This window comes from Tachyglossus aculeatus, chromosome 6 (genome assembly GCF_015852505.1).
Source record: "Tachyglossus aculeatus isolate mTacAcu1 chromosome 6, mTacAcu1.pri, whole genome shotgun sequence".
Lineage (NCBI taxonomy): Eukaryota > Metazoa > Chordata > Mammalia > Monotremata > Tachyglossidae > Tachyglossus > Tachyglossus aculeatus.
Window position 1 is genome coordinate 60,004,016 of NC_052071.1, and position 71,923 is coordinate 60,075,938.

Consider the following 71,923-nt stretch of genomic DNA (forward strand, 5'->3'; position numbering starts at 1 on the left):
GCAATTATTAAGCGCTTACTATGTGCAAAGTCTTTTAGAGTGTGAGCCCACTGTTGGGTAGGGACTGTCTCTATATGTTGCCAACTTGTACTTCCCAAGCGCTTAGTCCAGTGCTCTGCACACAGTAAGCGCTCAATAAATACGATTGATGATGATGCTGCAAAGCACTGTTCTAAGTGCTTGGGAGGTTCCAAAGTGATCAGGTTGGCCCACGTGGGGCTCACAGTCTTTATCCCCATTTTACAGATGAGGGAACTGAGGCGCAGAGAAGTGGAGTGACTTGCCCAAAGTCACACAGCTGACAATGGGTGGAGCTGGGATTTGAACCCCTGACCTCTGACTCCAAAGCCTGGGCTCTTTCCGCTGAGCCACGCTGCTTCTCACTGCCTCTGCCCGACTCTCCCTTCTGTAATCGGGACTGGTAGAAAACTGGGAATTCTCCAGGTGTGACCCTGAGAGGGAAAGAATTGAGGTACACATGAGTTAATCAGGCTAACCCCTGTCCTACATGGGGCTCACCCTCTAGCTAATAATAATAATAATAAATAATAATAATAATAATGGCAATTATTAAGCTCTTACAATGAGCAAAGCACCGTTCTAAGCGCTGGGGAGGATATTCATTCAATCGTATATTACATATTTACTATTCTATTGATTTTATTTTGTTAATGTTTTGTTTTGTTGTCTGTCTCCCCCTTCCAGGCTGTGAGCCCGCTGTTGGGTAGGGACCGGCTCTATATGTTCCCCCTCCATCCCCCCCAGCCTTACCTCCTTCCCCTCCCCACAGCACCTGTATACATGTATATATGTTTGTACATATTTATTACTCTATTTATTTTACTTGTACATATTTATTCTATTTATTTTATTTTGTTAATATGTTTTGTTGTCTATCATCATCATCATCAATCATATTTATTGAGCGCTTACTGTGTGCAAAGCACTGTACAAAGCACTTGGGAAGGACAAGTTGGCAACATCTAGAGACAGTTCCTACCCAACAGTGGGCTCACAGTCTAAAAGGGGGAGACGGAGAACAAAACCAAACATACTAACAAAATAAAATAAATAGAATAGATATGTACAAGTAAAATAAATAAATAAATAAATAGAGTAATAAATATGTACAAACATATATACTTATATCCATGTGCTGTGGGGAAGGGAAGGAGGTAAAATGGGGGGGATGGAGAGGGGGACAGGAAGCTAGACTGTGAGCCCGCTGCTGGGTAGGAACCGGCTCTATATGTTCCCAATTTGTACTTCCCAAACGCTTAGTACAGTGCTCTGCACACAGTAAGCGCTCAATAAATGCGATTGAATGAATGAATGAATATAAGGTGATCAGGTTGTCCCACGGGGGGGCTCACAGTCTTAATCCCCATTTTACAGATGAAGTAACTGAGGCACAGAGAAGTGAAGTGACTTGCCCAAAGTCACACGGCTGACAAGTGGCAGAGTCAGGATTTGAACCCATGACCTCAGACTCCAAAGCCCGGGCTCTTTCCACTGAGCCACGCTGCTTCTCCAGCTAGGAGGGAGAACAGGTGATGGGGCTCTCCCATTTGGTAATTGAAGAAACTGAGGCCCAGAGAAGTGAAGCGATTGGCCCAAGGTCACCCAGCAGGGAGGTGGTGGAGCTGGGATTAGAACTCAGGTCCTCTGACTCCCAAACCTGGGCTCTTTCCATTGAGCTAAGCTGCCTCCCATCCTGTCAAGAAGGATGAAAGAAGCCACTTGGCTCAGTGGGAAGAGCACAGGCTTGGGAGCCAGAGGTCATGGGTTCTAATCCCACCTCCGCCACTTGTCAGCTGTGTGACTAGGGGCACGTCACTTAACTTCTCTGTGTATCAGTTCCCTCACCTGTAAAATGGGGATTAAGACTGTGAGCCCCATGTGGGACAACCTGATTACCTTGTATCCCCCCAGCGCTTAGAACAGTGCTTTGCACATAGTAAGCGCTTAACAAATGCAATGGTTATTATCACTATTATTCTCTGGGCCTCAGTGACCTCATCTGTAAAATGGGGATTAAGACTGTGAGCCCTACGTGGGACAGCCTGATCACCTTGTATCCCCCCACACCAGGGCTTAGAACAGTGCTTCGCACATAGTAAGCGTTTAACAAATGCCATTATTATTATTTTATTATTATTATTATTATTAGACACGTTTTCCAACAGGAGAAACTTAGAGCCAAGCGCTCCCCCTGGTGGTGCAAAGCTGTGCTTACACAAGCCCTCTCCCCTCCCCACCTCGCCCCCAGCCCCTAATAATAATAATAATAATAATAATAATAATAATAATAGCATTTGTTAAGCGCTTACTATGTGCAAAGCACTGTTCTAAGCGCTTGGGGGGATACAAGGTGATCAGGTTGTCCCACGGGGGCTCACAGTCTTAATCCCCATTTTACAGATGAGGTCACTGAGGCTCAGAGAAGTTAAATGACTTGCCCACGGTCACACAGCAGACACGTGGAGGATTCGGGATTCGAACCCATGGCCTCTGACTCCAAAACCCGAGCTCTTTCCACTGAGCCACGCTGCTTCTCAATTAGGACGGGCACCATCCGTGCCACCCCCGGGGGCCTCCTGGCTCTTGCTCAGAGGGTCCAGAATCTGCCTAAGACGTCGCAGCGTGGCTTAATGGCAAGAACCCGGGCTTGGGAACCAGAGGTCGTGGGTTCGAATTCAGCTCCACCACTTAAGAGCTGTGTGACTCTGGGCAAGTCACTTAACCTCTCTGGGCCTCAGTTACCCCATCTGGAAAATGGGGACTGAGACTGTGAGCCCCACGGGGGACAACCTGATTACCTTATATCTCCCCCAGCGCTTAGAACAGTGATTGGCCCATAGTAAGCGCTTAACGAATACCATTATCATCATCAACAAATACCATTATTATTATTATTATTATTATTATTATTATTATTATTTGCAGTGACTCAAGCCTATCAGAACTAGGAGGCAGTGTGGCCTAATGAGGAGAACATAGACCTGTGGAGTCAGAAGGACCTGGGTTCTAATCCCTGCTCTACCACTTGTCTCCCCGCCAGCGCTTAGAACAGTGCTTTGCACATAGTAAGCACTTAAATGCCATTATTATTATTTTTATTATTATTGTCTGCTGTGTGTCCTTTTGGGGAAGTCACTTCACTACCCTAGGCCTCAGTTACCTCATCTGTAAAATGGGGATTACGACTGTGAACCCCATGTGGGACATGGACTGTGTCCAGCCTAATTAGCTTGCATCAACCCCAGGGCTTAGTAAAGTGCCTGGCACATAGTAAGTGCTGAACAAATACCATTTTTAAAAAAAGAGAGAGAATCTGGAGACTGGAATTCTAGCCCCAGTTCTGTCTCCACCCTGCTGTGTGAATCAGGAAATAACTGGACTTCTCTGGGCCTCAGTTTCCCCTTCTGTGCAAGAGGTCCCTTCCTCTCTTAGACTTTGATCCTGATGCTGGGCGGGACCTGTGCCTGATCTGATTATCCTGTATCTAGTAAGCGCTTAATAAATGCTATTATTATTATTATTACACTGCTTAAAGAAGCAGCATGGCTCAGTGGAAAAAGCCTGGGCTTTGGAGTCAGAGGTCATGGGTTCAAATCCCGGCTCCAACACTTGTCAGCTGTGTGACTTTGGACAAGTCACAACTTCTCTGGGCCTCAGTTCCCTCATCTGTAAAACGGGGATGAAGACTGTGAGCCCCCCGTGGGACAACTTCATCACCTTGTAACCTCCCCAGTGCTTAGAACAGTGCTTGACACATAGTAAGCGCCTAATAAATGCTATCATTATTATTATTACCTCACTGCTTGGCACAGAGTAAGTGCTTAATAAATACCATTATTAGTGCTATTTTAATCCTATGAAAGTCATGATTTTGAGCATTACACCTCCTCTCAAAAGAGGATTTAAAGCCACAGTGCAGCGATCAGAAACCAGCCTCATATGAAAGAAATCTGGTCCTTCCGCCGCAAAACAAATTCAAAATCTGTCCCCTTGAAAGCAAACCGGTTGGATCTGGAGAGGCTCCGATGGGATTCTTGGAGCTGAGGAGGAGAAATCACTGGACCGAAGGGTTCTCAGAAGTCAGGGCCCGCCTGGCATTCTGGAGAAGCAGCATGGCTCCGTGGAAAGAGCCCGGGTTTCGGAGTCAGAGGTCATGGGTTCAAATCCCGGCTCTGCCAATTGTCAGCTGTGTGACTTTGGGCAAGTCACTTCACTTCTCTGTGCCTCGGTTACCTCATCGTAAAATGGGGATTAAGATTGTGAGCCCCACGTGGGACGTCCTACTGAGAGCTCACCTCCTCCAGGAGGACTTCCCAGACTGAGCCCCCCTTTCCTCTCCCCCTCCTCCACCTCCCCATTCCCCTGCCTTACCTCCTTCCCCTCCCCGCAGCACCTGTATATATGTTTGTAAGTATTTATTACTCTATTTATTTTACTTTTACATATTTATTCTATTTATTTTATTTTGTTAATATGTTTTGTTTTGTTGTCTGTCTCCCCCTTCTAGACTGTGAGCCCGCTGTTGGGTAAGGACCGTCTCTATATGTTGCCAACTTGGACTTCCCAAGCGCTTAGTCCAGTGCTCTGCACACAGTAAGCGCTCAATAAATATGATTGAATGAATGAATGAACAACCTGATCACCTGGTATCTCCCCCAGCACTTAGAACAGTGCTTAGCACATAGTAAGCACTTAACAAATACCATCATTATCATTATTATTATTATTCTAGATGTAAGCCCCCTAGACTGTAAGCTCCTTCTAGACTATAAACTCCCTCTAGACAATAGATTTTCTCTAGACTATAAAGCACCCTCTGGACTGTAATCCCCCCCACAACCCCGCAACCCCCTAGACTGTAAGCCTGTTATGAGCAGGGAACACATCCACTAATTCTGTTTCACAGTCCTCTCCCAAGCACTTAGTACAGTGCTCTGTCCATAGTGCTCAATAAATACCATTGATTGATTGATGATTGATTCTACAGGCACGTTCTGCACATGTTTCCCGACTCCTCAAACACCTCCGGTTGTTGCCCATCCATCTCCACACCACCCAGAAACTCCACACCATTGGCTTGGTAAGTCTCTCAAACCAGTCACCCCCCAGAACTATCCTCTCTCTTCTCCCACTACAACCCAGCCCACATACTTCACTCCGCTAACACCAACACCGTACCTCAATCAATCAATCAATCATATTTATTGAGCGCTAACTGTGTGCAGAGCACTGTACTAAGCGCTTGGGAAGTCCAAGTTGGCAACATATAGAGACAGTCCCTACCCAACAGTGGGCTCACAGTATAAAAGGGCTCACAGTCTAAAAGACACCTCAATCTTGTCTCTTTCTGTCAGCCCCTTTACATCCTTTTTTGTGCTTGGAATTCCTTCCCCCTTCACATCCAGCAGACCACCACTATCATTCATTCATTCATTCAATCGTATTTATTGAGCGCTTACTGTGTGCAGAGCACTGTACTAAGCACTCTCCCCACCTTCAAATAATAATTATGGTATTTGTTAAGCACTTACGTTGTGCCACGTGCTGTACTAAGCTCAGGCGTAGAGCCAAGAGAATCAGGTCCCACGTGGGCTCACGGTCTAAGTAGGTTGGAGAACAGATATTGAATCTTCATTTTGCAGATGAGGAAACTGAGGCAAAGAAAGATGTGGCTTCAGGTCCCACGTGGGCTCACGGTCTAAGTAGGTTGGAGAACAGATACTGAATCTTCATTTTGCAGATGAGGAAACTGAGGCAAAGAAAGTTGTGGCTTGCCCAAGGTCACACAGCAGATAGGTGGCGGAGGCAGCCTGATCTAGGGGATATTATTTATTATTTATATTTATTTATTTATTTATTTATTTTACTTGTACATATCTATTCTATTTATTTTATTTTGTTAGTATGTTTCGTTTTGTTCTCCGTCTCCCCCTTTTAGACTGCGAGCCCACTGTTGGCTAGGGACTGTCTCTATATGTTGCCAACTTGTACTTCCCAAGGGCTTAGTACAGTGCTCTGCACACAGTAAGCACTCAATAAATACGATTGATGATGATGATGATAGAGCACGGAACTGGAAGTCAGAAGGATCTGGGTTCTAAATCCAGCTCCGTCACTTTGCTGTGTGACCTTGGACAAGTCACTTCACTTCTCTGCACCTCCTCTGCAAATAGGGATTAAGAATGTGAGCCCCATGTGGGACGTGGACTGTGTCCAGCCTGATTAGCTTGTTTCTACCCCAGTGCTTAGTACAGTGCTTGGCACGTAGTAAGCACTTAACAAATATTAAAAAAAAAATTAGATATCAGGTGCTATTTCTTTCAGGCCCGTGCTCTTTCCCCTAGACCACACTGCTTCTTCTCAGCACACAAAGCCCTTCTGAGCACCTATCTCGCCCAGGAACCCGTAATTTATCATTCCCTTTCCCCCACCCACGATGTCACCAATGCACTTGGGTCCGTGCCCCTTGAGCTCTTTGGTTTGCACCCCACTCCCACCTCAACAGTATCCTGATTCTATCAGAATTTATTTCTGTGACTCTCTCCCCCTCTGGGCTTCTTGAGGGCAGGGATCCATGTCTCCGTACTCCATAGTACTCTCCCGATCCCAGAACTCTGCAACAGTAAGTGCTCAATAAATGATGATGATGATAATGGTATTCGTTAAGCACTTACTATGCGTCAAGCACTGTTCTAAGCCCTGGAGGAGTTACAAGGTAATCAGGTTGTCCCACATGGGGCTTACAGTCTTAAATAAATACTACTAATAGATTGATTGATTGAATGACTGCAGTGTGCCAGGCTGGTCTGTCTGTCACTGCTGCCTCCCAGTTTTCAGCTGGCGTGTGGCATGAGAAGCAGCGTGGCTCAGTGGAAAGAGCACGGGCTTTGGAGTCAGTGGTCATGGGTTCAAATCCCGGCTCTGCTGTCAGCTGTGTGACATTGGGCAAGTCACTTAACTTCTCTGTGCCTCAGTTACCTCATCTGTAAAGTGGGGATTGAATGTGAGCCCCTCCGTGGGACAATCTCATCACCTTGTATTCCCTCGGTGCTTAGAACAGTGCTTTGTACATAATAAGTGCTTAATAAATGCCATTATTATTATTATTATTGTTATTATTACCTGAGGCTTTGTTGTACCGTGTCCCTAAAATGCTTCTTCTGCCCTCCTTCCTTTCCATTTCCCAAGTTCAGCTCTTCTTACTCAGCAGCTGCTTGGGTCTCCTGCTGTTGCTCCTTCTCCTCACGTGTCCCACCCACCTGTGTTGAGGTGAGGACAGTTTTGATACTGAGAGATGGATGACATTCCAGAATTTCACCATTTGTAATTTTGTCCCTTTTTTGTTTCAAGGTATTTGTTAAATGCTTACTATGTGCCAGGCTCTGTTCTAAGTGTTGGGGTAGATACAAGCTAATTAGGTTGGACACAGTCCCTGTCCCATATAGGGCTCACAATCTTCATCCCCCATACCCCCCGTCTTACCTCCTTCCCTTCCCCACAGCATCTGTATATATGTATATATGTTTGTATATATTTATTACTCCATTTATTTATTTATTTTACTTGTACATATCTATTCTATTTTATTTTGTTAATACGTTTGGTTTTGTTCTCTGTCTCCCCCTTCTAGACTGTGAGCCCACTGTTGGGTAGGGACTGTCTCTATATGTTGCTAACTTGTACTTCCCAAGCGCTTAGTACAGTGCTCTGCACACAGTAAGCGCTCAATAAATATGATTGATTGATTATGTGCTAGGCTCTGTTCTAAGTGTTGGGGTAGATAAAAGCTAATTAGGTTGGACACAGTCCCTGTCCCATGTAGGGCTCACAATCTTCATCCCCATTTTTCAGATGAGGTGACCAAGGCATAGAGAAGTTAAGTGACTCGGCCAAGGTCATACAGCAGACAAAGTGATGGAGCCGGGATGAGAACCCACTTGCTACTGATTCCCAGGTGTATTCTTCCTCAGCACTTAGGTGTGTCACTCTCACCATCCCCCACGTATCCCCTCGGCTGCCCTCCCACAAAACCCACGCCTGCCCAGGACGGAGGCCCAGCAGTGCTGGACTCACAGACAGTTTCAAAACGCAGACCCGTGTCCACAGACTTGATTCTCTCTATCAATCAATCAATCAATCAATCAATCAATCGTATTGAGCGCTTACTATGTGCAGAGCACTGTACTAAGCGCTTGGGAAGTACAAATTGGCAACACATAGAGACAGTCCCTACCCAACAGTGGGCTCACAGTCTAAAAGTCTATCTCCATTGCTCTCCCAGAGAAAACGAGCGTCAGTTCAATTCGTCCCCCAGCCAGGCTCAATGCCAATTTTTCCCTGGTCCAGTAATGGGTCTCCATTGGAGAAGGTCCAGCGATGGTCAGTGAAGTGTCCAGTGGAAGTCTCCATCCTTAACGAGGCTATCCTTCCCATCCTCCTCCCCCTTTCTTCTCTCCCCTCATCCCTAGCCTCCTCCTTCCACTTCCACCTCCTTTTTCTCTGTTCCCTTTCTCCCTCCTTTCCCCCTCTTCCTCCTTTCTCTCCCTCTCCTCCTCTTCCTTCCCTTGGCTGTCCTCCTCCCCTCTCCTTTCTCCTCTTCTCTCCTGAGAAGTCATCACGGTTTGGCCAGCGATCGCCTTGAGCCAAGTCATTTCCTCCAACGCAGTGGTGAAGGAAAAGACAATTTCTCCTTGAACGGGAGCTAACCGGTCCAGAAACCACAGCAGACGGAGGGCCGGGACTTCTCTCATCTCCTAGGCCCTGCCGTTGTCCCTTGGGCCCCCTGTTTATTGGGGTCTGTTAAGGCAGGTACTTTATGCTAATGAAATATAAATCGATTGTAAGAAGGACGCTTACCGAGGTTCACTTGCCAGCCAATTAATTTAATTTTAAATTACACGAGCAATAAAGGCTTAATTGCATTCTTATCAATATATTGTATTTTGTGAGGAATGGGTAACTATTAATTTATATATACAGTAATTTTGTTATACCAAGTTAATTGGGATTTTCGGCATACAACTGTCATGTTAAATGTGAATTACTTTATTTGTGACCCTTAATTTAAAGTGGAAGCCAAAGTTACAATGAGCAGAGGCGCAGAAGGACAGATACCATTAACTCCCGGCCTGCCGCTTGCCTCAAGGCTGTTGGGGGTCTCCTAAGGTCTCCTCTGCCACTTGGAGCCCACCGGCACCCAGAGGGATTGGAGGGGAGGGCTTAGGAGTGGGGGGGGACAAGATAGCTTTGACAGTGGGTGGGGGGTGAGGAGAGGGCAGGGGTCCATCTGCCCACCCCGCTGGGGGAGGCATCACCTCATTCAGTCCCTGCTTATTGAGCGCTTACTGTGGGCAAAGCACTGTACTAAACGCTTGAGAGAGTACAATATAACAATAAACAGACACATTCCCTGCCCACGATGACTGTGAGCCCGTTGTTGGGTAGGGACCGTCTCTATATGTTGCCAACTTGTACTTCCCAAGTGCTTAGTACAGTGCTCTGCACACGGTAAGTGCTCAATAAATACGATTGAATGAATTAATACATGCCATCATCATTATTATTATTATCTGAGAGCTCACCTACTCCAGGAGGCCTTCCCAGACTGAGCCCCTTCCTTCCTCTCCCCCTCGTCCCCCTCTCCATCCCACCCCATCTTACTTCCTTCCCTTCCCCACAGCACCTGTATATATGTATACATGTTTGTACATATTTGTTACTCTATTTATTTATTTATTTATTTTACTTGTACATATCTATTCTATTTATTTTATTTTGTTAGTATGTTTGGTTTTGTTCTCTGTCTCCCCCTTTTAGACTGTGAGCCCACTGTTGGGTAGGGACTGTCTCTATATGTTGCCAACTTGGACTTCCCAAGCGCTTAGTACAGTGCTGTGCACACAGTAAGCTCTCAATAAATGCGATTGATGATGACGATTGATGATCTTTCTAGACTGTGAGCCCACTGTTGGGTAGGGACCGTCTCTAGATGTTGCCAACTTGGACTTCCCAAGTGCTTAGTCCAGTGCTCTGCACACAGTAAGCGCTCGATATACTATTACTCTATTTATTTATTTATTTATTTTACTTGTACATATCTATTCTATTTATTTTATTTTGTTACTATGTTTTGTTTCGTTCCCTGTCTCCCCCTTCTAGACTGTGAGCCCACTGTTGGGTAGGGACCGTCTCTATATGTTGCCAACTTGAACTTCCCAAGTGCTTAGTACAGTGCTCTGCACACAGTAAGCGCTCAATAAATACAATTGAATAATGAATGAATGAATGAATGAATGAATGAACTTCCACAGCCTCAATGGCTGTGTTCGTTGTGTTTCCTGTGTCTACGCCTCCCATTAGAGTTCTGATCTCCCAACCTCCGGTCTCTCCCCACTTCAGTCTACACATCTCCCCCTTCTAGACTGTGAGCCCACTGTTGGGTAGGGACCGTCTCTATATGTTGCCAACTTGTACTTCCCAAGCACTTAGTACAGTGCTCTGCACACAGTAAGCGCTCAATAAATATGATTGATTGATTGATTCACTCTGCTGCCCGGATTATCTTTCTACAGACACGTTCTGGACATGTCACCCTGCTCCTCAAAAATCTCCAGTGGTTGCTTCTCAACCTCCATATCAAGCAAAAACTCCTAACTATTGGCTTCAAAGCGCTCCATCACCTTTCCCCTTCTTACCTCACCCCCCTTCTCTACTTCTCCGTCCCAGCCCACACACTCCGCTCCTCTGATGCTAACCTTCTCACTGGGCCTTGTTCTCCCCTGTCCCGCCGTCGACCCCTGGCTCACGTCCTACCTCTGGACTGGAATGGCCGCCCTCCTCAAATCCACCAAATAATCACACTACTTCTCCTCTTCGAAGCCTACTGAAGGCTCACCTCTTCCAGGAGGCCTTCCCAGACTAGGCCCCCCCTTTTCCCCTCCTCCTCCTCCGCTCCTCATCACTCCAACTCGATCCTTTTGCTCTACCCCTCCCCTAAATTCATCCACTCCGCAGCACCTGTATATATGTTTGTACATATTTATTACTCTATTTTACTTGTACGTATTTACTATTCTATTATTTTATTTTGTTAATATGTTTTGTTTTGTTGTCTGTCTCCCCCTTCTAGACTGTGAGCCCGCTGTTGGGTAGGGACCGTCTCTAGATGTTGTCAACTTGGACTTCCCAAGTGCTTAGTCCAGTGCTCTGCACACAGTCAGCGCTCAATAAATAGAGAAGTTAAGTGACTTGCCCAAAGTCACACAGCTGACAATTCCCTGACTAGGCCCCTCCTTTTCTCCTCTCCCACTCCCTTCTGCATCACCCTGACTTGCTCCCTTGGTTCTTCCCCTCTTCCAGCCCCACAGCACTTATCAGAGAAGCAGCGTGGCTCAGTGGAAAGAGCACGGGCTTTGGAGTCAGAGGTCATGGGTTCGAATTCCACCTCCGCCACATCAGCTATGTGACCTTGGGTAAGTCACTTATCTTCTCTGAAGCCTCAGTTACCTCACCTGTAAAATGGGGATTAAGACTGTGAGCCCCCCGTGGGACAACCTGATCACCTTGTATCCCCCCCAGCACTTAGAACCGTGTTCTGCACATAGTAAGCGCTTACCAAATGCCATCATTATTATTATTATTATTATTCTTATCTACACATCTGTAATTTATTTGTATTGATGTCTGTCTCCCCACCCCCCACAGATTGTAAGCACGCTGTGAGCAGGGAATACGTATGTTGTTGTATTGTACACTTCCAAGTGTTCAGTACAGTGCTCCACACACAGTGAGCGCTCAGTAAATGACTGAGTGAATGAATACTCCCCAGCCCAGCTCCCTGAGTCAGTCCCCTGCTCTGTCCCCGGCTCAGCTGCTCTAATGACTGAACTCTGAGGTTCAACAAAAAAAAGGGAACAGGCCTCTGTATTTTGGACCCCACGGGGTGTTTATTTTAGAGCCTGGAACTTCAGTCCATCAACCAATCGTATTTATTGAGTGCTTACTGTTTGCAGAGCACTGAACTAAGCACCTGGGAGAGTACAATACAACAATAAATAGACACATTGGGAGGCAGGTCACCACAGCCTGGAGATGACATCAACAAGGGTCAGCCCAAAGCATCCACCTGACCAAATGTTCTGGATATTTCGGGGAGCATATCTCTGGATATTTGAGGGCAAGAATAATAACTATTAATTGTGGTATTTGCCCAGTGCCTCCTATGTCTAATTAAATTGTCTGATTTTGGTATTTATTAAGCACGTACTCTGTGTCAGGCACTGTTCTAAGTGCTGGGGTAGATTCAAGCTAATCAGGTTCGACACAGTCCATGTTCCACATCATCATCATCAATCATATTTATTGAGCTCTTACTGTGTGCAGAGCACTGTACTAAGTGCTTGGGATGAGACTCACAATTTTAATTCCCATTTTACAGATGAGGTAACTGAGGCACAGAGAAGTGAAGTGACTTGGACAAGGTCGCACAGCAAATAAGTGGTGGAGTTGGACTGAAAGCCTGGGTCTTTCTGATTCCCAGGTGTATTCTTTACCAGCACTCAGTACAGTGCTCTACCCACAGTAAATGCTTATTATTAGACTGTGAGCCCACTGTTGGGTAGGGACTGTATCTATGTGTTGCCAATTTGTACTTCCCAAGCGCTTAGTACAGTGCTCTGCACATAGTAAGTGCTCAATAAATACAATTGATTGATTGATTGATTATTATTGTGGTATTTAAGTGCTTACTATATGCCAAGCACTGCACTAAACACTGGGGGAGATACGAGATAGTTTAGACATAATCCATGTTCCAGATGAGGCCCATAGTCAAATAAAGTGGGGAGACCATGCATCGAATCTCCATTTTATAGATGAGGAAACAGGCACAGAGACGTGAAGTAACCTGACCAAGGTCACGCAGCGGGCAAGTCATGGAGTCAGGATTAGAAGCCAGGTTCTCCGACTCCAAAGCATGGGCTCTTTCCTTTAGTCCATTCCACTTCTCAATAGATATTATTACTACTTCCACATGCCAAGCACTGTGCTGAGCGTTGGGGTAAATTAGGACAGGATCGCCTGCCTGTGTGGACTTCAAAGGGCTGTGGACAGCTTTTCCAGAGCCTGTTCCCATAGAGGGCCCTGGGCTTCTACCTCACCTCACTGCTCTCACCCAGCCCGCACACTTAATAATAATAATAATAATGATAGCATTTATTAAGCATTTACTATGTGCAAAGCACTGTTCTAAGCACGGGGGAGGTTAACAAGATGATGAGGTTGTCCCACAGGGGGCTCACAGTCTTAATCCCCATTTTCCAGTTGAGGGAACTGAGGCCCAGAGAAGTGAAGTGACTTGCCCAAAGTCACACAGCTGACAAGTGGCGGATCTGGGATTTGAACCCATGACCTCTAACTCCAAAGCCCGTGCTCTTTCCACTGACCCACGCTTCTTCTCTCCTCCTCTATTGCCAACCTACTCACTATTTCTCCATCTCGTCTATCTAGCCCCCGACCTCCCGCCCGCACCCTGCTTCTGGCCTGGAATGCCCTCCCTCCTCATATCGGACAATTACTCTCCCCCATCTTCAAAACCTTATTGTGATCCCGTTTTTGGGTAGGGATTGTCTCCATCTGTTGCCGAATTGTACTTTCCAAGCACTTAGTACAGTGTTCTGCACACAATAAGCGCTCAATAAATATGACTGAATGAATAAATGAAGAAACATCTCCTCCAAGAGGCCTTCTCTCACTAAACCTTCCTTTCTTCTTCTTCCACTCCTTTCTGCATCTCTCTGGCTTGCTACCTTTATTCACCACCTCCTTCCAAAACCCACAGCACTTATGTATATATCAGTAATTTATTTATATGAATATCTTTCTCCCCCTCTAGACTGTAAGCTCATTGTGGGCAGGGATTGTGTCTGTTTAGTGTTACATTGTACTCTCCCAAGCGATTAGTAAGCTCTCAATAACTGACTGACTGACTGATTCCCCTCGCCTCTAGCACAGTGCTTTGCAAATAGTAAAAAGTGGGTATATGTGGTTGTTACTCTCTGCGGGGTCCTGATGGGAGAGGGCGAGCATAGGAAACCTGTTCCTGCCGGGAATGAGGCAGAATTGGGGATTTTCCAGCAGATTCCTTCATGGCAAGGAGGCATGGCCGGCAAAGAGGAAGGGCACCTTCATGTCTGCTCAGTGCCTGAGGGATCCAGGAGCCAGGCGCGGGGATGTGGGCTATAAAAGCGATCGATTAATTAAGAAAGCACATCCAATTAATTCGCTCGCAGCCACAACTGAACAAATTGAATCCCATTCAGTGGAGGAATCCAAATAAACATGAGGCAGGAGAGGGAAACATAGAAAATTAATTGGGATCCGGAGGAGCGGGGCGATAAGGGAATCGATTGTTCCTAATGACTCGCTTGGGTGGGGTGGACAAAAAGCCAGAGGACAAGGCCCCCTCAGACCCAGGACGTTGCAAGAGAGGACTTTGCACTTCTCCTGAGCTGAAGATTTCTTTTTCAGACAGAGCAGCACTGAGCAACCCCCCGACACATACACAGGTCAGCCCTTGAATACTTTCAGCCCAGAACTGTTTCCGACAAGACACTGGGACAGTGGAAGGAACTTTGTTCTGGTTGCCCACCGGGACTTCCTCCCTCAGGTCCAGAGACAGGTCATCCCACACCCCCAACTCTCCCTCTCCATTCCTGGCTCTCCTCCAGTGACCCAGCCTAGACCATCCAACACCCCTGACTCTCCCCATTCTCCCCAGTGACCTAGCATGGAGCATGACACTCCTAACTCCTTTCACCATCCCTGACTCTCCCCAGTGATCCAGCCCGGACCATCCAATACCCCTGATACTCCCCTCTCCATCCCTGACTCTCCCCAGTGACCCAGCCCCAGATCATCCCACACCCCTGATTCTCCCCTCTCCATCCCTGCCTCTCCCTCAGTGACCCTGCATGGACCCTCGATTTTCCCCATTCCATCCCTGACTTGCCCCCCCGGTGATTTAGCATGGCACATCATCCCACATAATAATAATAATAATAATAATAATAATAATAATAATAATGTTGGTATTTGTTAAGCGCTTACTTTGTGCAAAGCACTGTTCTAAGCGCTGGGGTAGATACAAGGTAATCAGGTTGTCCCACGTGGGGCTCACAGTCTTCATCCCCATTTTACGGATGAGGGAACTGAGGCCCAGAGAATAATGATAATAACGTTCCTGACTCTCCTCTCTCTGTCCCCGATTCTCCTCCAGTGACTCAGTACGGATGCTCATCCATGGATCTTCCCAAACCTCTTTTGACCTAGCTGTGTTTCTGGCTGCACAGCTCCCCGTGGGAACTGTTGTAATGATGCATTTTATTAAGCACTATGTGCCAAGCACTGTTCTAAGCACTGGGGGGGATACAAGGTAATCAGGTCATCCCACATAGGGCTCAAAGTCTTAATTCCAATTTTCCAGATGAGGGAACTGAGGTCCGGAGAAGTAAAGTGACTTGCCCAAAGTCACACATCTGACAAGTGGTGGAGCCAGGATTAGAACCCTCTGACTCCCAAACCTTGGCTCTTTCCACTGAGCCACGCTACTCTCCCAAGTAATAGTAATAATAATGGCATTTATTAAGCGCTTACTATGTGCAAACCACTGTTCTAAGCACTGGGGAAGTTACAGGGTGATCAGGGGCCTCACAGTCTTAATCCTCATTTTACAGATGAGGTAACTGAAGCACAGAGAAGTGAAGTGACTTGCTCAAAGTCACACAGCTGACAATGGGCAGAGCAGGGATTTGAACCCATGACCTCTGACTCCGAAACCCGGGCTCTTTCCATAGAACCACGAGTGCTCTGCACATAGTAAGTGCTCAGTAAATATGATCGATTGAATGAATATGTTCACCTCATGCTGGGAAAGAAGTCTGTTCCGTCTCTGTTCTGCTGTCTGTTCTGAACGTTGATTCATTCACTCATTCAATCGTATTTATTGAGCGCTTACTGTGTGCAGAGCACTGTACTAAGTGCTTGGGAAGTACGAGTTGGCAACACATAGAGATGGTCCCTACCCAACAACAGGCTCACAGTCTAGAAGGGGGAGACAGACAACAAAACAAAACATGTGGTCAGGTGTCAAGTCATCAGAATAAATAGAAGTAAAGTTAGATGCACATCATTGACAAAATAAATAGAATAGTACATATCTACAAGTAAAATAAATGCAACCGCCCTCCAGCTGCAGGAGGGCCCTTTTGTTTTGGGAGGGTGAGGAGATTTGAGGGACAGCAATTCTCACCTCCTCCCTGGTCTGTCAACACCAGCCTTGCCCCCTTTCAGCCTGTATCTGTGCAGTTTAAAGAGTACAGTCTCATTCTGTTCTCAAAAATGCACCTCTGTTTTTTAGCACAAACTTTCATGCATAAGGGTTGATCTTTAGCTCTTCCTAAATCCTGCATGCCATCTCCCTCCCCGATCCACCCCTTCCTCCCTTCCCAAACAACCTCAGACCTGGACCAAGCTCCGCTTGTCAGACCACGTCTGGACTACTGTAGTGGCCTCCTTGCTGGCCTCCTGGCCTCCAGCCTCTCCCCACTCCAATCTACACCACGCGTGGGCCGTTTCCCTGAAGCGTCACACAAGCCCGCGTTAGTCCGCTCCTCAAATCCTCCATTGGCTTCCCATCTCCCTCCCAGCAAACAAAAGCTCACAATCGGCCTCAAGTCTCACCACGGACACTCCTCTCCTCACCTCATCATCATCATCAATTGTATTTATTGAGCGCTTACTGTGTGCATAGCACTGTACTAAGCGCTTGGAAAGTACAAGTTGGCAACATATAGAGAGACAGTCCCTACCCAACAGTGGGCTCACAGTCTAAAAGGGGGAGACAGAGAACAGAACCAAACATACTAACAAAATAAAATAAATAGAATAGATATGTACAAGTAAAATAAATAAATAAATAAATAGAGTTATAAATATGTACAAACATATATACATATATACAGGTGCTGTGGGGAAGGGAAGGAGGTAAGATGTGGGGATGGAGAGGGGGACGAGGGGTAGAGGAATTAATGCATCATAATGCATTAGTAATGCATATGCATTATAATCTTAATCAGGGAAGTAATGCATCATAACAAGTTTGACAAAAGAGGAAAATAAAATCCCTTTCAGCCGGAGGGGCTCTTCCAGGTGAAATAAGGATTGAACAGGAAGAGGGAGAAGAATCTGGGCTTTGGTGAAAGGGGAAAGAGGATGCAGGGAATAGGGAGTCTGAGGAGGAGGTGAAGGAGGAATGAGGTCAGGGGATCTGGGCACTGTGGAGTTGGATGGGATCAGAGGTCATCTGGTCCAGTTCCCTGCCTCCAGATAAGCCATTTAGGACAGATTTTGTTCTGAACCTCCATGACCTTCCTTGGGTGGGGGCAAAGGCTAGTACAGGCGGGGGCGGGGGCTCGTTTATTAAATCAATATCATCATCATCACTATCATTATTATTATTATTTATTTTTATGGTATTTGTTAAGTGCTATGTACTAGGCATCATACTAAGCACAGGGATAGATACAAGCTAATCAGGTTGGAACTAATCCATATACCGCCTGGGGCTCACAGTCTTAATTCCCATTTTACAGATGAGGTAGCTGAGGCACAGAGAAGTGACATGACTTGCCCAGAGTCACACAACAGAGTCAGGATTAGAACCCAGGTCCTTCCGACTCCCAGGCTCTGTGCTCTACCCACTAGGCCACACTTACTGTTATTAGTAATAATAATATAATAATGATAGCATTTATTAAGTGTAGCACTGTTCTAAGCGCTGGGGAAGTTACAAGGTAGTGAGGTTGTCCCATGGGGGGCTCACAGTCTTATTCCCCATTTTACAGATGAGGGAACTGAGGCCTAGAGAAGTTAAGTGACTTGCCCAAAGTCACACAGCTGACAAGTGGCGGAGCCAGGATTTGAACCCACAACCTCTGACTCCAAAGCCCGGGCTCTTTCCACTGAGCCACGCTGCTTCTCCAGTAGTGATGAATCCCACAGGAAGCCAGGTTTTCCCTGGAGCCTAGAAAAATCCTCTGCTTAGCCTGCCATAAGGGGACCCAGAGAGGGGCCCTCACCCCCTGCGCTGCATCTCCTCTAGCTCTCTGCCAACCTCTCGCCCACGTCCTGCCTCTGGCCCGGAATGCCCTCCCTCTTCATATCCGACAGACAATGACTCTCCCCTCCTTCAAAACCTTATTGAAGGCACATCTCTTCCAAGAGGCCTTCCCTGACTAAGCCCCAACTTTCCTCTTCTCCCACCCCCTTCTGCGTCCCCCTGACATCCCCCTTTCCTCAAAAATCTCCAGTGGCTACCAATCAACCTACACATCAGGCAAAAACTCCTCACCCTCGGCTTCAAAGCTCTCCATCCCCTCGCCCTCTCCTACCTCACCTCCCTTCTCTCCTTCTCCAGCCCAGCCCGCACCCTCCGCTCCTCTGCTGCTAATCTCCTCACCGTTAGGCCTCGTTCTCGCCTGTCCCGCCATCGACCCCCGGCCCACGTCATCCCCCTGGCCTGGAATGCCCTCCCTCCCCACATTCACCAAGCTAGCTCTCTTCCTCCCTTCAAGGCCCTACTGAGAGCTCACCTCCTCCAGGAGGCCTTCCCAGCCTGAGCCCCCTCTCCCCCTCCTCCCCCTCCCCATCCCCCCACCTTACCTCCTTCCCCTCCCCACAGCACCTGTATATATGTATATATGTTTGTACATATTTATTATTCTATTTATTTATTTTATGTGTACATATTTATTCTATTTATTTTATTTTGTTAATATGTTTTGTTCTCTGTCTCCCCCTTCTAGACTGTGAGCCTGCTGTTGGGTAGGGACCGTCTCTATATGTTGCCAACTTGTACTTCCCAAGTGCTTAGTACAGTGCTCTGCACAAATTAAGCGTCAATAAATATGATTGAATGAATGAATGAATGAATGACTTGCTCCCTTTATTCATCCCACTTCCCAGCCCCATAGCACTTATGTGCAGTTCTGTAATTTATAGTACTGTCTCTCTCCCGCTCTAGACTGTAAGCTCGTTGTGGGTAGGGAATGTGTCTGTTGTTGTATTGTACTCTCCCAACTGCTTAGTACAGTGCTCTGCACACAGTGAGAACTCAACAAATGCAACTGACCGACTGTCTGCCTTCCCTTCCCCTGGCTCATTCCATCCTTTCCTGCCTGGATTCAGAGAGGCCCTGGGCTCTCCAGACTCTCCCTCCTAAATTCCCCACCCCCAGCTTCCCTTCCACTGCCCAGGCCCAGGGCCCTCCCCGAGATAAGCCTGCAGCTCTGGGACTCTGTTTTCATTCTGGCCAGGACGGCCAGCTTCCTGTGGGACCTGGGGTGGACGACTGTCCCTCTCTGTTCCCACTTGGAGGGAGGGGGAGAAGATTCTCATCTCCCGAATGAGCTCCGAGGGAATATCCCAAGCGCCCTGCTGATCTAGAAAGCAGAATCATGGGAGAGGGAGAAGTACAAGGCCTACTGAGCCCCCATTTTTCCTCTCCTCCTCCCCATCCGCCCCCCGCCCTACCTCCTTCCCCTCCCCACAGCACCTGTATATATGTTTGTACAGATTTATTACTCTATTTATTTTACTTGTACATATTTACCATTCTATTTATTTTGTTAATCATGTGCATTTAGCTTTCATTCTATTTATTCTGACGACTTGACACCTGTCCACATGTTTTGTTTTGTTGTCTGTCTCCCCTTTCTAGACTGTGAGCCCGTTGTTGGGTAGGGACTACCTCTATATATCGCCAACTTGTAATAATAATAATAATGGCATTTATTAAGCATTTAGTATATGCAAAGCACTGTTCTAAGCGCCGGGGAGGTTACAAGGTGATCAGGTTGTCCCACGGGGGGCTCACAGTCTTAATCCCTATTTTACAGATGAGGTAACTGAGGCACAGAGAAATTAAGTGACTCACCCAAAGTCACACAGCTGACAGTTGGTGGAGCCGGGATTTGAACCCATAACTTCATCATCATCAATCATATTTATTGAGTGCTTACTGTGTGCAGAGCACTGGACTAAGCGCTTGGGAAATACAAGTTGGCAACATGACTTCTGACTCAAAAGCCCGTGCTCTTTCCACTGAGGCACGCTGCTTCTTCCAAGCGCTTAGTACAGTGCTCTGCACACAGTAAGCACTCAATAAATACGAGTGAATGAGTGAATTAATTAAAATGAAGATGGCGAGGTCTCGGGCTGACACCTTTCTGCAATGAGGCCCAGGGATGGTTTCACCCCAGGGTGGCTGTGGTTTCGAGCGGTCGAGGGTCGACCTAGCGTCTCCTCCCAGAAGCCCTCCCCGATGAGTCACTCTGCTCCCAATTCTACCCCCAGTCCTCCCAGCCATCCCTTCCACAATGCCTGAGCGTCTGTTGTGAACGCTCTACAGCAGCTCAATGCCTGTCACTCACCCCCGACGGTGCCCAAGCACATCACTCTCCACAGCACCTGAGCGCCTCAGGGCCTGTCACTCACCCCCACAGCACCCGAGCAACTGTCACTCATTCCCAGCAGCACTGAGCCCCTGTCGCTCACCTGCCACAGAGCAGTTTTGCCAGAGTGTTCACTCCCCACAAGTCAAGCCGCGGCTCGTGTCCCGGTCTCCGTTGCCTGCTTCCTCTCTTCAGTATCTTACCTGAATGTCAGTCTCCCCATCTAGACTGCCAGCTCCTTGAGGGCAGGGATGGTGTCTACTACTCTATTGTTATCTTCCAGGAGACTGAAAGTAGCCTGCACCCTCTGCTCTTCTGCCGCTAACCTCCTCATCGTACCTTGTTTTCGCCTGTCCCGCCGTCAACCCCTGGCCCACGTCCTCCCCCTGGCCTGGAATGCCCTCCCTCCACACATCCGCCAAGCTCTCTTCCTCCCTTCAAAGCCCTACTGAAAGCTCACCTCCTCCAAGAAGCCTTCCCAGACTGAGCCTCTTTTCCTCTCCTCCTCCCCATCCCCTCCCACCCTACCTCCTTCCCCTCCCCACAGCACCTGTATATATGTTTGTACAGATTTATTACTCTATTTTACTTGTGCATATTTACTATTCTATTTATTTTGTTAATGATAATAATAATAATAGCATTTATTAAGTGCTTACTATGTGCAAAGCACTGTTCTAAGTATTGGGGAGGTTACAAGGTGATCACGTTGTCTCATGGGGGGCTCACAGTCTTAATCCCCATTTTACAAATGAGGTAACTGAGGCCCAGAGAAGTGAAGTGACTTGCCCAAAGGCACACAGTTGGCAATTGGCAGAGTCGGGATTTGAGCCCATGACCTCTGACTCCAAAGCCCGGGCTCTTTCCACTAAGCCACGCTGCTTCTCTAAATGATGTGCATTTAGCTTTAATTCTATTTATTCTGACGACTTGACACCTGTCCACATGTTTTGTTTTGTCGTCTGTCTCCCCCTTCTATACTGTGAGCCCGTTGTTGGGTAGGGACCAGTTCTATATGTCACCAACTTGTACTTCCCAAGCGCTTAGTACAGTGTTCAGCACACGGTAAGCGCTCAATAAATATGAATGAATGAATGAATGAAAGCTCCTTGAGGGAAAGGATCGGTCTTGTCTATGTGTTCTATTGTATTCCTCCAAACGCTCAGTCCAGGACTCTCGCTTAGTACAGTGCTCTGCACACAGTAAGCGCTCAAGAAATACGATTGAATGAATGAATGCACGCAATCCATCAGACGGATGGATTGACGGAGTCTGACCAGAGGCAAAATGGAGCTCAAGCCACGGCGAGCTTATCCTAGTCTGCTGGGGGGAAGTGTCTTCCTGTCTTTGACCCCCCACAGATGGGGCCATCCCACAGCCCGACTCTGATCCGTGGTTCTGCTGAGACCGTTGCCCCGGGTGGTAACGGTCTGGTGCCCAGGGAGTTCCTCCATGGCAGTGGGGAGGGCACAGGGGCAACACGGAGATGTGGGGGAAGAGGGCAGGGATGGGGCAGCAGCAGGGCCAGGACGGGGTGGAGAGAGGTGAGCACTAGACTCTTTTATCATCGTCGTCGTCGTTGTCGTCTTCGCTGACCCACTGGACGCGGCTGGGCGGTAGCGGCGGGAGGGCCAGGCAGGTGGACTTGGAACGACCGCACTGGAGGCTCCGGGTGGCCTGCGGGTCTCCCACTGCAGCGGGGATGAAGTGGGAGAGTCCGGGGCTGGATGTGGCCCAGGGGTGGGATACCGACTCGTGGGGAGCGGGAGGGGATTGGGAGGGGTGTTTCCGTTCGGGGAGAGGGGCTTGACCGGGAACTTGGAGGGGGTCCTTCATTACCTGTGAGAGACTGGCACCGTTGGCCCTGGCGACCAGAAGCAGCATGAGGTGTCCAGTGAGGGTCATTCTGGGGGCCAGAAGAGAGCGGCTGAGGGCTCGTGGGCCAGAGGAGACCAGCCCCCGGCACCGGCTCGGCCGGGCCTGGGACTCCAGTCAGTCATTCAGTCTTAATAATTGAGTACTTACTGTGTGCGGAGCACTGTATTAAGCGCTTGGGAGAGTACAATGCAACAATAAACAGACACATTCCCTGCCCACAACGAGCTTACAGTCTAGAAGGGGAAACAGACATTAATAGAAATAAATAAGTTAAAGATGCGTGCATAAGTTCTGTGGGGCTCGGAGAGGGGATGAATGAAGGGAGCAAGTCAGGGCGACGCAGAAGGGAGTTGAAGATAAAGGCAAAGAGGGCTTAGTCAGGGAAGGCCTCTTGGAGGAGATGTGCCTTAAGTAAGGCTTTGAAGGGGGAGTCATTGTCTCTTGCATGACTCACAGTTAGACTGTGAGCCCACTGTTGGGTAGGGACTGTCTCTATATGTTACCAACTTGTACTTCCCAAGCGCTTAGTACAGTGCTCTGCACACAGTAAGCGCTCAATAAATACGATTGATTGATTGATTGATATGAGGGAAGGAGGGCAGTTCAGGCCAGAGGTGGGTTGTGAGCGGGAGGTAGGTGGCAAGATAGATGAGATGGAGGTACAGTGAGAAGGTTGGCATTTCAGGAACAAACTGTGCGGGCTGAGATGTAGTGGGAAAGTAGTGAGGTGATGTAGGAGGGGGCAAGGGGATTGAGGGCTTTAAATGTCAGCCTGCAGGTCTACCCCAACCTGTTCCCCTCACTCCATAGCTCCCTTTTAATAATAATAGTAATTTTGGTATTTGTTAAGCGCTTACTACGTACCAAGCACTGTTCTAAGCACTGGGGGGGATACAAGGCAATCAGGTTGCCCCACATGGGGCTCACAGTCTTAACCCCCATTTTCCAGATGAGGGAACTGAGGCACAGAGAAGTGAAGTGACTTGCCCAAAGTCACACATCTGATAAGTGGCAGAGCTGGGATTAGAACCGATGACCTCCGACTCCCAAGCCCACGCTCTTTCCACTGAGCCACGCTGCTTCTCTAGGTGCCTAACTGCCTAGTTGTGGCTATATGTCCCCGAACCATGGCCTCAAGAATAGAGCCTAGGTCTGGGAGTTAGAAGGACTTGAGTTCTAATCCTGGCTCCGCCACTTGTTTTCTGTGTGTGACCTTGGGCAAGCCACTTCACTTCTCTGGGACTCAGTTCCCTCATTTGTAAAATGGAGATTGTGAGCCCCTTAGGGGACAGGGACTGTATCCAACCTAATTACCTTGTATCTATTGCATCTTTTAGTGCCTGGCACCTAGTAAGTGCTTAACAAATACAATTATAAACAAACAATTCACTACACTGATTCTTGGAAACTTGAACCAGTCCTCTGAATCATTTTTCCCAACCGTATTCCTCCCACTTAACCCACCTTCTCTCTCCTCCTGCCCTCAACCTGCTTTTCTTCTAGACTGTAAGCTCGTTGTGGGCAGGGAACTTGTCTATCAACCCTGTCGTATTGTGCTCTCCCAACCGCTTAGTACAGTAAGTACTTCCCAAGAGCTTAGTACAGTGCTCTGCACACAGTAACCGCTCAATAAACACGATTGAATGAATGAATAAGTGTTCAATAAACACAATTGATCGATTCCCGCTTTACCAGTCCACTTTCTCCTCCCACCCTCCCATAGCTGGCACTCTTCAATCCTCCTTACCTTCTCTTCTTTCTGCCCTTTTCTCTTCCCTCTTCACCTCTTTGCTCATATCCACTCCCACGGGGTGAATGTGTCTATTTATTGTTATATCGTATTCTCCCAAGCGTTTAGTACAGTTGCAACGTACAGCACTCTGCACACAGTGAGCACTCAATAGATACGACTGAATTGAATGCAAGCTGAACCCGGACAACCTTGTCTCAGCTTCACAGTCACGGGGCAGTGAGCCGGTGGGAGGGACACCCACCCGAGCCCCCTGCCCCAGACCCCCTAGCCCGGCCCCCGGCCCGTACCTCACTCTGAGAGGGGTCTGAGTCGCTGTGTGAGATGCTGGGGCGAAGGCTCTTGTGCCGGCGGATCAGGATCTCGGTGGCCTGCTGCGCCGCCCCTGTTACCCCTGGAAGCGTGTGCCGGTTGTAGGCCGGCTCCTGGCAAAGGGAGGATTGCCGGGAAGCAGTCTCAAGGAGCGAGCACCGGACCCCCGTGGGCTCCCAGGCCCGGCCGCTCGCCGTCAAACCGGATTTGGGCCTTCATCCGTGCGGCTCCTGTCAGCTCCTGTTGGGGGGCCTTCCTCCTTGTTCCTGCCCACCCCCACCCCCTCCCGCCCCCACGGACACAGCATAACTGGCCGCAGAACCACTCCGGCCCGGGATCCTCAATAGGAAGAGACCCAGGTCCCGGGCGATGGCCCTCAGGTTGTCGTGCGGGGCAGCTGAGCCTGATCCCTCAGCCACGGTGGGAAGTTGGGGAGCGGGAGCCGGGAGGACTCAGCTCTCGGTGACTGGACGGGCTCTCCTAGCCCAGGGGGTGGGCTGTCCTCACCTGGCCCCTCCCCCAGTTTGAACCTGATCTTTGGAAAATGGGGAACCGTCCCCCAAACACTGATGATCCTCACTGTCTTGCCTGGCCCTCGGGACTCTCATCCAAGATGGGGCGGCCCTCAGGGCTCTCACCCAGAACAGGGCAACCTCTGGGGCTCTCAGCCGGGATAGGGCTGTCCCTGGGGTTCTCACTTGGACCAGGGGGACTTCAGGGGTCTCACCTGGGATAGGGCAACCCCCAGAGCTCTAACTCTGAGCCTCTCACTGGGGACTGGGTGATTCCCAGGCCTCTAAGCTGGAACAGGGGGACCCCAGGGCTCTCCCCCAGGACAGGGCAGCCCCTAGAGCTCCCTGAGAGAAATTCTCTAAAGATTTCTGTCACAAACACAGGCAAGCTCAAGATGGAGGTCTGAGTCAGCTTTGGGGGGCTCAACTGCCACCAGCACTGCCAATGCGTGACAGTCACGAAACCAGTGACAGCTCCCAGAGCCCACCCCACTGGATCCCCGGGCTGCCTGTGCTCCCTTCGCCTCATGCCCTGAGCTTCATGGTATTTGCGCATTGCCTTTCCAACCCAAGGAAACACCAGCGGCTCCAGGCCGGCCACTACAATCTCACCCCGGCCTCGGCCCCATCCTCACGCTCCCACACCCCTGACTCCTCGCTGAAGGCCCGGCTATGGAGTCTGGGGCCCCGCAGGGCTGACCGTGTGCCAAGAGGCCCGGGCCTGATGCCTCACCATTCTCCGGATCTTGTAGAGGCCGGTGGCCAGAATCTTCTGGACGTCTGCCATCAGGGCAGGGTTCAGGGCCATCGCAGGAGGGGCCGCCGGGGCCTCCTGCGGACTACAAAGAAAAACATTCATCCAGGAACATCGCTGGGGCCCCACTTCCAGTCGCGCCCAATTCCCTGACCTTCCCCCACCCTGACCTGCCCCTGCCATGCAGACGGCGGTAGTTCAGTCATCTGAGGGTCCAGGGTTCACGTCCCTATTCAGGCGATAGTTTATTTCCCTCTAGACTCTAAACTCACTGTGGGCAGGCTGGAGGTCGCTGTTTATTGTTGTATTCTCCCGAATGATCTGCCCATAATAAGTACTCAATAAATACAATTGACTGGCAGACCAACAGGAGACATTGTGGCCTCGATGGAGACGTGGAATCGGGAGTCAGGAGACCGGGCCTTCTGTGTGACCTTGGGCAGGTCATATAACTACTCTAGCTCTGTTTCCTCATGTGCAAAATGGGGATAATAATAATAATTATTATTATTATTATGGCATTTATTAAGTGCTTACTATGTGCAAAGCACTGTTCGAAGTGCTGGGAGAGATACAAGGCGATCAGGTTGTCCCACGGGGGGCTCTCAGTCTTAATCCCCATTTTACAAATGAGGGAACTGAGGCACAGAGAAGTTAAGTGACTTGCCCAAAGTCACACAGCTGACAAGTGGCAGAGTGGGGATTTGAACCCATGATCTCTGACCCTGCTCTCCTGCCCTCTTAGACTGCACGCCCATGGAGGTCATGGGCTGTGTCCATTCTATTACTAGAGAAGCAGTGTGGCTCAGTGGAAAAGAGCCCGGGCTTTGGAGTCAGAGGTCATGGGTTCAAATCCCGGCTCCACTAACTGTCAGCTGTGTGACTTTGGGCAAGTCACTTCACTTCTCTGTGCCCAGTTACCTCATCTGTAAAATGGGGATTTAGACTGTGAGCCCCTGGCGGGACAACCTGATCACCTTGTATCCTCCCCAGTGCTTAGAACAGCGCTTTGCACATAGTAAGCGCTTAATACATGCCATCATCATTATTATTATTATTATCCTGCATCTACCCCCGTGTGTGACGCAGGGCTTCACAACAGTGCCCCGCTTCGCCCTCCCCTTTGTCAAGGCGGACTGAGACTGGGTGGGAGGCTGCAGTGGCAGCCCCGGGGAGGACTGAAGCCCCGAGCTGCAGCAGGCCGGATTTCAGGACGACTCACATCGGAGAGGCACCGGGGTACGAGTGCAGCAGCCGGCCCGATTCGGCCAGCTCGATGGCGTGCTTCCGCTCCAGCTTCTCGTACAGCAGCACGATGCTGGACCTTGGCTGTCCCCAGTCTCTCAGCAGTACCCTCTGCAGATACCTGCTGTTGAAAGACTCCAACCTGCCGGACACCCGGACGGGGACAGACGGTCGGACCCCGCTGGAGCCAGGGCTGGGCCCTTGCAGCCGGGGTGCTCACAATCAATCAATCAATCAATCAATCAATCGTATTTATTGAGCGCTTACTGTGTGCAGAGCACTGTACTAAGCACTTAGGAAGTACAAGTTGGCAACATATAGAAACAGTCCCTACCCAACAGTGGGCTCACAGTCTAAAAGACTGCTCACAAGCAACCAACAGCGGCAGCAACGACAAATAGCAAGAACTTTTCATTTTCTGGAGCTTAAGGAGGCAGGGCCGCGGTTCAGGGAACCAAAAAGGAAATGGGGAAGCAGGCATGAACTCTGAGGGTATTGAGGCTGCCTTTGCCCTGATGTTCCTCCTTGACCAGCCAGAGTAGCTGCCATCTCCAGCACTTTCATTCAAACCCACTGTTACCGCTTAGGTCTCTAAGCATAACTGAAATCTCACCTCCTCCAAGAGGCCTTCCCACACTGAGCCCCCTTTTTCCTCCCCTCCTCCCAATCCCCCCCGCCCTACCTCCTTCCCCGCCCCACAGCACCTGTATATATGTTTGTACAGATTTATTACTCTATTTATTTTACTTGTACGTATTTACTATCCTATTTATTTTGTTAATGATGTGCATCTAGCTTTATTTCTATTTATTCTGATGACTTGACACCTGTCCACATGTTTTGTTGTGGTCTGTCTCCTCCTTCTAGACTGTGAGCCCGCGTCAGGTAGGGACTGTCTCTATATGTTGCCAAAGTGTACTTCCCAAGTGCTCAGTACAGTGCTCTGCACACAGTAAGTGCTCAATAAATACGACTGACTGAATGAATGAATGAATTAACCCCTGCCACCCTAGCCGTGGGTTTCCAGCACTGCCCCAGCTGTTATTTTACCCGGCGGGAAGCTATGAAACAGCCAGATGCCAAGAGGGACCTTGAAACAGTCGGAACCGTGGGATGAACGTCCCTGGAGAGTATCGCATGGGGCTGGAAGGGCATCCGGCAGGGGCCTAGCAGGGGCTGGCACTGAGGCGGTTGCATCTGCTCAGAGATCTCAGCTCCCCACCTGGGGACCCTGGCTGTAGAAGTCCCGGACCTCACCAGCTCCGGGCCGGTTCATCTTTGCCCCGGGGCCAGTGTTGGGCCTGGATCAATCAATTAATCAATCAATCGTATTTATTGAGCACTTACTGTGTGCAGAGCACTGTATTAAGCACTTGGGAAGTCCAAGTTGGCAACATCTAGAGACAGTCCCTAACCAACAGTGGGCTCACAGTCTAAAAGGGGGAGACAGAGAACAAAACCAAACATACGAACAAAATAAAATAGATAGAATAGATGTGTACCAGTAAAATGAATTAATAAATAGAGTAATAAATATGTACAAACATATATACATATATACAGGTGCTGTGGGGAAGAGAAGGAGGTAAGATGGATGCGGCCCATGTGTTATAAGCCGCCCGTGGCTCAGGATGAGGCCAGACCGGGGCTGAGGGACAGACAAGCAGGCTCTTGGGCCCCCGTCCCATCCACGCAACTCCTGGTTGTCCATCCCTGCAGCTTTGGGGGGCTCCGGGGCAACCCGGCCCCGTCCCACCCTGGGGGTGAGGAGATGAGGGGATCCCCGCTCGGCCCCCGGCCTGATGCCCTTCACAGACGCTCAGCTCGGACCCCAGGGAGATGCAGTGGAGGAAGAAATGGGGCCGTTCTGTCAGGCTACCGGCCCCCTCCCAGCCCGTGGCCCCTCCTGACTCCCAGCCCCCAGCTCCCGACCGGACCGTACTTGTCCTTCCAGTAGTACTGGCCCCAGTGTCCCGAAATGTCCTCGATGCCGGCCAGCAAGTGGTCCAAGAACTGAAAGAGGAGAGAGGAGGTGGGGCTCGGGCGGCCAGCAAGAAGGGCACAACAGCGTGGCCACTCAGTCATGTGACGTCTCACCCACCCAGGGATGCTCAGAACAACCACCCAGTCAGTTTAGGTGGTTGGTTCTGTGATCACTTGTTTCTTTCTGGCTCTCAGCGGGCACTGAGGGTCAGGGGGAAGGGTGTCTCCCAAGCCCCCTCAGACCCGCTCCTTCCCCTGCCACCCCCGCCCTCGGGGGGCCATCAGGCCTCAGGTCTTCGCAGGTGGTGGGATGCTGGATGGACCAGGCCGTGACAGAGGTGGCCAGGCGGGCAGATGGACAGACAGATAGATGGACGGACGGGCCGAAGGACGGGAGGACTGACGGACACCCCGGCCAGAGAAGGCCGAGGGGAGCCACCTACCCGCATGTGAATCTGCTCGCTGACCGTGGGAGAGGTGTCTCTTCTTCGTGTGACGTCCAACAAGTCAACGAGGGGGCGGATGGTCATTCCCTAAGGGGCAAACATGTACACCCATGCATCTACCTACATATACGTTGACACCTGTCCACGTGTTTTGTTTGGTTTGTCTCCCCCTTCTAGACTTTGAGCCCGCTATTGGGTAGGGACCGTCTCTATATGTTGCCAACTTGGACTTCCCAAGCGCTTAGTACAGTGTTCTGCACACAGTAAGCGCTCAATAAATACGATTGAATGAATGAATGAATAAATGTCATTATTATTATTATTATTATTACTATAATAATATAGTATACGTGTATATATGTATATATGTTTGTATGTATTTACTACTCTATTTGTACATATTTATTCCATTTATTTTATTTTGTTAATATGTTTTGTTTTGTTGTCTGTCTCCCCCTTCTAGACTGTGAGCCTGCTGTTGGGCAGGGACTGTCTCTATATGTTACCAACTTGTACTTCCCAAGTGCTTAGTACAGTGCCCTGCACACAGTAAGCGCTCAATAAATACGATTGAATGAATGAATGAATGAATGCCATTATTATTATTATTATTATTACTATAATAATATAGTATACGTGTATATATGTATATATGTTTGTATGTATTTACTACTCTATTTGTACATATTTATTCCATTTATTTTATTTTGTTAATATGTTTTGTTTTGCTGTCTGTCTCCCCCTTCTAGACTGTGAGCCCGCTATTGGGTAGGGACCGTCTCTATATGCTACCAACTTGTACTTCCCAAGGGCTTAGTACAGTGCTCTGCACACAGTAAGCGCTCAGTAAATACGATTGATGATGATGATGATGATGAAGTGCTTAGTACAGTGCTCTGCACACAGTAAGCGCTCAATAAATACGATTGAATGAACGAATACACGTGCACATCCCTGCATATGTGTGTGCACACATGCATAGACCCGCATATGTGGGCAAACCATGGGTGGGGCCCTGGGCTCTTGCAGTCCCACCCCTGAGAAGCCCCTAAATGATCACCCTCCCACTAGCTCCAAGACCTCCTCAGCCCTGAATGTGAGTCTGGGGGCCTCCCTCAGCGGCATCGGACGAGCAGATTGACCTTCCCTCTTGTGTTTATTGAGGACTTACTGCGTGTAAAGCGCTGTACTAAGCACTTAGCAGACTGTGTCAGAGAGGGGACGGTAAAGACACAGGCCTGGTTGCGGGAAACCGTCCATCAGCTGCGGACAAGGGAACGGTCAAGCAGGCCAGCCGCCGATTCTTAGCCTAACCAAGGGGCTTGCCCTCCTCTTGCTTACCTTGCCTTTTTGCTGATTGTTGACATTTATTAAGCTTCTCATAAGTCCCTAAGGGTTAGTGGCCCGGAGGGCAGGGCGGGGAAGGTACAGTGAGGAGGAGGAGTAATCAATCAATCAATCAATCATATTTATTGAGCACTTACTGTGTGCAGAGCACTGTACTAAGCACTTGGGAAGTCCAAGTTGGCAACATATAGAGACAGTCCCTACCCAACAGTGGGCTCACAGTCTAAAAGGGGGCGACAGAAAACAAAACCAAACATACTAACAAAATAAAATAAATAGATATGTACAAGTAAAATAGAGGTCTCCGCAGATTCTTGTAGATGGTCTCCACGGCACAACCAGCCCTTCGAGGGAAATCCCCAAGGAGTCCATCTAAATTTGGGGGAGATTTGAGGGGCTGACAGAACACACGTGGCTCAGTGGAAAGAGCCCGGGCTTTGGAGTCAGAGTTCATGGGTTCAAATCCCGGCTCCGCCAATTGTCAGCTGGGTGACTTTGGGCAAGTCACTTCACTTCTCTGGGCCTCAGTTCCCTCATCTGTAAAATGGGGAGTCATTCATTCATTCATTCAATCATATTTATTGAGCGCTTACTGTGTGCAGAGCACTGTACTAAGGTCTTGGGAAGTACAAGTTGGCAACGTATAGAGACGGTCCCTACCCAACAGTGGGCTCACAGTCTAAAAGGGGGATTAAGACTGTGATCCCCCCATGGGATAACCTGATCACCTTGTAACCTCCCCAGCGCTTAGAACAGTGCTTTGCACATAGTAAGAGCTTAACAAATGTTATTGTTATTATTATTATTATTATTATTATTATTATTAACACAGAGAGCTGCAGCTCCCTCCCCCCGCCCCCATTCATTCATTCAATCGTGCCCCCTTTTTCCTCTCCTCCTCCCCATCCCCCTCGCCCTACCTCCTTCCCCTCCCCATAGCCCCTGTATATATGTTTGTACTGATTTATCACTCTATTTTACTTGTACGTATTTACTATTCTATTTTGTTAATGATGTGCATTTAGCTTTAATTCTATTTGTTCTGACGACTTGACACCTGTCTGCCTGTTTTGTTTTGTTGTCAGTCTCCCCCTTCTATACTGTGGGCCCGTTGTTGGGTAGGAACCGCCTATGTTGCCGACTTGTACTTCCCGAGCGCTTAGTCCAGTGCTCTGCACACAATAAGTGCTCAATAAATAAGATTGAATGAATGAGTGAATTTATTGAGCGCTTACTGTGTGCAGAGCACTGGACTAAGCGCTTGGGAAGTACAAGTTGGCAACATATTTGCATTTGCAGCCTCCTTCTCTTCTGAGTTAAGGGGACGGGGGCTGTATATATGTATATATGTTTGTACATATTTATTACTCTATTTATTTATTTATTTATTTTGCTTGTATATATGTTTGTACATATTTATTACTCTATTTATTTTTTTTATTTTACTTGTACATATCTATTCTATTTATTTTATTTTGTTAGTATGTTTGGTTTTGTTCTCTGTCTCCCCCTTTTAGACTGTGAGCCCAGTGTTGGGTAGGGACTGTCTCTATATGTTGCCAATTTGTACTTCCCAAGCGCTTAGTACAGTGCTCTGCACATAGTAAGCGCTCAATAAATACGATTGATGATGATGATGGTGGGAGGGGTCCTTCGGGGACACACACCTCTCTCTCTCTCTCTCCTCTCTCTCTCTCTCTCTCTCTCTCTCTCTCTCTCTCTCTCTCTCTCTCTCTCTCTCTCTCTCTCTCTCTTTTTCCTGGTCTCCCGCAGAGGGGCTACCTACTGCATGGCTCAGTGAAAAAGAGCACGGGCTTTGGAGTGAGAGATCACGAGTTCAAATCCCGGCTCCGCCACTCCATTCCTTCATACATTCAATCGTATTTATTGAGCGCTTACTAGGTGCTGAGCACTGCACTAAGCGCTTGGGACGTACAAGTTGGCAACAGATAGAGACGGTCCCTACCCAACAGTGGGCTCGCAGTCTAGAAGGGGGAGACAGAGAACAAAACAAAACATATTGACAAAATAAAATAAATAGAATAAATGTGCACAAATAAAATAGAGTAATAAATTCATCCAAATTGTCACTTAGCTGTGTGACTTTGGGCAAGTCACTTCACTTCTCTGGGCCTCAGTTGCCTCCTCTGTAAAAGGGGGATGAAGACCGTGAGCCCCCACGTGGGCGTGGCTCAGTGGAAAGAGCACGGGCTTTGGAGTCATCTGTCGTGGGTTCAAATCCCGGCTCTGCCACTTGTCAGCTATGCGACTTTGGGCAAGTCACTTCACTTCTCTGGACCTCAGTTCCCTCATCTGTAAAATGGGGATGAAGACTGTGAGTCCCACGTGGGACAACGTGATTACCTTGTATCTACCCCAGCGCTTAGAACAGTGCCTTGCACATAGTAAGCGCTTAACAAATACCAACATTATTATTATTATTATTATTATTATTCCCCAGCGCTTAGAACAGTGCTTTGCACATAGTAAGCGCTTAATAAATGCCATCATTATGATTACTGAGCACCCCCCTGCCCAGGTCACTGGATGGGAGAATGAGCCCACTGTTGGGTAGGGACCGTCTCTATATGTTGCCAACTTGTACTTCCCAAGCGCTTAGTACAGTGCTCTGCACACAGATTGAATGAATGAATGAATGAATGAATGAATGAATGAGAAGACCCAGCGTGGAGACAGAGGGAAGCGCCCGGGGCCTCTCGGTGGCCGCCAGGGGGCGCTGGCGCCTCACGAGAGAAAACTTGGCCAACAACTCCATCATCATCATCATCATCATCATCATTCATTCATTCATTCAATCGTATTTATTGAGCGCTTCCTGTGTGCAGAGCACTGTACTAAGCGCTTGGGAAGGACAAGTTGGCAACATATAGAGACGGTCACTACTCAACAGCGGGCTCAAAATAATAATAATGCTGGTGTTTGTTAAGCGCTTACTATGTGCCAAGCACTGTTCTGAGCGCCGGGGTGGATCCAGGGTAATCACGTCCCACATGGGGCTCACAGTCTTAACCCCCATTTTACAGATGAGGGAACTGAGGCCCAGAGAAGTGAAGTGACTTGCCCAAAGTCACACAGCTGACAAGTGGCGTAGCCGGGATTTGAACCTCTGACCTCTGACTCCCAAGCCCGGGCCCTTTCCGCCAAGCCACACTGCTTCCCTGTTAAGCGCTTACTATGTGCCAAGCACTGTTCTAAGCTCTGGGGGGGATACAAGGTGATCAGGTTGTCCCACGTGGGGCTCACAGTCTTCATCCCCATTTTCCAGACGAGGTGACTGAGGCCCAGAGAAGTGAAGTGGCTTGCCCAAAGTCACACAGCTGACAAGAGGTGGAGCCGGATTTAGAACCCATGACCTCTGATTCCCATGTCCGGGCTCTTTCCACTGAGCCACGCTGCTTCTCATCCCCCTGCGGGGGCACGGGCGAGGAGGCTTGGCGGTATCACCCCCGGGGGGACGGAGGATGGAGTGGGAGAAAATTTGGCAGTGGAAACCCTCCCTGATGTCAGGCTTTAGGGGACAGCATCATGACCTCCATATGTCTGCCCCTTACCCCCCTTACCCCCCAGTGGGTGGACATCCCCTCCGTGACTGTCACCTCAAGCCCACAATCCCCCGTGTCTTTGACTCCTCATGTCCACGACCCCCAGGACTGTCACCTCACATCCACTGTTGGGTAGGGACCGTCTCTATATGTTTCCAACTTGTACTTCCCAAGCACTTAGTACAGTGCTCTGCACACAGTAAGCTCTCAATAAATACGACTGAATGAATATCCACCACCTGCTGTGTCCACGGCCCCCCCAATCCGTGACCCCCCTATGTCCACAAACCCCTAGTGTCCTCAACCCCGTGTCTGTGACCCCCTCATGTCCATGCTTCCCTGGGACCGTCACCTCATATCCACTACCTCCGGTGTCCAAATCCCTTATATAGGGAAGCAGCATGACCTAGTGGATAGATCACTGGCCTGGTAATAAAAATAACAATAATAATAATAATAATAATAATAATAATTGTGGTATTTGTTAAGTGCTTGCTATGTGCAAAGCACTGTTCTAAGCACTGGGGAGAATACCAAGTGATCAGTTTGTCCCATGTGGGGCTCATAATCTTAATCTCCATTTTACAGATGAGGTAACTGAGGCCCAGAGAAGTTAAGTGACTTGCCCAAAGTCACACAGCCGACAAGCGGCAGAGCTGGGATTCGAACCCATGACCTCTGACTCCAAAGCCCGAGCTCTTTCCACTGAGCCACGCTGGATAGAGAAACAGTATGGCCTATTCATTCTTTCATTCAATCGTATTTATTGAGCACTTACTGTGTGCAGAGGGGAGGCAGAAGGTCATAGGTTGTAACCCCGACTCTGACACTTCTCTGCTGTGTGACCTTGAGCAAGTCACTTCATTTCTCTGGGCCTCAATTCCCTCTTCTGTCAAATGGGGATTAAGAGTGTGAGCCCTTATGCTGGACTGTGTCCAACCTGATTATCTACCCCAACGCTTAGAACGTGCCTGGCACATAGTAAATGCTTAATATATACGATAATTATTATTATTATTGTCCGTGATCCCCCTGAGTCCATGATCCCTTCACATCCACGTCCCCGTGTCCATGATCTTTGGGGTCTGCGACACTCCACATCTGAAGAGGCCCCCATGACTGACCCCTCCGTGGTTGTGACCTCCAAGGCTGTGGAACCCCTCCACCCACCCCCCCCAAAAAAAACCAGACACACACCTGCACAAAGACGGTGAAGAGAATCACCACTGTGGTGGCTGCAATGAAGAGCTTCTTGTGGCGGAAATTGGGGAGCAGGAAGACGAGGGAGAAGCAGATGGCCCCCCGCAGCCCCCCATAGGCGATGATGAACTGGTCCTTCGGGGTCACCGTGTTCACATGGAACTTGTTCACGAAGAAGGTCAGCACCAGGACTCCTGGGTTCACGGGCCGGACCGCCCGCGGCAGGGGAGAGAGAGCAGAGAGGGGGTGGTGGTGAGGAGGTGAGAGTTGGGGGCGGGCCGGGAAGGGGGTCAGCTTGGGCCAGCGAGGAGGGACCACCATGGGCTCTGCTAGAAATGTCAGCCGCACCTTCTGACCTCCCTCTGGGACCCTATGCTAACCAAAATTCCCATCACAGCTTCGGGGGCGACAGTGGGGAGGGAAGTAGGGACCAGGGGAGCAGCCCCTGGAGCTGGTGCGTGAGCCTTGCCCTTTTCTACTTGTGTATGCCATCTCTGGGTTTCTGCCAGAAAACCTCTATCAGTTCATTATTATTGTCCAGCATACCAGTCCCTGCTTCCGTAAGACACGGGGTACCAGTGAATCGGAAGACCCTTCGGTCAGCTCCGCGTGCAATGCTAATGAACTGATACAGGGTTTCGTCTCCAGAGACACAATGTGGCTTTGCTGCGACATATTCCTGGGCAGCTGAATCATGTGATGGACAGTTCATGGATTGTCACACTGCCATGCTCCCTCCTCTTCCATTTTGTTCTTCCCAGATGGAAAAATGGACACTCAGACCAGACCAGAGTGATCCACACGCCCCAAGCTCCCCTCTCCTTGCAATATTGAATGACCTCTCCAAAGCCTCTGGACCTTCCAGTACCAAGTGTTCTCCCGCCCCTCTTTGACCCTTCCCCTTAGCTCTTCCCCCTCCACCCAGTCCCAAGCATTCCCCCTGCCCTTTCCCGGTTCCCTGGGTACCATACGCTTTCCCGCCCCCAGTTCCAGGTTCCCTCCTGCCCCTTCGCTGGTTGCCCCAGTACCGAGCGCTCTCCAGATAAGGCAGAAGAGGACAGTGAATCCGATGTACGGCCAGCTCCACTCGTGGTTGTCCCCGACGGTGGAGACGCCGAGGAAGATGAAGATGAGGGTCTCGCTCACGTTGCTCCACATCTTCAGGAAGTACTTGACTGTGGTGTGGGACTTCTGGGAGATGTTGGCCTCTACGTAGCTCTTCATGCTCATGGCGCAGGAGATGATCCTGGGGGGACAGGGGCGGGTCAGGGGCCGTGGGGAACAGCCAAGGGTGCGGTCAAGGGCAGGCCGCGGACCAGGGGATAAGACACTCGCGTCCAGTGTTCACGGAGACAACCCTAACCCCTTGGACTGTTTCCCTTGAGGGCTTTCACACCCCTGATCACCCTCCCGCCTCAAGGCAGCCCAGTGGGGGTGGACAGGGAGAGAGACAGGAAGCAATCTCCTCATTTCACAGCTGTGCAAACTGAGGCTCAGAGAAGTTAAGTGGCTTGTCTGAGGTCGCTCAAGGGGCAGAGTTGGGACTAGAACTGGGTGTCCGGCCCCCCAGCCCCTTACCCTCTCAGCCAGGCTGCTCCTTGTGGGGCTGGGAATGCCGGCGGAGAGCCGGCCTGGTGTCTCCTCCCACTGCCCCCACACAGCCTGTCTTCCGTCTCCCCACACGGGTTGGTGCTGACACAGTCTAATCAGTAGCTGGCGGGAACTCTCTGAGACCTTCCTTAAGAGCCAGGAGGCTATTTTGGTTTAATCTGAGGGCTTGGGCCTTGAGCAGCAAAGCGAAGAAATGGCAGGGGCCGGGAGAGAGGTCCGGAGCAGAGAAAACTGTCCGGGGGTGGTTAGAGGAACAGAGTGGCTCTAGACTGTAAGCTCCCTTTGGGCAAATCAATCAGTGGTATCTATTGAGCGCTTACTGAACATGGAGCACTGGTATCTCCCTGTCCACATTCATTCATTCATTCATTCATTCATTCATTCAGTCGTATTTATTGAGCGCTTACTGTGTGCAGAGCACTGTACTAAGCGCTTGGGAAGTCCAAGTTGGAAACATATAGAGACGGTCCCTACCCAACAACGAACTCACGGTCTAGAGGGGGAGACAGACATTAATACAAATAAACAATCCCTGCCCACAGTGAGTTTACAGTCAAAGCCCCACTTTTCCTCATCTCCCACTCCCTTCTGCATCGCCCAGACTCACTCCCTTTGCTCTTCCCTCTGCTTCCAGCCCCACAGCACTTATGTCCAGATCTGTAATTTTATTTATTTGTTTTGATGTCTGTATCCCCACCTCTAGACTGTGAGCTCATGTGGACAAGGACTATCACTGTTTCATGTTGTATTGTAGTTTTTCAAGCGCTTAATACAGTGCTCTGCACACAGTAAGTGTTCAATAGATACAATTGAATGAATGGATAGAAAGAGTTGGGAGCCAGACTTAGGTTCTAATAATAATAATAATAATGGCATTTATTAGGTGCTTACTATGTGCAAATAATCATAATAATAATGGCATTTATTAAGTGCTTACTATGTGCAAATAATCATAATAATGGCATTTATTAAGTGCTTACTACGTGCAAATAATCATAATAATGGCATTTATTAAGTGCTTACTATGTGCAAAGCACTGTTCTAAGCGCTGGGGCGGTTACAAGGTGATCAGGTTGTCCCACGGGGGGCTCACGGTCTTAATCCCCATTCTACAGATGAGGGAACTGAGGCACAGAGAAGTTAAGCGACTTGCCCAAAGTCACACAGCTGACAATTGGTAGAGCCGGGATTTGAACCCCTGACCTCTGACTCCAAAGCTCGGGCTCTTTCCACTGAGCCACGCTGCTTCTCTTAATAACTGTAATAACTGACTCCCAGTCTTCAGCTGGGATGCAGCACTGCCTGAGTCTTGGTTTTCGTACGATGCCTGGCACATAGTAAGCACTTAATACTATTATTAAAACTTACTATTATTTTACCATGTCCTTAAAGCACTTCCTCTTTCTTACCAATTTCCCAATTTTAGCCGTTCACCCAGCTGCTGTCTGTGAGTCCCGTGTGGGTCAGGGATTGCACCTTACCCTATTAACTTGAATCTTCCCCAGTGCTTGGCACATAATATATGTATATATGTTTGTACGGATTTATTACTCTATTTATTTGTGTATTTTATTTGTACATATTTATTTTATTTTGTTAATATGTTTTGTTTTGTTGTCTGTCTCCCCCTTCTAGACAGTGAGCCTGCTGTTGGGTAGGGACCGTCTCTATATGTTGCCAACTTGTACTTCCCAAGTGCTTTGTACAGTGCTCTGCACACAGTAAGCGCTCAATAAATACGATTGAATGAATGAATATATGTTTGTATGTATTTATTACTCTATTTATTTATGATTTTATTTGTACATATTTATTCTATTTATTTTATCTTGTTAATATGTTTTGTTTTGTTGTCTGTCTCCCCCTTCTAGACTGTGAGCCCACTGTTGGGTAGGGACCGTCTCTAGATGTTGCCAACTTGTACTTCCCAAGCGCTTAGTACAGTGCTCTGCACACAGAAAGCGCTCAATCAATCAATCAATCAATCGCATTTATTGAGCGCTTACTGGGTGCAGAGCACTGTACTAAGCGCTTGGGAAGTACAAGCTGGCAACATATAGAGACAGTCTCTCGGGAATGCTCAATAAATACAATTGAATGAATGAATGAATAATAAGAGCTCAACAACTACCACAGATTATTATTATTGCTATTGTTATTATTGTTGTCGCTGTTGTTGTTCTTATTATTACCCTGCTGTTGCCCATTCTCCTTATGTAGGCCATCCAGCATAGCTGCGATGAGGCGAGCAGGGCTCCAGTTCGGGGAAACTGACTTTGTTCCAGAATTTTATTGTTTGTGAGTCCAGCGCCATGCACACAGTAGGCAATCAATAGCCGGGCTCGTTAATGGATTGATGGATTAAGTGCGCTCTGCTGCCCTTCATCACCGAAAAACCGACGCGCCAACGGCCCCAGCCGTGCCCCACTCCCCCGGCCATCCCTGCGGCTGGCGAGGCGGGGGCGCAGGCCAAGGGCGGACTGACCCTGGGAAGGATTGCCAGGCGGGAGGCAAGGCCGCCCTGAGAACGATCCCTCCTGCCAGATTCTCTGTCTCCCCCTTTTAGACTGTGAGCCCACTGTTGGGTAGGGACTGTCTCTCTATGTTGCCAATTTGTACTTCCCAAGCGCTTAGTACGGTGCTCTGCACACAGTAAGCGCTCAATAAATACGATTGATGATGATGATGACTGAAAGCGAAGAGAAGCAGCGTGGCTCAGTGGAAAGAACCCGGGCTTGGGAGTCAGAGGTAGTGGGTTCTAATCCCTGCTCCGCCAATTGTCAGCTGTGTGACTTTGGACAAGTCACTTCACTTCTCTGGGCCTCAGTTACCTCATCTGGAAAGTGGGGATTAAGATTGTGAGCCCCCAGTGGGACAACCTGATCACCTTGTAACCTCCCCAGAGCTTAGAACAGTGTTTTGCACATAGTAAGCACTTAACAAATGCCATTATTATTATTATTATTATTATTATTATTATTAATCCCGGCTCTGCCACTTATCTGCTGTGTGACTTTGGGCAAGTCACTTCACTTCTCTGCACCTCAGTTTCCTCATCTGTAAAATAGGGATTAAAACTGTGAGCCCCATGTGGGACAACCTGATTACCCTGTATCTACCCCAGTGCTTAGAACAGTGCTTGGCACATAGTAAGCGCTTAACAAATGCCAACATTATTATTATTATTATTATTATTATTATTATTATTATTATTATTATTGTTATTATTACTGATACAGCCCTGGGAGCACCGATACAGCACTGAGTGCGCTCGTGCGGCATCGTGGCTCAGTGGCAAGAGCCCGGTCTTGGGAGTCAGAGGTCATGGGTTCAAATCCCAGCTCCGCCACTTGTCAGTTGTGTGACTTTGGGCAAGCCACTTAACTTCTCTGTGCTTCAGCTCCCTAGTCTGTAAAATGGGGATTAAGACTGTGAGCCCCACGTGGGACAACCTTGATTACCTTGTATTCCCCCCAGGACTTAGAACAGTGCTTGGCACACAGTAAGCGCTTAACAAATACCAACATTATTATTATTATTATTAATCCTGGACAGGCCCGAGAAGTGGAGCTGAGAGTGAAGCAGGCCTGTGCTCAGGAAAGACCCTGCCCTTCTTGATGGGTAGGAGAGCTCGCAACTCCACAGCCCGGCTCCACGGGCCACCCCTATGGTCCGGCTCTACGGCCCAGCCCCACAGTCCATCTCCGTGACCCACCCCCATAGTGTGGCCCCAGGGTTCAGCCCCAACGCTCAGCTGCACAGCCGCCCAACCCCATAGTCCAGCTCCACGGCCCACCCCAACACTGCAGCCCGGGGATTCACCTCCATGGCCCAGCCCCATTGTCCAGCTCCATGATCCAGCCCCGCAGTCCAGCTCATAGAGCTACGGCTGTCTGGGGTCCAATCCCCGAGCCCCACATGGGATAATAATAATAATAATATTTGTTAAGCATTTACTCTGTGCACAGCACTGTTCTAAACACTGGGGGGATACAAGGTGATCAGGTTGGCCCATGTGGGGCTCACAATCTTCATCCCCATTTTACAGATGAGGTAACTGAGGCACAGAGAAGGTAAGAGACTTGCCCAAAGTCACACAGCCGATAAGCGGCGGAGCCGGGATTAGAACCCATGACCTCTGACTCCCAAGCCTGGGCTCCTTCCACTGAGCCATGCTGGATAGAGAAACAGTATGGCCTATTCATTTATTCATTCATTCATTCATTCATTCATTCATTCAATCGTATCTATTGAGCGCTTACTGTGTGCAGAGCACTGGACTAAGCGCTTGGGAAGTACAATTTGGCAACAGATAGAGACGGTCCCTACCCAACAGTGGGCTCACAGTCTAGAAGGGGGAGACAGAGAACAAAACAAAATATATTAACAAAATAAAATAAATAGAATAAATATGTACAAATAAAATAGAGTAATAAATACATACAAACGTATATACATATATACAGTTGCTGTGGGGAGGGGCCTAACGGATAGAACACCGGCTTGGGAGTCAGAAGGGCCTGAGCTCTAATCCCAGCTTCGCCACATGGCTGCTAGGTGGCCTTGGGCAAGTCACCTCACTTCTCTGAGCCTCATTGATCTCATAGGTAAAATGGGGATTAAGGCTGTGAGCCGCGTGTGGGACAGGGACTGTGTCCAACCTGCTAACGTGCTATCTACCCCAGCTCTTAGTATAATGCCAGGCACATAGTAAGAGCTTAAACGAATACCATAAAAGTAAAAAAAAAAAGCCTGTGTCCAAACTGATTATCTTGTATCTACACCAGCGCTTAGTACAGAGCTTGACACGTAGTAAGCCCTTAACGAGTACCATTAAAAAAAAAATTTCCAGCTCAGGGGGTCAGTCAGCCCTGCATGGTCGCAGCTCTGGCCCCGGCAGGGATGCGGGGGGATGGGGAGGCTTGGCCCGCTGCCCGTCTGCCCTTTAAGGTTCATTAGGCAGTGAGGTCGTTCGCCTGGGAGTCCGGTACCCACTCCACACCCCACCCCCAGCACCAGGACCATCCCACCCAGACTGACCCCTGGAACATCGATAGCATTTCAGCAGAAGGGTCACGATGTTCACTGTGGCCACTGGCAGCCTTTCGTGATGAAGGGTCATAATAATAACAATAATAATAATGGCATTTATTAAGCGCTTACTATGTGCAAAGCTCTGTTCTAAGCACTGAGGAGGTTACAAGTTGATCAGGTTGTCCCGCGTGGAGCTCACAGTCTTAATCCCCATTTTCCAGATGAGGGAACTGCGGCCCAGAGAAGTTAAGTGACTTGCCCAAAGTCGCACAGCTGACAATTGGCGGAGCTGGGATTTGAACCCATGAACTCTGACTCCGAAGCCCGGGCTCTTTCTGCTCAGCCACGCTGCTTCAGTGACTTCCGTTGCGAGGAAAGTCAGCAGCAGTTTGTAGTCACCTGTGGCCCCTCTGGACCTACCCTACATGCTGCTGCCGAGACACAACCTTCCCCCAGCAGGAGCGGAGCACAAGGAATTCCATCCCCTGGGAAGCCGGGAAGCTGGAAACTCTGGCAGGTCCAGAGAGGCTGGGTCACTGGGGGAGAGTCAGGGGTGCTGGACGGTCCATGCTGGGTCACTGGGGGAGAGTCGGGGATGGAGAGGGGAGAGTAGGGGTGTGGGGTGGTCCATGCTGGGTCACTAGGGGGAGAGTTGGGGTGGGAGGTCAGATAATAATAATAACAATGATGACATTTGTTAAGTGCTGACTATGTGCAAAGCACTGTTCTAAGCGCTGGACAGGATAAAAGGTGATCAGGTTGTCCCACGTGGGGCTCCCAGTCTTCATCCCCATTTTACAGATGAGGTCACTGAGGCCCAGAGAAGTGAAGAGCTAGCTCTCTTCCTCCCTTCAAGGCCCTACTGAGAGCTCACCTCCTCCAGGAGACCTTCCCAGACTGAGCCCCTTCCTTCCTCTCCCCCTCGTCCCCCTCGTCTTACCTCCTTCCCTTCCCCACAGCACCTGCATATATGTATATATGTTTGTACATATTTATTACTCTATTTATTTATTTATTTATTTTACTTGTACATATCTATTCTATTTATTTTATTTTGTTAGTATGTTTGGTTTTGTTCTCTGTCTCCCCCTTTTAGACTGTGAGCCCACTGTTGGGTAGGGACTGTCTCTGTATGTTGCCAATTTGTACTTCCCAAGCGCTTAGTACAGTGCTCTGCACATAGTAAGTGCTCAATAAATACGATTGATTGATTGATTGATAATGATGATTTGAACCCATGACCTCTGACTCCCAAGCCCGGGCTCTTTCCACGGAGCCACGCTGCTTCCCTAATGGTCCGTGCCGAGTCACTTGGTGAGAATCCGGGATTTGGGAAGGTCCATCCTTAACCGTGACGGCAGATGTCCGGCAGGACGGTCAGTCCACGGGTCCTGGAGCCCCCGTCAGAGGCAGAGTCCCAGGGTGGATGAGCTGTGGGGCCGAGCCAAGGAGCAGCTTGGCTCCCGGGCTGCTGTTGATGTTTCTTTGGCCAGAATGGAATGCCTTTTCCAATGAAGATTCTGCCTTATAAAGGCAGCGCTCCAAATACTTGGCCGGTGCTATTCCTGTTGGCGGGGCCCGGGGCCGCGGCCGTTGGACTGGCTCGGTATGTCTCTCGTGGCCCGGAGCCAGGGGCACATTCTCACCGCTAGCGAGGCCGGGAATGTGGAGAGGCCTGTGAGCGCTTCCGTCCCAGCCAAGTCTGGGCGCTTGGAAAAACACCGCGCCTGAGTGACGTGGGCCTGGATCAGCCCCACCGGCCCTCCAGCCCACGGCTCCGTCTCCCCGACTCCAGTAACCCAGCGTGGACCAACCCACACCCCTGACTCTCCCCTCTCCGTCCCTGACTGTCCCCCCGTGACCCAAAGTAGCAGAGAAGCTTAGAGAAGCAGCGTGGCTCGGTGGAAAGAGCCCGGGCTTTGGAGTCAGAGGTCACGGGTTCAAACCCCGGCCGACTGTCAGCTGTGTGACTTGGGGCAAGTCACTCAACTCCTCTGTGCCTCCGTTACCTCATCTGTAAAATGGGGATTAAGACTGTGAGCCCCCCGAGGGTCAACCCGATCACCTTGTAATAATGATGGTATTGGTTAAGCTCTTACTATGCGCAAAGCACTGTTCTAAGCTCTGGGGAGGTTACAGAGTGATCAGGTTGTCCCACTGGGGGCTCACAGTCTTAATCCCCATTTTACAGATGAGGGAACTGAGGCCCAGAGAAGTGAAGTGACTTGCCCAAAGTCACACAGCTGACGGTTGGCGGAGCCGGGATTTGAACCCATGACCTCTGACTCCAAAGCCCGGGCTCTTTCCACTGAGCCAAGCTGCTTCTCTTGTAACCTCCCCAGCACTTAGAACAGTGCTTTACACACAGTAAGCACTTAATAAATGCTATTATTATCTTTATTACCCAGCATAGACCATCCCACACCCCTGACTCTCCCCTCTCTGTCTGTGACCCTCCCCTAGTGACCCAGCGGGCATCATCCGTCCAACACCCCGGACTCGCCCCTCTCTCCATCCTTGTCTCTCCCTTTGAGTTCCCTCCACCTCACCAGATCAGGTCTTTCAAACACTTCAGGTATCTACAGCGACCCTCTTCCCCAACGCAAAACCAACCCCCATCTCCACCCCTGGTGTCATCCAAGATCTCAGTCCCAAAACCAGCTGATGCTCCTCACTATCCTGGAGTGGTGGGGGCCCACCCTTTCCCAGGCCCCCCATCCCTGCCCCCCACTAGACTATGCATTAATGGGAACAGGTGCTGCCCAGGCTGGAGACCACAGCCCTAAGCAGCCCACTTTGTCTACTAGGTTCCCAATCCCCCAAGTGCATTGGGCACAACGTGCTGTTGTTTCTGCCTGTCGCCCACGGGCAGCCTAGCATTGCCAACCCCCTTCTAGACTGTGAGCCCGCTGTTGGGTAGGGACCGTCTCTAGATGTTGCCAGTTTTTCTTTCCATGGAGCCATGCTGCTTATCTACCAGGTCCTCCAATTCCCAGGCCCATGCTCTTTCCACTAGGCCATGCTGCATCTCTTTTTCTCAGAGAACTGAGCACTTATAATTGCATAATATCACACTCATAAGTGTAGCCCAGTGGGAAGAGCATGGGCCTGGGAGTTGGAGAACCTGGGTTCTAATCCCAGATCTGCCTATTGCTTGCTGTGTGACCTTGGGCAAGTCACTTCACTTCTCTATGCCTCATCTGTAAAATGGAGATTAAATCCTTCCCTCTCCAACTTAAACAGTGAGCCCCACGTTGGGCAGGGACTATGTTCAATCTAATATACTTGACGAGGCCTTCCCAAATTGAGCCCCCTTTTTCCTCTCCTCCTCCCCATCCACCCCCCCACCCTACCTCCTTCCCCTCCCCACAGCACTTGTATATATCTGTACAGATTTATTACTCTATGTATTTTACTTGTACAAATTTACTGATCTATTTAGTTTGTTAATGACGAGCATATAGCTATAATTCTATTTGTTCTGACGATTTTGACACCTGTCTACATGTTTTGTTTTGTTGTCCTTCTCCCCCTACTAAATTGTGAGCCCGTTGTTGGGTAGGGACTGTCCCTATCTGTTGCCGACTTGTACTTCCCAAGTGCTTAATACAGTGCTCTGCACACAGTAAGTGCTCAATAAATACGACTGACTGACTGACTGACTGACTGACTGAATGAATGAATGAATGAATGAATCCCACTCTAGTCAGGAAGCTCGTTGTGGGCAGGGAATGTGTTTGTTATATTTTTATATTGTACTCTCCCAAGCGCTTAATACAATGCTCTGCCCACAATAAGCACTCAATAAATACAATTGACTGACTGACACATAATTATCACTTAATACCAGACACAAAAAAATTGCAACCGTTTCAATACCTTTGCTGTATAGGGGAGCATCTGGGATGTAGGTGGGACTGGGAGGGATTCCCTTGTACTGGGGTTAGATGCTATTGGGGAATTGGGGACCATTGACCTGGGGCAGCACAGTGGAGGAGAGGAAGAAGTGGACGTGTTCCCCCAGAGGAGAAGAGACCCTGTCTAACCCATAGTAATAATAATAATAATAATAATAATAATATAAGAAGCAGCATGCCCAAATGGATAGAGCACAGGCTTGGGAATCAGAGGGTCATAGGTTTTAATCCCAGCTCTTCCACTTAGAACAGTGCTTGGCCCATAGCGCTTAGCAAATACTATCATTATTATTGTCTGCTGTGTGACCTGGGGCAAGTCACTTAACTTCTCTGTGCCTGAGTTCCCTCATCAGTAAAATGGGAATTAAGACTGGGAGCCCCATGTGGGACAGGGACTGTGTCCAACCTGATTATCTTGTATCTACCCCACCACTTAGAACAGTGACTGGCACATAGTAAGCGCTTAACAAATGTCATCATTATTATTTGTTAATTGTTTACTGTGTGCCAAGCATTGTACTAAGAACTGGGACAGGTACAAGCTAATCAGGTTGGACACAGTCCCTGTCCCACATGGGGCTGGACTGTGAGCCCACTGTTGGGTAAGGACTGTCTCTATATGTTGCCAACTTGTACTTCCCAAGCACTTAGTACAGTGCTCTGCACACAGTAAGCACTCAATAAATACGATTGATGATCATGATGATCCCCATTTTACAGATGAGGGAACTGAGACATAGAAAAAATGAAGTGACTCGCCCAAGGTCACAGAGCAGACAAGTGGCCGAGCCGGGATTAGAACCCAGGTCGTTCTGATTCCCAAGCCCGTGCTCTATCCACTAGTGCCTGTTTCTCTTTCCCTGTGCCAACAGGGCTCTGAGTACAGTAAGCGCTTAATAAATACCATTACTCAGTATGTAGTGGGTGGAATTGGACCCACTGACTAATAATAATAATGATGGCATCTGTGAAGCACTTACTATGTGCAAAGCACTGGAATCCCACAGCACAAGCTTCCCTTCTGAGAGAGCACGGCTTCACGGCCCCGGGCCCGGACCCCAGCCCGGGGGGCGGCAGGCGAGCGACACTCACGCCACGATCCCGGAGAGATGGAACATCTCGGCGGTGAGGTAGGAGAGGTAGCTGTACAGGAAGACGAAGAGCGGCTCGATGACCCGGATGGGCTCCGTGAAGCGCGTGGTGAAGGCGGCCGTCACCCCAAACAGCAGGCCCACCACAACCCCGCCGATTCCCACCAGGAGGAACAGGCCGGCCCCGGCCACCACGTCCCCCACGCGGACGGACGGCCTCTCGCTGAAGGACTTGAAGAGCTTGTACAGCACCTGTGGGGCCCGACGGGTGGGGGGCGGTGGGAAAGCAGAGGGATGGGAGAAGTAGAAGGAAGTGGGATGTTGGGGAGGGAGGGAGGAGGAAGAGGGACAGAAGAGAAAGAGGTGTGGAGGGGGACATGAACAGGAGAAGGATTAAGGGTGGAGGAAGAGGGAAATGACAGGGAGGAGCAGGAGATGAAGAGTTCCACTCTAGACTGTAAACTCAGTGTGGGCAGGGAATGTGTCTGTTATAGTGTTATACTGTACTCTCCCAAGCGCTTAGTACAGTGCTCTGCACACAGTAAGCGCCCAATAAATACGAAGGATTGAATGACTGACTGACGGACCCCACAAATGGCTAATTCTAGACTGTGAGCCCACTGTTGGGTAGGGACCGTCTCTGTGAGCCCACTGTTGGGTAGGGACTGTCTCTGTGAGCCCACTGTTGGGTAGGGACCGTCTCTATATGTTGCCAACTTGTACTTCCCAAGCGCTTAGTACAGTGCTCTGCACGCAGTAAGCGCCCAATAAATACAAAGGATTGAATGACTGACTGACGGACCCCACAAATGGCTTATTCTAGACTGTGAGCCCGCTGTTGGGTAGGGACCGTCTCTGTGAGCCCACTGTTGGGTAGGGACCGTCTCTGTGAGCCCACTGTTGGGTAGGGACCGTCTCTATATGTTGCCAACTTGTACTTCCCAAGCGCTTAGTACAGTGCTCTGCACACAGGAAGCGCTCAATAAATACGATTGATTGAATGACTGACTAACGGACCCCACAAATGGCTAAGTCCAGACTCCGGTGGCTGAGACAGAGGACAAGGTTGGCTCTGGATGGGCGTGCTGGAAAGGGTCACCAAGAGTTTGGGGGCCCAGGGCCCAGTTGGGACTGCATGTGGCTACTCCTCTGGGCTACAGAAATATGGATATAGCCAGTAAGTGCTCAATAAATACTGTTGGATGAATGAATGAATGAATGGCCCACTGTTGGGTAGGGACTGTCTCTATATGTTGCCAACCTGTACTTCCCAAGCGCTTAGTACAGTGCTCTGCACACAGTAAGCGCTCAATAAATATGATTGATTGATTGATTGATTGCTACACTCATAGCCCAAGAGAAGAGCATCCTGAATGGGGGCTGCACTGGGGCCGGGCTGGGACCCCGAACCTGTATCTGGGGGGGTGGCAGCCCTTGGGACCTGCATGGATCTGGCAAGCTAAGGGGGAGGGGGCTGGGGTGGTGCCTGGGGGTTCAGGTGAGTACCTGGGGTCGCGGGGAGCACCGTTCAGTTCCTCAACGACTAAGCCAGTACTCATCTAGCCCCGCTGCAGAACTGGGGGAAGGTACCTCTTCCCCTGTCTGTTCCTGAGACACTCTCTCTCTTCCCACTAACTCAGAGCCCAGATGTCCACTCCTCCAGAAGGCCTTCCTGGATTTGTCCCGATGCATCTCCCACCTGCCAGCCCAGCCTGGGAGCCTGTCCTCCTCCTCCTCCTTCTCCTCCTCCTCTTCCTCCTCTTCGTTCTCCTCCTCCTCCTCCTCCTTCTCCTCTTCCTCCTCCTCCTCCCCCTTCTCCTCTTCCTCTTCCATCTCTTCATCCTCCTTCTCTTTGTCCTCCTCCTTTTCCTCCTCTTCCTCTTCCATCTCTTCATCCTCCTTATCTTTGTCCTCCTCCTTTTCCTCCTCTTCGTCCTCCTCCTCCTCCTCTTCCTCTTTCTCTTCCTCCTCCTCCTCCTTCTCCTCCTCCTTCTCCTCCTCCTTCTCCTCCTCCATCTCCTCCTCTTCCTCCTCCTTCTCCTCCTCCTCTTCCTCCTCCTCCTCTTCCTCCTCTTCCTCCTTCTCCTCCTCCTCCTTCTCCTCCTCCTCCTTCTCCTCTTCCTCCTCCTCTTCCTCCTCCTCTTCCTCCTCCTTCTCCTCCTCCTCCTCCTTCTCCTCCTCCTCTTCCTCCTCCTTCTCTTCCTCCTCTTCCTCCTCCTTCTCCTCTTCCTCCTCCTCCTCTTCCTCCTCCTCCTCCTTCTCCTCTTCCTCTTTCTCCTCCTCTTTCTCATCCTTTTCCTTCTCCTCCCATTGATTCTTATTACTATTCCTCCTACTTAAACTGTGAGCCTCACGTGGGACCGGGGCTGTGTCCAATCTGATTAACTTTCATTCATCCCAGCACTTAGAATAATAACTGTGGTACTTGTTAAGCACTTACTACATGCCAAGTACTGTTCTAAGCACTGGGGTAGATACAAGTTAATCAGGCCAGACACAGTCCCTGTCCCCCATGGGGCTCACACTCTTATCCCCATTTTACAGATGAGGTAACTGAGGCTCAGAAAAGTGAAGTGACTTGCCCAAGGTCACACAGCAGACATGAGATGGAGCCAGGATTAGAAGCCAGGTCCTTCTGTTTCCCAGGCCTGTGCTCTCTCCACTAAACCACATTGCCTATCATTAATTATTATTAGAATAATGCTTGCACATAATAAGGGCTTAATAAATACCATAATAGTAATGATATTGTCTCTCCATAATAATTAAGGTACTTGTTAATTGCTTATTATGTGCCAAGTTCTGTTCTAAGCGCTGGGGTGGATACAAGGTAATCAGGTTGTACACAGACCTTGTCCCACATGATGATGATGGCATATGTTAAGCGCTTGCTATGTGCAAAGCACAGCTCTAAGCACTGGGGAGGATACAAGATAATCAGGTTGTCCCACGTGGGGCTCACAGTCTTCATCCCCATTTTACAGATGAGGTAACTGAGGCACAGAGAAGTTAAGTGACTTGCCCAAAGTCACACAGCGGACAATTGGCGGAGCTGGGATTTGAACCCATGACCTCTGACTCCCGAGTCCGGGCTCTTTGCATTGAGCCACGCTGCTTCATGTAGAAGTGGGTGTCCACCCCAACCCACCCTTGGGCTGGGAACCAGGGCCTTCCTGTGGGCATGATCGGGGCGGGGGGGGGGCTCTTCCCCTTAGGTGGGACAGGGGGTCCCCAAGGATAAATCGTGGTAACCCCAAGGGTGGGAGTGGGGTTCCCCGAGGGCAGGAATGGTGGGGGGGATGGCTCCCTAGGACCCCCAGGACTCCCGGCCTGACCACGGTGACGGCGTCGTTGAGCAGGGATTCCCCGAACACGAGGACGTGCAACTTCTCGTTGACGTGGATCTCCTCGAAGACGGACAGGACGGCCACAGGGTCCACGGCGGCGATCAGGCTGCCGAACCACAGGTTGTGGAGCAGCGGGACGTCGCGCAGGCCGAAGGCGGGCACGCGGCAGACGGCGTGCAAGGACAGGCCCACGCCCAGCGCGTTCCACAGGGTGCCGGCCACCGCGTACAGCAGGATGGCCCCCAGGTTCTCGAAGAACGGCCGGCTGGGCAGGAAGTAGCCCGCGTCCAGCACGATGGGCGGCAGCAGGTAGAGGAAGAAGATGTCACTGTCCATGACCGGGGGCGACTTGTCGTTCAGCCCAAAGATGATGCCCCCGGTCACCAGCCCCACCGCGATCAGCAGGCAGCTCTCGGGCACCACGGCGGGCAGCCGGCTGGAGAGGTGGAAACCTGAGAGAGGGGAGAGCAGCCCCCATCACCCCTGCGCCCCACAACCCTACACCCCCACCTCCCACTAGGCATGTTACTCCCCTCCTCAAAAATCTCCAGTGGCTGCCAGTCAACCTACGCATCAAGCAAAAACTCCTCACTCTCAGCTTCAAGGCTCTTCATCCCCTCACCCCCTCCAACCTCACTTCCCTTGTCTCCTTCTCCAGCCCAGCCTGCACCCTCCACTCCTCTGCAGCTAACCTCCTCACTGTGCCTCGTTCTCACCTGTCCCGCCATCGACCCCCGGCCCACGTCCTTCCCCTGGCCTGGAATGCCCTCCCTCCACACATCCGCCAAGCTAGCTCTCTTCCTCCCTTCAAAGCTCTACTGAGAGCTCACCTCCTCCAGGAGGCCTTCCCAGACTTAGCCCCCTTTTTCCTCTCCTCCCCATCGCTCCCCCCGCCCTACCTCCTTCCCCCCCAACAGCAGTTGTATATATAATAATAATAATAATAATAATGGCATTTGTTAAGCACTTACTATGTGCAAAGCACTGTTCTAAGCGCTGGGGAGGTTACAAGGTGATCAGGTTGTCCCACGGGGGGCTCACAGTTTTAACCCCCATTTTACAGCTGAGGTAACTGAGGCACAGAGAAGTTAAGTGACTTGCCCAAAGTCACCCAGCTGACAGTTGGCGGAGCCGGGATTTGAACCCATGACCTCTGACTCCAAAGCCCGGGCTCTTTCCACTGAGCCACGCTGCTTCTCCATATATTTGTATGTATTTAGTACTCTATTTTACTTGTATATATTTACTATTCTATTTTGTTAATGATGTGCATATAGCTATAATTCTATTTATTCTGACGGTTTTGACACCTGTCTACATGTTTTGTTTTGTTGTCTGTCTTCCCCTTCTAGACTGTGAGGCCATTGTTGGGTAGGGACCATTCTCTATATGTTGCCGACTTGTACTTCCCAAACACTTAGTACAGTGCTCTGCACACAGTAAGCACTCAATAAATACGATTGAATGAATGAATGAATGATTGAATGAATTGAACAAATGAATGCCCTGGCCACTGCCAGCCCCTGCCTTTCTCCGGACACTTGTTCCCTGTCCTGGCCACTGTCCAGCCTCTGTGCATCTAGCTTTACTTCTATTTATTCTGATGACACCTGTCCACATGTTTTGTTTTGTTGTCTATCTTCCCCTTCTAGACTGTGAGCCCATTTTTGGGTAGGGACCGTCTCTATACGTTGCCCAATTGTACTTTCCAAGCGCTTAGTTCAGTGCTCTGCACACAGTAAGCGCTCAATAAATAATAATTGAATGACTGGATGCCTCTGCCCAGCCCCTGCCCTTCCCCGGACATTTGCCCCCTTCCCTGGCCACTGTCCAGCCTCTGTGCATCTAGCTTTACTTCTATTTATTCTGTTGAAACCTGTCCACATGTTCTGTTTTGTTGTTCGTCTCCCCCTTCTAGACTGTGAGCCCGTTGTTGGGTAGGGACTGTCTCTATATGTTGCCCAATTGTACTTTCCAAGCGCTTAGTCCAGTGCTCTGCACACAGTAAGCGCTCAATAAATCTGATTGAATGACTGGATGGCTCTGCCCAGCCCCTGCCCTTCCCCGGCCCCTATCCCCCTGTGCTGGTCACTGTGCAGCCCCTGTGCATCTAGCTTTACTTCTATTTATTCTGATGACTTGACACCTGTCCACATGTTTGGTTTTCTTGTCTGTCTCCCCCTTCTAGACTGTAAGCCCATTGTTGTGTAGGGACCGTCTCTATACGTTCCCCAATTGTACTTTCCAAGCGCTTAGTCCAGTGCTCTACACACAGTAAGCACTTAATAAATCCGATTGAATGACTGGATGCCTCTGCCCAGCCCCTGCCCTTCCCCGGCCCCTTTCCCCCTGTGCTGGTCACTGTGCAGCCCCTGTGCATCTAGCTTTACTTCTATTTATTCTGATGACCTGACACCTGTCCACATGTTTGGTTTTGTTGTCTGTTTCCCCCTGCTAGACTGTGCGCCCGTTGTTGTGTGGGGACCGCCTCTATACGTTCCCCAACTGTACTTTCCAAGCGTTTAGTCCAGTGCTGTGCACACAGTAAGCGCTCAATAAATCCGATTGAATGACTGGATGGCTCTGGCCAGCCCCTGCCCTTCCCCGGCCCCTTTCCCCCCTGTGCTGGTCACTGTGCAGCCCCTGCCCGTCCCCCGTCCCTCCGTCCCTCCGTCCCTCCGTCCGTCCCTCCCTCCGGCCCGTCCCTTCGGGGCAGCACTCGCCGATCTTGGCCAGCGAGGCGAGGAGGATCCAGAGGGCGATCTCGAAGGGCAGGCGCACGTGCTGGTAATCCACCCCCAGCTGCGGCCGGCCCGGCCCGGACACGTTGGGCCCGCTGGCCTCGGACGCCCGTCCGGCCACCCAACCCCAACCCCACTCCACCTCCGCCATCTCTCTCCCTTCTCCCTCTCTCTGACAGGGGTTCTGCGGGGGGGCTCCTCTGTGTCCGTGTCGCTCTCTCTCTCTCTCTCTCTCTCTCTCTCTCTCTCTCTCTCTCTCTCTCTCTCTCTCTGTATCTCTCTGTGTCTCTCTGTGTCTCTCTTTCTCTGCCTTCCTCTCTCTGTGTATGTGTGTGTCTCTGTCTCTCTTTTTCTGTCTCCCTCCCTCCCTCTCTTCCTCTTTCTCTCCCTCTCCCTTTGTCTTTATTTGTTTCTATCTTTCTCTTTTTCTGTCTCTCTCCCTCCCCCTTCTCTTTCTCTCTCTTTTTCTCCCTCTCTCTCTCTCTCTCTGTCTCCCTCCCTCTCTCTTCCTTTCTCTCCCGCTCCCTCTGTCTTTGTTTCTATCTTTCTCTTTTTCTGTCTCTCGCCCTCCCCCTTCTCTTTCTCTCTCTTTTTCTGCCTCCCTCTCTGTGTGTATGTGTGTGTCTGTCTCCCTCCCTCTCTCTTCCTCTTTCTCTCCCTCTCTCTTTCTGTTTCTTTCTTTTTCTCTCTCTCCCTCCCCCTTCTCTTTCTCTCTCTTTTTCTGCCTCTCTCTCTCTCTGTCTCTGTCTCCCTCCCTCTCTCTTCCTCTTTCTCTCCCTCTCCCTGTCTTTGTTTCTGTCTTTCTCTTTTTCTGTCTCTCTCCCTTCCCCTTCTCTTTCTCTCTCTTTTTCTGCTTCCCTCTCTCTCTGTGTGTGTGTCTCTCTCTGTCTCCCTCCCTCTCCCCCCCTTCCTTTCTCTCTGTCTTTCTGTTTTTATCTTTCTCTTTTTCTGTCTCTCTCCCTCCCCCTTCTGTCTCTCTCGTTTTCTGCCTCCCTCCCTCTGTGTGTGTGTGTATGTTTGGGTCTCTGTCTCTCTTTTTCTGTCTGTCTCCCTCTCTTTCTCTCTCTCTCCCTCTCTAGCTTTCTCTTTTTCTGTCTCTCACTTTTTCTACTTCCTTCTCTCTGTGTGTATGTCTCTGTCTCTGTCTCTCTCTCTCCCTGTCTCTCTGTCCCCTGTCCTCTGTCCTCTGTCTCTCCCCGGCTGGCAGAGCTTTAGCCCAGCTCTGCCTGCTCCCCCTGGGGCTTCCCCGCCCCTGTGCCCGGGATTTCTGGGGTTGGACCCCTCCCTCTATGCCTATCATTCCCCAGCCCAGTCACCCAACTCTGGAGCAGGGATGGACCGGGAATCCTCCTGGGAATTTTTAACCCTGTCAAAGAGGCTCCCAGGAGCCCTGAACAGGGAGCACTGAAGAGCAAGGGCTAGACAGAGCAGTAGTTGTGCAGACGACCTTGCCCAGAAAGGTGCGCCATTCACGTCCACTGAGGAGGCCGCAGTGGTGGCCTTGGGTGGCAGAGAGGTTGATGCCTACTTTTAATAGTAATAATAATAATGGTACTTGTTGAGCGCTTACTTTGTGCCAAGCACTCTTCTCAGTGCTGGGGTAGATACCAGGTAATCACATTGGACACAATCCCTGTCCCTCACGGGGACTCACAGTCTTAATCCCCCATTTTACAGTTGTAGTAGCTGAGGCCCAGAGAAGCTAAGTGACTCGACCAGATCACACCGCAGACATGTAGTGGAGTCAGGATTAGAACCCACGACCTTCTAACCATCAGGCCTGTGCTCTATCCACTACGCCATGCTGCTTATCCCGACTCTGCCACTTGTCAGCTGTGTGACCTTGGGCAAGTCACTTCACTTCTCTGTGCCTCAGTTCCCTCATCTGTAAAATGGGGATTAAGGCTGTGAGCCCCACGTGGGACAACCTGATTACCTTGTATCCCTTCAGCGCTTGTATATATTTATATATGTTTGTACATATTTATTACTCTATTTTACTTGTACATATTTATTTTATTTATTTTATTTGGTTTATATGTTTTGTTGTCTGTCTCCCCCTTCTAGACTGTGAGCCCGCTGTTGGGTAGGGACCGTCTCTATTTGTTGCCAACTTGTACTCCCCAAGCACTTAGTACAGTGCTCTGCACACAGTAAGCGCTCAATAAATTCGATTGAATGAATGAACAGTGCTTGGCACATAGTAAGCGCTTAACAAATACAATTATTATTATTATTATTCTCTAGAATAAAGCTGCCGTTCCCCAGGCCCACCTCCCCCTAACCCAACCCCTGACTGCCCCTCTCGAGCCCCTCTTCCCCTGATGGGAACAAGACCCCCTGCCCCTCCCCCAGCCCCACAGTAACCAAGCCCCCCATCTTCCATCAGTCCTTCCCCCCAGCATCATCTCAGAGGTGCCATCCATGGGTTCAAATCCCGGCTCCGCCAATTGTCAGCTGTGTTACTTTGGGCAAGTCACTTCACTTCTCTGGGCCTCAGTGAACTCATCTGTAAAACGGGGATTAAGACTGTGAGCCCCCCGTGGGACAAGCTGATCACCTTGTAACCTCCCCGGAGCTTTGAACAGTGCTTTGCACATAGTAAGCGCTTAATAAATGCCATCATCATTATTATTATTATTATTATTATCCAGGCCCACAGCAAGCACCCTCCTACCCTCATAGGGGCCGGCCCGAGCCCCAGCTGTCCTCTGCTACCCAGCCCGGACACTACTGTGCCCTCGGCCCCAGGAGGGACTAAGGAATAAAAATATTGACCAGCATGACTAGCAATGGTCAGCACGGCCAGGGACTCACGGTAAGTGGGGCCAGCGGACATTATCAAGGACCATCGAGTCGTTCCCGATTCACAGAGACTCTAGGGATCTATTTTCTCCAGAACATCCTGTTTTCTGCCATAATCTGTAACCTTTCTAACGGTTCTTCCGTTATCGTTGTTAAGGTCTCTGTCTAGCTGCGAGTCTGCCTCTTCCACGCTTTCCCTGGACTTTTCCTAGCATTAGTGTCTTCTTTGGAAAATTAGTCCTGCTGATTATGTGTCCACAATCTGCTATTTGGCCTTCCAAAGACCACTTTGGTTTAATTTACTCCTGGCCAGGTGCTCCCAGAGTTGGAGCCGCAGAGTCAGAGGTGTCAGATAATAATAATAACAATGAGGTGGTTAAGCGCTTACTATGTGCCAAGCACTGTTCGGGATACAAGGTAATCATGTTGCCCCACATGGGGCTCACAGTCTTAATCCCCATTTTACAGATGAGGGAACTGAGGCCCAGAGAAGTGACTTGCCCAAAGTCACACAGCTTAAAAGTGGCGGAGCCAGGATTGGAACTCCCAATCAATCAATCGTATTTATTGAGCGCTTACTGTGTGCACAGCACTGTACTAAGCGCTTGGGAAGTCCAAGTTGGCAACATCTAGAGACGGTCCCTACCCAACAGCGGGCTCACAGTCTAGATGGGGGAGACAGACAACAAAACAAAACATATTGACAAAATAAAATAAATAGAACAAATATGTACAAATAAAATAGAGTAATAATAAGGCTGTGCTCTTTCCACTGAGCCACGCTGCTTCATCAGATAGTCCGGACTGGGTCACTGGGGGAGGGTCAGGGATGGAGAGGGGAGAGTCAGGGGTGTGGGATGGTCAGTGCTGGGTCACTGGGCAAGGATGGAGAGAAGAATCAGGGCTGTTGGATGGTCCATCCTTAACCACGACGATGGATGTTGACAAGTCCCATCACCCTCACCTCTGGACTCGGGGGATCCCGGCCCCCTCGCCCCTGCCCCATGCACACCTGCTCCCTGACACAAACACGCGAATCTCCGCCCTGGTTCCTGCCAGGCATGCAAACCTGCAGCAGGAGTGCCAGTGTGGATTGACTGTGGATTTCTAGACTGTGAGCCCACTGTTGGGTAGGGACCGTCTCCATATGTTGCCAGCTTGTACTTTCCAAGCACTTAGTACAGTGCTCTGCACACAGTAAGCGCTCAAGAAATACGATTGATTGATTGACTGAAGACAGAGCTGCCCCTGGGTGAGGTCAGCCTCTCGCTCGGCCCATCAGGGGCTGGGCCGGAGAGGGAGGGGGTGATCGGGCCACTCCAGTGCTCCCCTGCCCATGTGCTGCTCGCTCTTCCTGTTTCACAGCGGACACTTCTGCATCCTGAAGGAAACCCCCGGGCGGCCCTATGAGGTGGGAAAAACCGGCCACCCGGGCTCGGGTTGGGGGTTGGGGAGACTTTGTGGGCTCAGACCGCCCTGGAGCAGCTGCAGGGTGGCACATCAGGGCAGTAGGACCAGGATTCCCATCAGAACCAGGCCCCGGTGGCCCCCCGCATGGCCAGGAAGCAGCGTGGCTCAGTGGAAAGAGCCCGGGCTTTGGAGTCAGAGGTCAGGGGTTCAAATTCCGGCTCCGCCAGTTGTCAGCTGTGTGACTTCGGACAAGTCACTTCACTTCTCGGGGCCTCAGTTCCCTCATCTGGAAAATGGGGATGAAGACTGTGAGCCCCCTGTGGGACAACCTGATCACCTTGTCACCTCCCCGGCGCTTGGAACAGTGCTTTGCACATAGTAAGCGCTTAATAAATGTATTAAGTACAGTGGCTCTGCACACAGTAAGCACTCAGTGGGAGCCAGAAGGACCTGCTCCTCTACTTGTCTACTGTGTCACGTGGGCAAGTCGCTTGACTTCTCTGGGCCTCAGTTACCTCCTCTGTAAAATGGGGATTAAGATTGTGAGCCCCATGTGGGACAGGGATTGGGTCCAACCTGATTAGGTTGTATCTACCTTATCGCTTAGTACAGTATTTGACACATAGTAAACGCTTAACAAATACCATTGTTATTAATAAAAACGATCGATTGATTGATTGACAAGAGTCAGTCCCGAGAGGTGTTTTGGAACCAGACTTCGCAGCCACCTCTACCCGCCCTCTCCCCGGAGATGGTGGTGACTTTTCCCTCTGACTTCCACCTTGGCCCTCACATCCACACGGGTGCCCACACAGTTTCCAGAGTGGAAAACTCTGAGGAAAACAAGGCCTCCCAGGACCTGCCATTTGTTTACCCAGTTCCTCCAAGCAAGTTGGAAAACCCCCGATGTGGTCATATATAAGGGCAGAGCAGAGGGGCAGCAGAAGGTAATAATAATAATGATAGCATTTATTAAGCGCTTACTATGTGTAAAGCACTGTTCTAAGCACCTGGGAGGTTAACAAGGTGATCAGATTGTCCCACGGGGGGCTCACAGTCTTCATCCCCATTTTACAGATGAGGTCACTGAGGGCCAGAGAAGCCTCTCCCCCACCTCCCCCTCCCCGGAAAGACCCCCCCATCGCACTCTGTCATCCGTCTCTGACTTCCAGCTGCTTCCCGGTGACCGGAGGGATCAGGGAGCACAGGGCCAGGAGCCCCGACAACACTCCACAGCGGAACCCGAGGGATTTAAAATAAAGGTAGGGAGAGCAACCGAGGTCTGTCCCTACACTACAGCCCCCCAACTCCATACCCTCAAGCGCTTAGTACAGCGCTCTGCACATAGTAAGCGCTCAATAAATACGACTGATGATGATGATGATACCCTCCCACCAGGATCCACTCCCCACTTCCAATAATAACAATAATAATAATAATAATGGCATTTATTAAGCACTTACTATGTGCAAAGCACTGTTCTAAGCACTGAGGAGGTTACAAGGTGATCAGGTTGTCCCACGGGGGGCTCACAGTGTTAATCCCCATTTTACAGATGAGGACACTGAGGCACAGAGAATAATAATGATGATGATGGCATTTGTTAAGTGCTTACTATGTGCAAAGCACTGTTCTAAGCACTAAGGAGTTTACAAGGTGATCAGGTTGTCCCACGGGGGGCTCACAGTCTTAATCCCCATTTTACAGTTGAGGTCACTGAGGCACAGAGAATAATAATAATAATAACGGCATTTGTTAAGCGCTTACTATGTGCAAAGCACTGTTCTAAGCGCTGGGGAGGTTACAAGGTGATCAGGTTGTCCCACGGGGGGCTCACAGTCTTAATCCCCATTTTACAGTTGAGGTCACTGAGGCACAGAGAATAATAATAATAATGATGGCATTTGTTAAGCGCTTACTATGTGCAAAGCACTGTTCTAAGCACTGAGGAGGTTACAAGGTGATCAGGTTGTCCCACGGGGGGCTCACAGTCTTAATCCCCATTTTACAGATGGGATAACTGAGGCACAGAGATGTGAAGTGATTTGCCCAACGTCACACAGCTGATAACTGGTGGAGCCGGGATTTGAACCCCTGACCTCTGACTCCAAATCCCGGGTTCTTTCCACTGAGCCACGCTGCTTCTCAATAATAAGTAAGGTATTTGTTAAGCACTTACTATGTGCCAGGCACTATACTGAGCACTGGGGTGGATACAAGCAAATCAGGTTGGACACACTCCCTGTCCCACGTGGGGTTCGCAGTCCTGATCCCCAGTTTACAGATGAGGGAACTGAGGCCCAGAGAAGTGAAGTGACTTGGTCAGGGTCACACAGCAGACAGCTGGTGGAGCCGGGATTAGAACCCATGACCTTCCAGGCCCATGCTCTATCCACTATGCCATGCTGTGACCTCTGGACTCCTGGTTGCGGGGAATGAGGACTCCCGCAAGCCTCCTCGAGCAAAATCTCCCCTCTAGACTGTAAGCTCATTGTGGTCAGGGATTGTGTCTGTTTATTGATGCATTGTACTCTCTCAAGCGCTTAATACAGTGCTCTGCACACAGTAAGTGCTCAATAAATATAAATGGGTGAGTGAAAGTCTCCAGCTCTGAACCCATGTTCCTGGGGTCGCTGGAATCCAACAGGGCTTTGTCCAGGCTAGAAGCAAAGGGCAACTAGGTGAGCAAGACGGGCTAGTGAAGAGAAGCAGCATGGCTCAGTGGAAAGAGCCCGGGCTTTGGAGTCAGAGGTCATGGGTTCAAATCCCGGCTCCACCAATTGTCAGCTGTGTGACCTTAGGCAAGTCACTTAACTTCTCTGTGCCTCAGTCACCTCTTCTGTAAAATGGGGATTAAGACTGTGAGCCCCCCATGGGACAACCTGATCACCTTGTAACCTCCCCAGCGCTCAGAACAGTGTGCTGCCCATAGTAAGCGCTTAATAAATGTCATTATTATTATTATTAGTGAGAAAGAGGTTGGCTGGGCAACTGGGAGGAGGGGACGAGGAGAGCAGGAGGAGGAAGGTGAAAATCAGGTGAAGCGTACGATGGCTGGAGACTGTGAGCCCACTGTTGGGAAGGGACTGTCTCTATATGTTGCCAACTTGTACTTCCCAAGCGCTTAGTACAGTGCTCTGCACACAGTAAGTGCTCAATAAATACGATTGATTGATTGATTGATTGATTGATTGATTGATTGATTGGAGAGGCCTTGGTAGGCCTGACTGACTGTTCCTTTCTGTTCCCTTTTTCCATTTCTGGAAGTCAAGTTTTCAAGTACCTCTGTGGTTCCGCAGCCGAAAATGCCCCAGATGTTCCCTTAATGTAGTAAATTCAAGAGATCCCAGAGGGGTTTGGATAGATCTGTGGATGGGGGTCCAAGCTGGGTCACTGAGAGAGAGGCGGGGATGGAGAGGGGAGAACTGTGGGTGTTGGGTGGTCCGTGCTGGGTCACTGGAGGAGAATTGGAGAGGGGAGAGTCAGGGATGAAGAGGGAAGAATCACGGGTGTTGGTGCATTCATTCAATCGTATTTATTGAGCGCTTACTGTGTGCAGAGCACTGGACTATGCGCTTGGGTAGTACAAGTTGGCAACGTATAGACTGTGAACCCGCTGTTGGGTAGGGAAAGTCTCTATATGTTGCCAACTTGGACTTCCCAAGCACTTAGTACAGTGCTCTGCACACAGTAAGCACTCAATAAATGCGATTGAATGAATGAATATAGAGACGGTCCCTACCCAAAAAGAGGTTGGTCCGTGCTGGTCATTGGGGGAGAGTCGGGTATGGAGAGGGGAGAGTCAAGGATGGAGAGGGGAAAGTGAGAGGTAATAATAACAATTATGGCATTTATTAAGTGCTTACTTTGTGCAAAGCACTGTTCTAAGCGCTGGGGAGGTGATCAGGTTGTCCCACAGGGGGCTCACAGTCTTAATCCCCATTTTACAGTTGAGGTCACTGAGGCACAGAGAATAATAATAATAATAATAATAATAATAATAATAATGACAGTTGTTAAGTGCTTACTATGTGCAAAGCACTGTTCTAAGCACTAAGGAGGTTACAAGGTGATCAGGTTGTCCCATGGGGGGCTCACAGTCTTAATCCCCATTTTACAGATGAGGCACAGAGAATAATAATAATGATGATGGCATTTGTTAAGCGCTTACTATGTGCAAAGTATTGTTCTAAGCGCTGGGGAGGTTACAAGGTGATCAGGTTGTCCCACGTGGGGCTCACAGTCTTCACCCCCATTTTACAGATGAGGGAACTGAGGCACAGAGAAGTTAAGCGACTTGCCCAAAGTCACACAGCTGGCAACAGGCGGAGCTGGGATTTGAACCCATGACCTCTGACTCCAAAGCCCGGGCTCCTTCCACTGAGCCACGCAAGAGGTGTTGGATGGTCCATGCTGTGCCACTGAGGGAGTGTCAGGGGCATTAAGCAGCATGGCTCCGTGGAAAGAGCCCGGGCTTTGGAGTCAGAGGTCATGGGTTCAAATCCCAGCTCCGCCAACTGTCAGCTGTGTGACTTTGGGCAAGTCACTTAACTTCTCTGTGCCTCAGTTCCCTCCTCTGTAAAATGAGGATGAAGACTGTGAGCCCCCGGTGGGACAACCTGATCACCTTGTATCCTCCCCAGCGCTTAGAACAGTGTTTGGCACATAGTATGCGCTTAACAAATGCCATCATTATTATTACTATTATCAGTGATGTTTATTCATCATCAGCACCATCATCAACACTGGTATTTAACGAGTGCTTACTGCGATCAGAGCATTGTGCTAAACACCTGGGAAAGAGCAGTACAGAAGAGTTGATAGACACAATTCCTGCCCACATGGAATTTGCAATCTAGAGAAGGAATATTTGATGATACCAGGGAGAGTCACGGGGGAGAGTCAGGGGGGTCGGACAGTCCATGCCTAACTTTGTAACCTCGTCTCTAGACTGGAAGCTCATTGTGGGCAGGGTCCACTTCACGTCTACCACTCTGTTGTATTGTACTCTTTTAGACTGTGAGCCCACTGTTGGGTAGGGACTGTCTCTATACGTTGCCAACTTGTACTTCCCAAGCGCTTAGTACAGTGCTCCGCACACAGTAAACGCTCAATAAATACGATTGATTGATTGATTGATTCAAGCACTCAGTATGGTGCTCTGCATCCAGTGAATGCTCAATAATACCAGTGATTGATGGTGTGTGTCCATTCATTCATTCATTCATTCATCCAGTTGTATTTATTGAGCGCTTACTGTGTGCAGAGCACTGTACTAAGCGCTTGGAAAGTACAAGTCGGCAACATATAGAGACGGTCCCCACCCAACAACCAGCCTACAGCTCCTTCAAGCATCCTGTTGGGCCTGTTGAAGACAGAGCTCGTGGTGGGCAGGGAATGTGTCTGCTTATTCCATCAATCGTATTTATTGAGCGCTTACTGTGTGCAGAGCACTGTACTAAGCGCTTGGGAAGTACAAGTTGGCAACATATAGAGACAGTCGTCATCATCATCATCAGTAGTATTTATTGAGCGCTTACTGTGTGCAGAGCACTGTACTAAGCACTTGGGAAGTACAAGTTGACAACATATAGAGACAGTCATCATCATCTTCATCAATAGTATTTATTGAGCGCTTACTGTGTGCAGAGCACTGTACTAAGCACTTGGGAAGTACAAGTTGGCAACATATAGAGACAGTCCCTACCCAACAGTGGGCTCACAGTCTAAAAGACTGTTATATTGTATATTGCATTGTTATATTGTACTCTCTCAAGCGCTCAGTACAGTGCTCTGCACACAGTAAGTGCTCAATAAATATGATTGAATGAATGAGCCTGAACCTGGATGGGCCTCGGGGCTGAGCCGGTTGAGGAGGCAGGGCGGGCACGTTGCCCAATGCTACCCAGCTAATCAAATTACCGGAAAATTATCTTAGAGGAAGTGATGTTTTTAAAACCATGAAAAGAAATGACTTTGCTGTCCTGGTTTTACACTGTATTTACGCGCTTGTTGTTTTGAATTGCCCAAAGTTTATTTTTTCCACGGCACCTGGTGGGGGGAAGACTCCCCCAGTGTGACCAAACTTGTGGCCGGCGGGGCTCAGGAGGGAATCCTGCGGCCGGACAACAGGCTGGACCCCGCGTATCGCCATGGCGAGCAAGAGAAGGAAGTGAAAGCCCCCAGCCCAGCGAGGGCTGAGAGCTAAACGTTGCTAGGGTTACCTAGCTGAGAAGCAGCATGGCTCAGTGGAAAGAGCCCGGGCTTTGGAGTCAGAGGTCATGGGTTCAAATCCCAGCTCCGCCACTTGTCAGCTGTGTGACTTTGGGCAACTCACTTAACTTCTCTGTGCTTCAGTTACCTCATCTGTAAAATGGGGATTAAGACTGTGAGCCCCCAGTGGGACAACCTGATCACCTTGTAACCTCTCCAGCGCTTAGAACAGTGTTTTGAACATAGTAAGCGCTTAATAAATGCCATTATTATTATTAAGAGCCCAGGCTTTGGAGTAAGAACTCATGGGTTCAAATCCCAGCTCCGCCAACTGTCAGCGGTGTGACTTTGGGCAAGTCGCTTAACTTCTCTGTGCCTCAGTTACCTCATCTGTAAAATAGGGATTAAAACTGTGAGCCCCCCCGTGGGACAACCTGATCACCTTGTAACCTCCCCGGCGCTTAGAACAGTGCTTTGCACATAGTAAGAGCTTAACAAATACCATTATTATTATTATTATTACCTGCTAATGGCAGCTTCCTCCAGGAACATTTTAGTTTTCCTCAACTGAGGGCTGAGGCCAGAGAAGCAGCATGGCTCAGTGGAAAGCGCACAGGCTTGAGAGCCAGAGGTCATGGGTTCTAATCCCAGCTCCACCATATGTCTGCTGTGTGACCTTGGGCAAGTCACTTAACTTCTCTGAGCCACGGTTCCCTCATCTGTAAAATGAGGATGAAGACTGTGAACCCCATGTGGGACAACCTGATCACCTTGTATCCCCCCCCCCCAGCGCTTAGAACAGCGCTTCGCACATAGTAAGCGCTTAACAATTGCCATTATTATTATTATTATTTATGACCAAAACTGATGGCGATTATTCAATATTATTATTAATTGTGATTATTATTCATTCATTCAATCTTATTTATTGAGCGCTTACTGTGTGCAGAGCACTGTACTATATGCTTGGAGAGCAACAAATAGAGACAATCCCTACCCAACAACAGGCTCACAGTCTAGAAGAGGAGAGATAATTATATTAATAATAATAGTGGTATCTGTTAAGTACTTACTCTGTGCCAGGCACTCTACTGAGCGCTGGGGTGGATACAAGCAAATCGGGTTAGACACAATCCCTGTCCCACACGGGGCTCACAGAATCAATCCCCATTTTGCAGGTGAGGTAACTGAGGCCCAGAGAAGTGACGTGATTTTCCCAAGGTCATAGAGCAGACAAGTGGCGGAGCCGGGATTAGAACCCATGCCCGGGCTCTATCCACTAGACCATGATGTTTCTCATTATGACCGCCTCATCACTTATGTACATATCCGATGCTTAGCGGAAAGAATACAGGCCTGGGAGACAGAGGACCTGGGTTCTAATCCTGGAATCCTCCCCCCACCCACCTTTTAGACTGTGAGCCCACTGTTGGGTAGGGACTGTCTCTATATGTTGCCAATTTGTACTTCCCAAGTGCTTAGTACAGTGCTCTGCACATAGTAAGCGCTCAATAAATACGACTGATGATGATGATGGCTCTACTACTTGTCTGCTGCGTGACCTTGGCAAGTTGTCTCACCTCTCTGGGCCTCAGTTTCCTTCTCTGTAAAATGGGGATTAAATCCTACTTCTTCTACTTAGACTGTAAGCCCCACGGGGGACTGGGATTGTGTCCAATCTGAACATCTTCTAATTATCCCAGTGCCTAGAACACATAATAATAATAATAATAATAATAATAATAATGGCATTTATTAAGTGCTTACTATGTGCAAAGCACTGTTCTAAGCGCTGGGGAGGTTACAAGGTGATCAGGTTGTCCCACGGGGGCCCTCACAGTTTTCATCCCCATTTTATCAATCAATCAATCAATCAATCGTATTTATTGAGCGCTTACTGTGTGCAGAGCACTGTACTAAGCGCTTGGGAAGTACAAGTTGGCAACATGTAGAGATGGTCCCTACCCAACAGTGGGCTCACAGTCTAGATGAGGGAACTGAGGCCCGGAGAAGGTAAGTGACTTGCCCAAAGTCACACAGCTGACAGTTGGCGGAGCCGGGATTTGAACCCCTGACCTCTGGCTCCAAAGCCCGGGCTCTTTCCACTGAGCCACGCTGCTTCTCTAGAAGCAGTAGGTACCTAAAAAATACCATAATTATTATGATTATTATTCTATCCATCTGTAATTAATTTTAATGTCTGGTTCCCCAATTACACTGTAAGCTCCTCGAAGGCAGGGATCATTTCTACTTTATTGTATTCTACCAAGTGCTTTGTTCAGCACTCTGTACACATTCAGCGCCAGTAAGTACCACCGATCGGCTGAAAGATCCCACAGACCGGCAGGTGAGTCCCCAAGGGACCGAAATCCCATCTAACTCTGCCCCTATCTTCATCATCAATCGTATTTATTGAGCGCTTACTATGTGCAGAGCCCATCTTACTTCTATTTATGTCTGTCTCCTCCTCTAGACTGTAACATCATTGTGGGCAGGGACTGTATTTGTTACATTGTTCTACTGTATTCTCCCAAGCACTTAGTACGGTGCTGTGCACACGGTAAGCGCTCAGGAAATACGATCGACTGACTGACTGATTGCAGTGCTCGTCGCAGAGCGGATGCTCGGTCGGCAGCGCTCTTTCCTGTCAATCCTATTTATTGAGCGCTAAGTCCCCCTCTTCAGGACAAACAACCAGACTGAAATGCGGGAGAGTCGAGTCTCTGGATCGGTGGCATTTAATGATGGCATTTATTAAGTGCTTACTATGTGCAAAGCACTGTTCTAAGCGCTGGGGAGGTTACAGGGTGATCACGTTGGGGGGCTCACAGTCTTAATCCCCATTTTACAGATGAGGGAAGTGAGGCCCAGAGAAGTGAAGTGACTTGCCCAAAGTCACCCAGCTGACAGTTGGCGGAGCCAGGATTTGAACCCATGACCTCTGACTCCTAAGCCCGGGCTCTTTCCACTGAGCCACGCTGCTTCACTAAGCATTTCCCAGGTTGCGGATCCCCTCAGAGCCAGACGTTACCCCCGGCTCACCAGGATGAACGGGAAAAGCGTCTGGTGGCGGCCAGTTTGGGAAGGAGCAAGGAGTCAGGAGTGGTCATTCAGGCTTTGACTGGGGCCACTGTGTCCCCTCTAATAATAATGATGGCTTTTATTAAGCGCTTACTATGTGCAAAGCACTGTTCTAAGCGCTGAACCTCTAAGCTTGTGTTCCATCTCTCGCTGACCTCACTGGAAGCCCAGAGACTTCCACTAATAATAATAATCATTGTGATAGTTGGTAAGCACTTACAGTGTTCCGAGCACTGTGCTAAACGCCGGGGCGGATACAAGATGATCAGGTAGAAAAGAGTACCTGTCTGTCCCACATGGAGCTTACAGTCTAAGGGGCAGGGGGAACGGGAATTTAATCCTCATTTTACAGACAAGGCAAATGAGGCCCCGAGAAGTTATGACTTGTCTGAGGTCACACCGCAGGCAAGGGGTGGAACCAGGATTAGAACCCAGGCCCTCTGACTCCCAAGTGTGGGCTCTTTCTTCTGGGCCAATCAGTGGTATATATTGCACACTTACTGTGCGCAAAGCACTGTGCTAAGTGCTTTGGAAAGTACACTGTAACAGAGTTGGGAGATGCGATCCCTGTCCTCAAGGAGCTTACAGTGTGCAGGGAGAAACGGACATGAAAATACGGTACAGATAGGAAAACCTTCCTCTCTTCTCGGCCCCGTGGTGTGGGAGGTTCTGGCCGACTCCAGTCACGGAGACCCAGTGGCTTTGATCAGCTCCGGCCCCAAGCTTCCCCCCACACCCAAACACTCTGGGATGAGAGAAGTCCAAACCAGGTGCAGCTCTGTTCCGAACCGGGCCCTGGTCCAGAGAGAGGAGGAGAGGAGCGAGGCCACAGATAGGCTGAGCAGCAAGAAGTTCTGGCCTGAGGAGACCAGTGGGATTTAGCCAGTCACCTCATGGGAAAACCGGGATGCGGCAATCCTTCTCTGTCCCAGAGCAAAGCCTGGAAGTGATGGTTTGTATCACCAGCTTGGAAAAGTGTCTCCAGGGCTCCACGGGTCTCAGCGGATCCATCCCCACCCATGGTGCCAATACCCGCTTAGTATCTCACGGACTGTGGGCACAGACCTTCCATGAGGGCAGAGTCAGACTCTGCCAGACTGGCCAACGCGTTGTTTCGGAGAGATGGAGTGGGCGCCGTGGCCAAGCTGCGCTCGAATCCTCTGTGTCCCTCAGGTATCTGCGGAAATCATCGCCGGGTCGGCTACGTCCCCCAGGCTGGCCACCCGACGTGGCTGGCAGCTGATTGGCAGGGGCAGGGCTGTGGCACGAAGGCCTGTGTCAATGTCCACCCAAGGACCAATGTCCACCCGCAAGTGATGCGGGTGGGGGGCCTCAGACACCAGAAAGACCACTCTGCCAGGGAGCCGCAGAGCCGGACCACGTCCTGCTGCCCCGCACCCATCCCCGGAGATGTCCGGTGGTCGGCAGACTTCTCCAGGTGATGATGACGGTATTTGTTAAGCGCTTACTCTGTGTCAACCGCTCTTCTAAGCACTTGGGTTGAACACAGTCCCTGTCCCACACGGGGCTCACAGTCTTCATCCCCATTTTCCAGTTGAAGTAACCGAGGCCTAGAGAAGTGAAGCGACTTGCCCAAGGTCACCCAGTAGACAAGTAGAAGAGCTGGGATTAGAATAATAATAATAATAATGGCATTTATTAAACGCTTACTATGTGCAAAGCACTGTTCTAAGCGCTGGAGGGGTTATAAGGTGGTTGTCCCATGGGGGGGGGGGGCACAGTCTTAATCCCCATTTGACAGATGAGGGAACTGAGGCCCAGAGAAGTGAAGTGACTTGCCCAAAGTCACACAGCTGACAATTGGTGGAGCCGGGATTTGAACCCACAACTTCTGACTCCAAAGTCCGTGCTCTTTCCACCGAGCCCCGCTGCTTCTCAATCCAGGTCCTTCTGACACCCGGACCCAGGCTCTACCCACTAGGCCTTACTGCTTTCCGGTCTTCACCCGGCCACGCCAGCTTGGGATCTCCCACTTCTGGGCTCCAGCTTCCAGCCCCCGCGCCCCTCTCCTGCCAGCCCAGCCGGGCACCGGCGGGGCGATGTGGTGGGCAGCCCACCGCTTTAAACGAGGGCAGGGGCCCCGGCAGGGGCCACCTCCCTGCTAGGTTGGGTGGAGATCTGCAGGTTGGGGGTGCTGAGTTCATCGCTGCCCCCACCCCCGGCCGCGCTGCCCAGGTGGAGCAGGGCGAGGGGCTGCGGGACCCCCGTCCGGCCCGGCCCCGGCTCAGGGCCGGACTCCGGGCCCCGCAGGCCGCCGGCCTGCGAGAGGTGCGTCGTGAGCGCTCCGGAAGCCACCAGGTTGGACACAGAGCCGCACCTGGTCAGGTTCTCGTCGAAAAACTGCTTGTACAGCTCCTCCACCTTCTTCTCCATGTAACTGTTCAGCAGGGAGTTAGACAGGGGCAATCCAGCTGGGAACAGGCTCCTCTCTGGGACCTCGTCCCCCCGTGGCGGGCGCGGGGCGGAGGGGGCCCCGGGCGGCTCCTCTCCGGCCGGCTGGCCCGGCGGGATGTCCGCCGAGAGCAGGACCGGGCCTGGGGAGGTGCCTCCGGGGGAGAGGCCGTCCTCGCCATCGTAAATGCTGGCCACGCGGTCGCCGCCGATCTGGAGGTCGGGGTAGGCCCGGCAGATGCTGGCTCCGGACCAGGACCGGTACAGGTCCAGCTGGCCTTCTCCTCCGCCAGCCCCGGGGACACCCCCCAAAAAGGGCACCGGAGCCCCCGGGATGGTCCTCTCACCTACAGTCCCCCAAGGGACCACCCGTTCCCGGCTTCTGGGGCCCGCAGGGGAAATGGCCCCATCTTCCGGGCCTCGCAGCTGGCTCTGCCACATGTCCTGCCCGGGCTTTGGCTTTCCCGGGCACCGGTGGGGGTCCGGAGGGTGGGTCTCTTTCTTCCCTCGGTAGGCGAGGCCGCTCAGGCAGCCTTCGGCTAACATTTCCGAAGCAAAGGCTTCGGGCCGGCGCGGCTCGGCCTGCTCCTCCTGCAAAGACGAAAGAACGCCAAGGAGGAAATGTCGGGGGGGGGGGTGGGCGATATAGCTGGGGGCCAGAAGGATGTGTACCTCTTTATGTGTGTGGTGTGTGTTTGTGTGTACACATGTGAGAGCATGAGCAGGCATGAACCCAGTCCACCCTGTTCTGAGCGCTGGAGTAGAGACAAGTTATAACTCTATTTATTTTATTTGTGCATATTTATTCTATTTATTTTATTTTGTTAATATGTTTTGTTTTGTTCTCTGTCTCCCCCTTCTAGACTGTGAGCCCACTGTTGGGTAGGGACTGTCTCTATATGTTGCCAACTTGTACTTCCCAAGTGCTTAGTACAGTGCTCTGCACACAGTAAGCGCTCAATAAATACGATTGAATGAATGAATTAAAGTTAATCAGGTGGGACACAGTCCCTGCCCTACAATGGATTGACAATCAGGCAGAAGGGAGAACAGGTATGGAATCCCCATTTTACAGATATGGAAAATGAAGCACAGGGTAGTTAAGTGACTTGCCCAACGTCACACAGTAGGCCAGTGGTAGAGCTGGGATTAGAACATCAGCGCTTAGTACAGAGCTTGGCACACAGTAGGTACTTAACAAATGCCATATAAAAATGGGTCTCTGGTTCCCAGGCCCATGTCTTATCCACTAGACCAGAAACAGACATCAATACCAGGAAATAAAATGACAGATATATACATAAGTGCCGTGGGCTGGGGGAAGGGGTAAGAGAAAAGGGGGCCAGTCAAGGTGATGCAGAAGGGAGTGGGAGATGAGGAGAAGTGGGGCTTAATCTGGGAAGGCCTCTTGGAGGAGATGGACCTTCAGTAAGGCTTTGAAGGATGGAAGAGTAATTATCTGTGGGATTTGAGGAGGGAAGGCATTCCATCATTCCATTCCATTGTTATTATTATTATTATTATTATTATTATTATTATTATTATTATTATTCCAGGTCAGAGGCAGTACGTGGGCCAGGGTCGGCGGCGAGACAGGCGAGATGGAGGCACAGCTGCTTACTATGTGCCAGGTGTTGTACTAAAGCACTGGGGTAGATACAAGCTAATCAGGTTGGACACGGTCCCTGACCCACATAGGGCTCACAGTCATCCATTCATTCATTCAATCGTATTTATTGAGCGCTTACTGTGTGCAGAGCTCTGTACTAAGCACTTGGGAAGTACGAGTTTGCAACATATAGAGACGGTCCCTACCCAACAGAGGGCTCACAGTCTAGAAGGGGGAGACAGACAACAAAACAAAACATATAAACCAAATAAAATAAATAGAATAAATATGTACAAGTAAAATAAATAAATAGAGTAATACATCCGTACAAACATATATACATATATACAGGTGTTGTGGGGAGGGGAAGGAGGTAAGGCAGGGGGGATGGGGAGGGGTGTAGGGGGAGAGGAAGGAGGGGGCTCAGTCTGGGAAGGCCTCCTGGAGGAGGTGAGCCCTCAGTAGGGCTTTGAAGGGAGGAAGAGAGCTAGCTTGGCGGATGTGCGGAGGGAGGGCATTTCAGGCCAGGGGGAGGACGTGGGCCAGGGGTTGACGGTGGGACAGGCGAGAATGAGGCACGGTGAGGAGATTAGCGGCAGAGGAGCCGCTAGGCAGTCGTAGTCCCCAATTAGCAAATGAGGTAACTGAGGCTCAGAGAAGTGAAGTGACTTGCCCAAGGTCACACAGCAGATTGGTGGCTTAGAACCCAGGTCATGTGGCTCCCAGGCCCGTGCTTTCGAAAGATTGTTTGGGAGCCCGCAGCCTTCTTTTCCCTAGGATGTCCAGATCTGTAATATTATTGATTTATATTAATAGCCTTCTCCCCTTCTAGACTGTGAGCTCCTTTGAGAAGTCGATCCCATTCCACTAAGCTGCAGCCCTGGATCACCTCCACAGTTTGCTTCCTTCACTCTTGTGCACGAGTCGCAGAGCGCTGCTGGCGGAAATCTAGACATCTGTCCGACCTCGCCCGCTTCAAGTTTATCCATACGTGTTTTTACTCTGCCCTCTCCTCTGCCTGGAAACATTATTTCCCCATCCTTAATGATACCCACGCCCTTTGCCCTCACCAGTTGTTCCAGATGTTTAATTCCCTCCTCAAACCCCCTGTCCCCCCGTCTCCCCCCATCTCTT

General features: G+C 50.0%; 1 protein-coding gene across 1 annotated transcript; it reads right to left on the minus strand.

The window, feature by feature from the left end:
- Nucleotides 1-21,599: 21,599 nt before the first annotated feature.
- LOC119929616 (sodium/hydrogen exchanger 2-like) lies at nt 21,600-55,942 on the minus strand. The gene is made up of 13 exons (XM_038747791.1): nt 55,937-55,942; nt 53,242-53,359; nt 50,507-50,970; nt 47,173-47,423; nt 36,547-36,764; nt 35,516-35,712; nt 29,406-29,495; nt 28,922-28,992; nt 26,957-27,121; nt 25,714-25,819; nt 24,447-24,581; nt 22,368-22,434; nt 21,600-22,219 (listed from the first exon to the last, which is right to left on the minus strand). The coding sequence occupies exons 1-13, from the start codon at nt 55,940-55,942 to the stop codon at nt 22,080-22,082; spliced, it is 2,028 nt and encodes a 675-aa protein (XP_038603719.1). The 3' UTR covers nt 21,600-22,079.
- Between the last annotated feature and the right edge of the window lie 15,981 nt (nt 55,943-71,923).

Coding starts and splice junctions, on each gene's coding strand:
- LOC119929616 (XM_038747791.1), bottom strand. Junction 36,765..47,172: donor CATCTCTCCGGGATCGTGGC/GTGAGTGTCGCT, acceptor CTGTCCCCCCAG/GATCATCTCCTGCGCCATGA. Junction 22,435..24,446: donor CAGACCCCTCTCAGAGTGAG/GTACGGGCCGGG, acceptor TCTGGCCCCCAG/AATGACCCTCACTGGACACC.